Genomic DNA, 52,758 nt, shown 5'->3' on the forward strand with positions numbered 1-52,758 from the left:
CATTACTTGTTGATGATCTGGCTTTCAGGTTTCAAATATCATCTGCTACTGTTAGTAGCACGTTTATAACTTGGATTAAACTGATGTCCAAGGAACTCTCAGTTCTCATTATATGGCCTAGTAGAAATCAAACTAAGAATAAGAGTTCGCCGTAGAATAGTTCCTCGTGATACTTGCTGACTTTGCTGTAGACATGTGCGTGTGTTGCGAACTCAAGAACATCGCTCAAACGACGGTCAAGTTGTTCAAAGAAAACAAATGTTTTCTTTAACTTTCCGCTTTTTGATTACCACAAAATTTGACTCACATGTATAAAAAATCGCAAATAATAATGCTACTATTAAAATGGACGAGTTTGAGAAATATTTTTGGAAGAAATGGCCAATATGTAAAAGGGTAATTTTTGCGCATTTATTAGTAATTTATATGGACTCCATGCGTGACCGCGCGCTCGGCCCAATGTTTTTGCACCCCCTGCAATATGGCTACGATAACCTTGAAAAGGTCTATTACGTTTCGTCTTTAACTTAAGACATCTTCAGATTAATTGAAATAATATATATACACGAGGTTTTAAATACAAGCCTATAATATGGGGTGTTAAATTACATGTGAGAGGAGTAGGAAGTTTAGATGATGGAATAAGTGAGAATGGCGGTATATTAAAGAAGGTGAAGGGGGATTGAGTTGCCTTGGGTGTTAAGAGAGGGTGTAAGTTTGGATATAAGAAGGCTTTCATGAATCATAAGGTCATAATTGTCGGAGGAGGAAGAGAGAATTGAGAAATCATTAAAATCGGCAAGGTGAGATGTATTTCTTATATCAGAAAGAACTGCAAATGGTGGTGGACATAAGGAAGGCTTCCCTGTTAAGGGAGAGATTCCCAAGTGTTCTGATATTCTGGTGTGTAAATGACGCGTGGTTTGACCCACATACGATGCAGAGCAGCATCGACACTTAAATGAGTATACAACACCAGATCTCAGGAGCTTGGGAACCCTTTCCTTAAAAGGAAAGAAAGAGGAGAGACGCCTGGAAGAACGAAAAACAAAGCGAACGTTGATATGAGGAAAGGCAGCATTGCAGAGTCGAGTGATTTGAGTGCGAATCTGAAGACAGTGTAGGCCAGTGAAAGGGAGACAGAAGTACATGATTTTCTTAGGAGCAATCTGAATAAGATCTTTGGGTTCAAATGTATTGTTGAGGAAGCGGTGAACATGATTGTCAAATATGTATGAAGGGAAGTTGTTTAAGGTGAACAATTTTTCTAACGACTTCTAGTTCGGTATGAAAGTGTTCATAGCTGGAGCAGAGGTTGAAAATTCTGTGAAGTAAAGAGGAGATCAAGGAGCGTTTGTATTGAATGGGAATGAAACTATGGAAATTGGTGAAGAGACCAGTGAAAGTGGGTTTACGATACCCACTACACCTCCGTGTATGGAAATACATCTCACCTTGCCGATTTTAATGATTTCTCAATTCTCTCTTCCTCCTCCGACAATTATGACCTTATGATTCATGAAAGCCTTCTTATATCCAAACTTAAACCCTCTCTTAACACCCAAGGCAACTCAATCCCCCTTTCACCTTCTTTAATATACCGCCATTCTCACTTATTCCATCATCTAAACTTCCTACTCCTCTCACATGTAATTTAACACCCCATATTATATGCTTGTATTTAAAACCTCGTGTATATATATTATTTCAATTAATCTGAAGATGTCTTAAGTTAAAGACGAAACGTAATAGACCTTTTCAAGGTTATCGTAGCCATATTGCAGGGGGTGCAAAAACATTGGGCCGAACGCGCGGTCACGCATGGAGTCCATATAAATTACTAATAAATGCGCAAAAATTACCCTTTTACATATTGGCCATTTCTTCCAAAAATATTTCTCAAACTCGTCCATTTTAATAGTAGCATTATTATTTGCGATTTTTTATACATGTGAGTTCAATTTTGTCGTAATCAAAAAAGCGGAAAGTTAAAGAAAACATTTGTTTTCTTTGAACAACTTGACCGTCGTTTGAGCGATGTTCTTGAGTTCGCAACACACGCACATGTCTACAGCAAAGTCAGCAAGTATCACGAGGAACTATTCTACGGCGAACTCTTATTCTTAGTTTGATTTCTACTAGGCCATATAATGAGAACTGAGAGTTCCTTGGACATCAGTTTAATCCAAGTTATAAACGTGCTACTAACAGTAGCAGATGATATTTGAAACCTGAAAGCCAGATCATCAACAAGTAATGCCAAACGCAACTTCATCAAACACATAAGGAGCTCCTGCTGTGGTGATAGTTTGCGAGCTGGACCAGACCTATAACCTCTACCAGCAAACAGTTGAAATGGTGTTTTTGGAGTCGCGGTTGTTTCATTTTGTGTCTGTGTGGGTCCACGCCAGTATTGCATATTACTAGCTTTTGGCAGCAAGTATTCAAATACACACTTAAAACTGTTAGTCGATGGCAGGCCGGTGTGAAACCTTACATCATACTCTCTCGTCAACTGTTCAAATTCTAAAGGGACAGGGAGTAAAGATGCCTCAGATTTTGCTGGATTTCCATCAAAACTTGAATGAGAATCCTCGGTTTTATAGGCTTGATGAGGACGCTTTGATGTCGTCCATGTTTCTCTTCCTTTACGTTTAAGCGGAGTCCTCGATTGCTCGTACTCTGATAGCGTAATAAAAACCGAAGGATAATCCGTTTCGCGGTTATTTGGGGTTCTTCTTCCCAAGGGAAAATGATTTGAGCAAACGAAAGTACCTTGTGCACCAGGCTTTGGGTTAAAGTCATCGGCTCAGCTGTTTTCAATTTGTTTTCGCCAAATTTCAGCAGGTGCTTGATCTTTGGGCCACTTATGAAAAACTAACTTTTCTACGTGAGACCTCTTAACTTGATAATCAGGCTAGCGTTTATCATTATCGCAATATCCAACTGCACAACGCGCATTTTTTACCATTTCCGCTATGACTGCTCATGGCTACTCGGCAAGTTTAGGGTTTAGTTCGTTTGACTTGGCTTATGAGTTCCGCACATTTGCGAACTCAAGAACATCGCTCAAACGATGGTCAAGTTGTTCAAAGAAAACAAATGTTTTCTTTAACTTTCCGCTTTTTGATTACGACAAAATTGAACTCACATGTATAAAAAATCGCAAATAATAATGCTACTATTAAAATGGACGAGTTTGAGAAATATTTTTGGAAGAAATGGCCAATATGTAAAAGGTAATTTTTGCGCATTTATTAGTAATTTATATGGCTCATTGCGTGACCGCGCGCTCGGCCCAATGTTTTTGCACCTCCTGCAATATGGCTACGATAACCTTGGAAAGGTCTATTAATAAATCCTTCTCTATTTGATTATTGTGATGGCTTTTTTAAAAGTATTATGTTGGGCTATTATGTTCATATTGAAAATTCGCTTTCCGCCTGGCAAATCTCTGGCCACGATTTTAAATACGCATACGCTTTTTTCAGATTAATATTATATAACCCTTGTTTTCGACTAAAGCTGGCGAGTTTGTCGGTACTGTGGTACTGCCTGCATTGAAGAATATAATTTGTCTTGGGGTATTATGGTAAATTGTAATCATTCTGATGAAACATAATCGTGAACTTTGAAAAAATTTGGTGAATTGTCGCCAAAATTTCGATAACTCATAGCAATTTAGTAATACTGAATAGCTAATTTTGATATTTTTTATGCGCGAGGAGTGGGCTACTGTGGATTTGACAATTTATTACACTGACAAAAACTCAGGCGAATTTAGAACTCCGAATATCTAACGGGTACCTGGAGTAAAAGCAAATTGGATTGCTGACAGACTGCACGGATATAATTATTTAGCACTAGAGTTTAATTTATGCATGTTTTAACTGACGCGTAATTTGACGCGTAATATTCATTGGGACACAAAGGATTTTAGTCTATAGTGCAGCTGACAGTTACCCCATGCTAACCTGAGCGAAAGCTTAATCATTGTATTACTTTATTATATCGGCTAACCTGTATTGAAATTAATGTAGATCGTGAGGACCCGGCAAAGAAGTGAGTTTATGTATTTACGTTTGGTATACTGTTAAACAGAGCACATATGTTATTTATACTATATCATTATTTACTAGATCGAATAAAAATTATTTACTTATAATCTATACAATTCCGACTCACGCATCTATCGGACGGCTAACCTGAGAATCCACAAATAGTGAAATGGCTTATGCGCTAATGAAAAACTGACAGACAAATATTTCCTTAGTAAATATTTTCTCAAAATAGACTTGAATCATGATCAATTCTTTTAATTTTTTCTTGGCAACAGCTCTGGTTAGCAATTCAATAGATACGTGAGAAACGGAATCGTATAGAGTATATTTAATCAATTTTCTTTCTTCGATCGAGTAAATATTGATAAAGTATGGAATTACATATGTTCTCTGTTTAACAGTATAACTAAACGTAAATACATAAACTCACTTCTTTGCCGTGTCCTCACGATCTACATTAATTGTACTCCAGTTCAGCGGATATAATGAAAGATACTTTATGTTTTAGCATTCGCTCAGGTTAGCATGCTGTAACTGTAAGCTATACTTATAGACTAAAATCCTGTGTGTCCAAAAGAATATTGTGCGCAAATTACGCGTCAATCAAAGCAATAAATCATGCCTAAATTAATCTCTTATACTTAATAATTACAATCTGTGCAGATTGTCATCAATCCAAACTCTTCACATTAATATGTATCACTGTAAACTCAAAAGAGCGTATTTACCAAACATTCAATCAAGTATTGAATCAACATCTTTTTTTTTAAAAAAATCGACAATGTTATCACTTATTCGAAGACAGCAATTTATTCACTTATAATGTAAATTGTGTGATATTTGATACTGATCTGTGTTCATCACAAAATCTCAGACTGTAGAAGCGGCATTGATTATCTGAGAACAATGCCAGAAACATTTTTGAGTTCAAACGTCGCAAAATTTCTTTCTCTGCTTATGGCTACGCAGTGTTTTGTCGGTTGTATTGCAAATGCGATCGTTCTGTTGTATTCTATACGCAATAAAAGACATTTCCAGAATACGGCAGACAAACTTATACTTCATTTGGCCGTTACGGATTTTATAGCTCTATCAACGTACGTTCCATGGCGTTCATATCTTTTAATGATTCGAACAAGAACAACAGACTACAAGTTCTACACTTCATTGTTTGTTTTTTGTATATTTCTCACAGGAAGCGCTGTACTACTCATCGCATTTGATCGATTCGTTGCCCTGACCAGGCCGCTAAGATACAAAGGTCTTATAACGTCGAAAGTATTTTGGATTTCTGTCAAGACATCTTGGATATGCGCCTTTTTGCTGGGTATTTTCCATTATTTTAGTTATGATTTTCGCGTTCATGGCGAGTATGAGGTTTTTCTTAGCTCTTTGTCTTTCCTACAATTAATTCTTATGGCCGTCATATACACCTTCCTGCTAAAGTCAATCGCTAACCTAGGAAGAAAAATGTGTGGCGAAAGTGTCTCGTTTAATATTAAACAGTCTGCTTTAACAGTAAAGACCGTTCGTATGACGTTTGTGATTGTCTGCTTATTCTACGCAACCTTTACACCATATACGGTCTACAGAATCGTTTCAACAGCAGATGAAAGCATGTCAAATCATGAAAAAAATGGTACATGGCGTTGGTTGATTGCATTTACTTTCTTGAATTCATGTATAAATCCTTTTGTTTACTTCTACCGTATGAAGAAATATCGTCATAGACTTTGTATAAGTTGTTTTGGAATGCACCACGATCATGGTGAAAGAAATCATGAAAATCTTCAAAACAATATTACGCATTTGGTAGTGGAGGCGAATGTTGGGAATGAACGTTTACTTGCGAGTCGGTAGAGCAATGTTGAAGCTATAAAAACGATACACAATAAAGGAGAGATTATCTTATCAATTTCTGATGAATAATCGGGTTATCCAAACAAAATTAAATGTATCTAATAAAGTTGTCATCGCCTAGTTAGAATTTCTGTTATTTCCTGTAATCGAATGATTTAAATGTAATTTGTAATTGATCATAATTGCGGTGACGACATCATATGTTGGTAGACGGTACTACTTCTCCTTCCTTCAAGATTTACAATTTCTAAAAGGATTTAATCTTACAATTTCATCTCCAATGAATGTAGAACTTGCTGCTTGCAAATCATTTAGCTCCTGAAAGGCGGATACTTTTATTTTATGTCAACAAATCACCAAGTCCTCTTGGGAAAAATCAAAAACAACCACTTCGTGTAAACTCCCAATAAATTGGGAAGAAGGTTGGAAGAAGTTTATCATTTATAATCCTTTTTGGAATATACTGTGAAGAAATGAGATGAGAACAAGGGAAAAGACTTTAGATGGAAATTGACGCCCATAGTTTTAAAGACAAAAAAATACCAGCGAAAATGGACAAAATTGACAAAAAGTGACGGTATTATAATCATGAGGAAGATATAGAAAATGTCTTATATATTTGTCACAGAGCACATAACATGTGGAAAGAAACAAACCAATATTGACAGTCTAATTTTTAACAAGAACTTGCCTGATGACGCACATAGATTATATATATACACTTACAATTGTTGCAGAACAATAGACCTTTTCAAGGTTATCGCAGCCATATTGCAGGGGGTGCAAAAATATTGGGCCGAGCGCGCGGTCACGCATGGCGTCCATATAAATTACTAATAAATGCGCAAAAACTACCCTTATACATATTGGCCATTTCTTTCAAAAATATTTCTCAAACTCGTCCATTTTAGTAGTCGAATTATTATTTGCGATTTTTTATACACGTGAGTCCAATTTTGTGGTAATCAACAAGCGGAAAGTTAAAGAAAACATTTGTTTTCTTTGAACAACTTGACCGTCGTTTGAGCGATGTTCTTCAGTTCGCAAATGTGCGGAACTCATAAGCCAAGTCAAAGGAACTAAACCCTAAACTAGCCGAGTAGCTGTGAGCAGTCATAGCCGAAATGGTAAAAAATGCGCGTTGTGCAGTTGGATATAAAGGCCTAATTCCACGGCAGCGAAATGCGAAATAGTTCGCGCGAAATTTTGTTTCTGCGAAATTTTCTCCTGTAATTCGATTTCCACGCATGAGAAAAAGAGCGCCAACTTTTAAATAATATAGCAATATGGAGTTCAGCCGCAAACAATTAATTTGCCTGCTCTTGATATACCGAAGAAGAAAACGACGTTTGAAAAAATACAAAAAGAGATTTTGGGTCAGAAAGCTTTTTAAAAGTCGTGCAATACGAGGGGAATTTGTGAACTTAGTACAGGAGTTGAAACTGCACGACCATGAGTTGTTTTTTAAGCAATTCAGGATGGGTCCTAGCCAGATGGAAGAGGTTTTAAGCTGGATAGCGCCAAAAATTTATAAACAGGAAACTCAGAGAGATGTTATAAAACCTGAAGAGAGATTATGTGTGACTATGCGCTATTTAGCAACGGGTGACTCTTTCTCAACCATATCGATGAGTTATAGAATTGGAGAAACCACAATATCAAAGATTGTCAGCGAAATATCGAATGCTATTTGGGAAGCAATGTTGGAGAAAAACATTTTGAACATGCCTAAAGCACCAGAAGATTGGTTAGCAATTGCCAAATTGTTTGAAAAACGTTGGAATTTTCGTAATTGCTTGGGGTGCATTGATGGAAAACATGTACTCATTCAAGCACCTGCTAGGAGTGGTTCACTGTTTTTCAATTATAAAAAAACTTTCTCAATTGTGCTGCTAGCAGTTTGTAATGGAAACTACCAATTTACAATGGCCGATATTGGGGAAGCAGGCAGGCAAAGTGATGGTGGTGTATTTTCTAATGGCAATCTTGGCTATTCTATTCTTAAGAATCTCCTGCCAGTGCCTAGACCAAGACAGATAGACAGTTCAAATGTTTTATTTCCATTTGTCTTTCTTGGAGATGATGCATTCCCATTACGTCAGAACTTGATGAAGCCTTATGCAAATCCTAATTTGGACATAAGGAAACTTGTGACCAACTATCGCATATCAAGAGCCAGGCGTATAATTGAAAACTCGTTTGGAATATTGGCTGCAAGATTCCGAATATTTAGACGTCCAATTCATGCAAAAGCTGACACAGTTATTTCAATTACCAAAGCTTGTGTTGCTTTGCATAATTACCTAATGAATGGAAAGACATACGCTAACCGATACTGTCCATTAGGTTTTGTTGACCATGAAATCAATGGACATTTCAAAGGAGGGGACTGGCGAGATATGGTAGTTGATACAACTGGTTTGGGTCAAATATCAAGAGTTGGTTCAAACAACTATGCAAAAGATGCTAAAGAAGTAAGAGACAATTTTTGTAAATATTTTAATTCAAAGGAAGGAGAGGTCCCTTGGCAATGGCATGCATATGATGTTGATGTAAATAATTGCCACAAATCATGATAACTTTATTTAAAAGACATTAATGTCATCCCTAAAATTTGCATGGGAAATGATCATGATTCATGCAAGGAATTCAAATTTTTTTCAAAATAAAAAACACCACAACAAAACTTACAAACAAAACATAAACCTGTCAGACAAAACAAAGTGAATATTCACATTTCCCTCATTCATCATCCATCTCCTCCAGAAGAATCTGTTGAATTTTTATTTTTACTTCCAGACTTTTTTTTCTTGGGAACTTTCTCAAAACATCCACAATACTTTTACAAAAAAAGAAATCTTCATCTTCATGTTCTTTCTTATCACTGCCTTGATCTTTTTCTTTTATGGCATTAATTAAGTAGTGATCAATAGGATCCATGTCATCATTTTTTTTCCTTTTACGATGAACTATAGTTGCCTGAGGTTCAACATTAGGGAAGCTTTGATTTAAAATATCTTCTGCACAAGAAATAGGTTCTGATGATGTAGACGAGGATGGGGACTGGTGTTGTGAATGTTGTGGTTCAACAGACTGGATGGTAACGTTGCTATGGGTGGTGCGATTACTTAGTGTATCCCGAAGGAATGCCAATTGACTAAAATATCTGCAGCGAGGTGGCTTATAAGCACCTGCACCTGACCTGCTCATATCTCTTTCTCTGTCAAGACATTTTTTGAAGCTATTACAGAGATTTTTCCACTTGTTTTTCAGAAAGATAACTAAAAAAGTTAAATAAAAAAATTTAAGAAATTAAGCTAGTGAGCACAATTAACACAAAGATCTTTTATTATTTAGGCAACTGCATTTTTAACCATGCAATTGATGACTAGATGTGGTGCAGTACAATTCACAAAAAATTCAACTGTATCCACCAAGTTGCAAAATCTTGAACATCAGAGTTCCTGAACTGCCTATGACATAATCTGTAAAGGGAGAGCCTTGCATAATTTCATCCCACACCATACTCTAGTAAATATAGAAGTCACTGGTGTAAACAGTAGGGAACTTAAAAAACTTGGAAAAAATAAAACATGCATGAAATATGTAACTTCTGTGTACTCTTTCTTATTACTTATAGCATGTTCAAGGTGCACCTTCACCTGAAGGCTTGGCAGAAAACACACCAAACTAAACCATGTACTCACTATCGCGATTAAGTTTTTTTGCTAAATTTGCCCAGACAATCCTTTCTTGTCTGACCGTTTGAAATCAGGGGATTCTCTCATCCATAAAATTGGCAAAGACTGAACTTCGCTAATAAGTATTTCACAAAAATTATCATGGAAATCGGGAGTTTCGTTGGCATTTATGCTATGAAGTAATAGAGCTGTGTCTTCCGAAAGACTAGTCATGTTGATTTCCAGAGACGCCATATTAAATTTTGTTTACAAAGCAGTTATTTCATTGGTTTCGCTGGTTTTTTTCGCTTGAGAGTTGAAACAATTTCAACTTTGGCGAAACAGAAATTTTTCGCCGAGAAATGCCTCATGGCAAGGGTGCGCATGCGTTATATCAGTTTCCCGCGAACTATTTCGCATTTCGCTGCCGCGGAATTAGGCCTTTAGAGACCTTAAGATTTCACGACGCGCGTTACAACGACGCGAGCTTGGCGCGCATGGCCTGGTGCGAATGCGTCCGCGTGTCATTGTAAGTTAAGTAATTAAGATTGGATTTCCTTAACGACGCGAACTTGTGAGTTCACTACCTATACTTTCAAAAAAATGGCCTCCTTCAAAAAAACAAGAAATGCTATAGCTGTTGCGTATGACGCCGCTTTGATAAACGAAGAAGAATTGATGATCATTTGATGCTGATGAAAACTGATGCTGAGCAATCATTTGATGCTGATGAAAACTGTTCTGACATTTTCTTGCCTTGCTAAAAGCAAAAATGTAAACATATTTTACTCACAGATAAATATCGACACATCAATCACATACAAGACTCCACAGACAATTGTAACAGGTGAATTAAAAGCTGAATACTTACTTTAAAACTTTTTTTGTGAAAAATTCCACCTTCGATGTAGGACGACGTGGGATTAAGCAAAGACGCCGCGTAGTAGAAGCACGACAAAACTCAACGACGCACGCCCATGCGCATTGGTTTAAAATTCATTTCCGCTCGCGTTGTAGATGAGCGCGTCGTCAAATCTTAAGGTCACTATTGCGATAATGATAAACGCTATCCTGATTATCAAGTTAAGTGGTCTCACGTAGAAAGAGTATGATGTAAGGTTTCACACCGGCCTGCCATTGACTAATAGTTTTAAGTGTGTATTTGAATACTTGGCTGTTTCTTCTTCTGGCTGTTTAGTAGCCTTACATAATAATAAAATTAGCAATGTCTCTTTACAAATAATTGGAAATACTAATAAGAGTTTGCCGTAGAATAGCTCCTCGCGATACTTGCTGACTTTGCTGTAGACATGTGCGTGTTTTGCGAACTGAAGAACATCGCTCAATCGACGGTCAAGTTGTTCAAAGAAAACAAATGTTTTCTTTAACTTTCCGCTTTGTGATTACCACAAAATTGGACTCACATGTATAAAAAATCGCAAATAATAATTCGACTATTAAAATGGACGAGTTTGAGAAATATTTTTGAAAGAAATGGCCAATATGTATAAGGGTGATTTTTGAGACGCCATGCGTGACCGCGCGCTCGGCCCAATATTTTTGCACCCCCTGCAATATGGCTGCGATAACCTTGAAAAGGTCTATTATACAAACACGCACAATATAAAACTAGATGGAGCGGACAAGAAAAGCATGAACCAGCGAAAATTGTATGGATTACTTTAAAAATGAGAACTAAAATGGAAGCATGGTGTTATTTTACATGAATATAAAAATTAAATTTTATTGTCATTTTTTCGACGTATATGATATTTTACAAAGCGACAAGAAATTTTTAACTGATCGACTAAGCGTTTTCCAATACTAAGGCCATATGATATACAACGAGTACCTAAATAGCTAAAGATTATATAGTACTAGAAATAAGAAACTTTCCTGTAAATAGATAACTACAAACAAAATATAGTTCATTAAAAGTGAAAAAATAACCCTTTCTCTCCCAGTCTCTCAATGCTGAAATATAATTGTAGTAATCAGCAGGGTTTTAAGTTGTCCATCCTTCACAAAAAATTGAATACATTCATTTTTTGATTTTAATTTTGTCTTATTTTATAAAGTCTTTACTCTTCATAATAACTTTTTCCTAATCGGCTTACAAGTTATATTCTTAAAAATGCTGGAAATGGCATTTCAGGAGGTCATAAATCTCTCTAGTCATTCCCCTGCAAACAGAATAACGACCCTCCACAAAAAGGAAGACCGAGGACGTCAGATTCAGGGGTCAGAGCATGAACAGCTCTAAATTCCTTTCAGAATGACTCCAGTCATCAACGCAAACATTTATAATTGGTTTTGTAACTACAAATAACTACGTCAACAATAGACATGACCAAAGAAATGCTCTCTGGAAGTAATTCATTTATTTACTTATTCAGGAATAAATTTTCACAAGACCATTTTGAACTAGTTATCTCGTTTAGACCCTACGATGGATAAAAAATAATCCTAATTGCTTCCAATTGAAATATGCTCCGAGAATGCATCGTGGTATTGCGATATTCATACAGAATCATATGGCAGTATTTCTTAAAACATTCGACGCAACTATGCAAAATATTACAAAATAGATTTATATTTTTTGCACGAAACTAATGCACGTGTATCAGCACGCGATGAAAATTGTAAACAAAAGTGAAAAGGTCAAACAAATTAAATACACGTGCAGATATTGCCAGATAAAAGTAGACGTGTTTTTAGTGCAGAAAAAGTGAATTCAGCAATCCATTCTTTTTACTGCTTTTTTAATAAAGTACATGTACTACATGGAAGAAGAAGAGATCGAGGTATGAACGAATAAATTACAAGCTCATATCATACACTAATAAGTGACAAATACTCAATAGAAAACCAGTTGTTTGCCGGGAAAACTTTATTTGTATGCATTACAAACAATGTTTTAATTCTATTTTGCCAAGTTGTTGTTCGTCTAAATACATTTAAAAACTAAGGTTGACAGCAGAGATATTTTGCAAACTATTGCAAGTCCAAACAAAATGAAATGTACTGTTTACCAGAAAGAGGTTGGTGGTGGTCATAAATGTGCTCAGTACAAAGGCTTGGTGCATTTAATTTGTGGTAAGCCTGTAAGCGATAAAGAAGAAAGTTATGGGGAAAATGTTATTTGCTTTAATTGTGAAAAACGAGGTAAATATTATTAACTAGAGTTAAGTACTTTCTTTGCAAAAAGATAGCCTTTGCTTTTTTACCAAATTCTACTTATTTAAGTCTTATTATTAAAATTTCTAAAATTCTTATTATTAAGTCTTATTATTAAAATTTCTAAAATTTATTAAAATTTCCAAAATTCTACTTATTTTCAACTTTTGATTATTGCAGGGCAAAAACCCATTTCTTTGGCTGCGTTCAAACAGAATGAGTCTTGTAAACGGCAGCTGACCCTTAATTTTGGAGAAAAAAGGCAAACAAAAAAGCAATTGATGAAACGGATAAAGAGAACAAGGCAAAGTATGTGTGTTTAGAGTGCTTAGAGCTTCATCTCAGGGGAGCACCGGAGGAAAAGTTTACCAAAATTTGCCCTGTGGATAAGACAAGCACTTTCAAGCAAGGAAGAGAATCATGCGCTTTTGTGCCCGAAGCGTCGCCTGAGATTAGCAAGCTAAAAACTAACCATTCCGTTATCGTGCCAAAGCTTATCTGCACAGTGGTAAACAGGCAAAGGTGTAAGAATCAACTACAGAAGCTTCAGTTCAAAATACAGAGCCGCCATTACATAGTGCTTCTCATGATGATGTTGTATCTGAAGATGAAATGTACGAAAATTATCAATATCCGTCTTCAAAGGTGAAATTTGGTTTATCATGAAGTAGTCAAGCAACACTGCTGTCCTTCACACAAAAAATACTGTTAGTGAAGAACCATCGCTCAAGCAAGTATTGGATGAAATTTCAGGATTAAGTATTCAGGTGAACAGCATTGGAAAACGTCAGGAAACACTTGAACACTTTGCACTTGAAGATGAGAACGTTCGCCGTTCAGTTGAAGGCATAAGGAGAGCCACAAATATAATTGAACTTTGTGAGGCTACAGATTTGATCCAGTGGCTCTACGATGAAACAGCAGAATCTGCCATTACACGATGCCTTCCTTGTTTTGAATTTCACACAATTGCAAAACAAACACTTAAAAAGTTGAATCCATTTAAAGCAACAGAGTTACTTAAGTCGAAATCTAATGGAAACCTTTCTACTGGCACTTATCTTAATAAAGAAAAGAGCCGTTTACTGATCAATGGCCATAACAAAATTTGGTACCGTCACAAATTCCACATCATTCACAGAAAGGCGATGAAAGAGCACACGAAGAAAATGGAATGGATAAAGAAGAAGTGGACTGTCTGTAGTAATCTATTTAGAGCAGCAATGCCATATCTGAAACTTGGAGATGCGAATAAAAATTTGAAACGCTTATTTCGTTTCTAGCTTGCTTTTCAGTCGATGTAGACTCCATGGGTCACGTGCGCAACAATTTTAATGACACCCTATATTGCCTAGAGAAAGTTCTTAATGGCAAAATTTTAGAATGGCTAAACACTCCTCTTCCGTCCACTCATCTTCCTTCCCACGTTTGGGCTACAATTGATAAAGCTACCCCGTCAAGAATCACTAACCAAACTGTTCTTATCATTGCTCGAGACAAAAGTGGAGTAACATGCCCCATACCTGTTGCTGCCCCACCTGTGTATAGTGCTTTCCAGCAAGCGTCCTATGATGTTCTGGGTTAGCAACTACTTGATAGAATTTTAGACCATTTTTCTAAAGATGTCTTGTCTTGCATGTGTGGTGTAAGCGCTGATGGCCCATACCAAGCTGATGGCTTGCAAGATTATCTTCTGAAAGAAGATTGCAAGCTTGCTCTTCCAGTCACATGCGATCCAGCTCATCTTTTGAACCTGGCTATTACAGACGTGCGCAACTCCAACAATTCCAGTGGGGCATTTTTGAAACGTTTCATCAAAAAGTGCAACATTTTCAACCATGTCCTATCCTAAGGAAAAGTATTTGCCTTTTTAAAAATGGTTGATGAACATGCCCTTCGTCCAGCGTCGTATGCAGCACAAAGATTTGCTAGCCCCTCGAACAACCAGTGGATGAAAATCGAGAAAAGTTTTGGATCCTTTTCGAAAGCATTTCATCTGCTTCACCCTATTTGAAGTGAGGACGAGGAATGGCAGTATATGATTGCTGGCTCAAATCTTGTTGCAAATTTGTTGTCCATACTTGATATCCTAGGTCACGTAGTTGACCTTTTGCTTCGTGTACAAGCTCTAGATACATCCGTATGGAAATTAAAACTCTGGTGGCCTAAAGTCAAAGAAAAGTTGTCTTTGTGTCGAGGAGGAAGCAAATTTGTAGCAATCTGACTAAAGTGATTACACAATTCTACCAGCATCTTTGTTTTGATATTTCTCTTGTTACTGACTTGATCAGAGTTTGGGCTTGCTATATATAATTTAGATATGTGCTCGGCATATTTAACCACATCAGCTACAAATTTTGATGGTGTTTTTAATTTTTTTTAATTTAGAAAATGAAGAAGAAATGGTTTAAATTCATTCATTGGTTTTATAGAATAATCATGTTCTGATGGAGCTAAAGGATTTGCTGTTCTAGTTAAGTTGGAAATACAGAAGGGACACTTGACTTTCTTCATTAACTTTGCAACAATAAAACCACTAATGTATTTCAAAATATTTTGGATGAACTCAGAATGTGGGTTGGATTTCAGAATATTGCAAAGCATTTCACTTTCTTTATCTGTTTCTTGGATATTGTTGTGTTCTTGGCATTGTGAATCTTGTTTTAATGGAGATGCATGCTTTCTTGATCGAACGACAGGAATGATAACAGAATCATCAAAAACCTGCCAATTTGCATTAGCTGATGCTGTTACTGAATTTCCAAGAAGCATTCTTCGAAGTGCATACTTGAGCTGGAGACTGTCTGGGTTATTGTTCCAACCACTTCTTGCCCTAGTGCATGAGAACAGAAGCTCTATGTGATCTTAAGAGTACTTGTATGTCAGCACATACTTAAATGGATTTTCTGGCAATGTTAGCATCTGCTTCACCATTTCCAAGGTGGGCTTTATACTTATTACAATTCCTATGACAAATGTTCTACGAGGATGCTTGAGGTACTCCTTCATGTGATGTAAGACCAAGCAAATACTTTGCTGATGTTTCGAGAATTGATTGCCATCCACTCATATTTCAATGTTAGTGGTTTCTTAAAATCTTTACCATGAGGATTCCTTAAAGGGGAAGTCAGAGTTCGGAACAACTTTGGCCCAAATGAAAGATTATATTTTTATTACCTTATATACCAAATATTATATCTTCTAGTTAAATACAAGTCGAGATATAAAGCGATGAAACCACGAAATTTTGTATATTTTGTATCAGCTATTATGTACATGCGAGCGAACCTGTGATCAAGCAGCGGTAAAGTCTCGTGATGTCACTGCGCGCTTTCGCGGGAGCGTATATATATTCAAATAGACAACATATCAGGAAAAGCGACACAATTACAATTACTTTGTTTACTTTAAATATTTCGGAACAATGCCACATTGCATGGTGCCTAATTGCACTAACGGATCTAGAAAAACAAAAGGTAGCGATGTATCGTATCATCGATTGCCAAACGACCCAACAATGCAAAAAATATGGCTTGCACGGGTTCGTCGTGATAATATACCGAAGCCAAATTCATGTTACGTATGTAGCGACCATTTCACTCCAGATTGCTTTAGTACTTCTCTAAAGGAGATATTCGGCATGAAATCGAAAAAGATCGAACCTAGTAGTGTACCATCGACATTTCCATTTTTAAATCGTAAACCCGAGCGAAAAATGTCACACAGAAGAGAACAAATGAGAGATAGAATTGCAAGACATGAGGTAAATAGGATATTGCAACCATATAGATTATATTTGAAGTTATTGAACTGTTCTTTAAACAATTAGCTTTGTACTCTCTTGGTTGAGAAGTTTGACTATTTTGTAGGAAGTTAGAAGCATAATACAATCACTAGATGAAGATACAAATCTTGCAACATGCATTGAAGATCAGCCTCCCAGTCCATTGTCCAAGGATGCCCAGATTCAATGTGAGCTTTCATTGATGCAGAAGCACAGTGTGATACACCAAGACAAAGGACAGTTGCCATACAAACTCTTGCACAAAGAAAAGGAAACCATTAAAAATAAAACGCTTCAAAAAATGTTGCCCCTCTTTAAATGCAGTTTCTTCAAGTCGTACACCAAAACCAGTAACATCCCCCACAACTCCTAACACAACAACTCCTATCACAACAACTCCTATTATATCATCTGATTCAGAAATCTCTTTAGGAAGCAGTGATGATATTGCTGCAACAGATAGTGATGATGATTATACCTATCTTGAGGAACTAGATACAGATGAGGAATCTGAAGGTGAGGAACTAAAAAATCAAAGAAAATTCATTGTCTTTGAAAGCATGCTTGATAAGCTGTTCGCAACATGTAGAATATGTGGTTCTCTTTGTGAGATTGAGAAGTCCCATATTGGTAGTATGGTTGCCATAAAAACAACATGTAGCAATAATCATACTTACCAGTGGAAGTCTCAACCATATTTGCACAATAAACCAGCAGGTAATATTTTAATTCCTGCTGCAACTATCATGACTGGAGGAACCTATGAAGCCACCAAGCAATTTGCAAATGCAATTAATTTAAACTTTGTAAATAAAGATCAGTTTTATGAAGTTCAAAATAAGATTGTCTTCCCAGTCATTGACAATGTCTATAAAAACAACAAAAGAAATTATTGAAACCATCAAAACAAAATGAAACCGGTTGACTTATGTGGTGATGGTAGATCAGACAGTCCTGGTCATAGCGCAAAATATGGTACATATTCCTTAATGGATGAAACTTCAGAGAAAATTATTGACTTTTCTCTTGTTCAAGTCTCTGAAGTTTCATCCTCTAATGCAATGGAGAAAAAAGGATGCCAAAGAGCACTTGACAATGTCATTGAGCAAGGTGTGAAAGTGAGATCATTGACAACTGACCGCCACATTCAAATAACCTCTGAAATGCGAAAGAGGTACTCTTCCATAGTGCACCAATATGATGTTTGGCATCTCTCAAAGTGGGTGACAAAAAAATTGACAGAGAAGGCAAAGAAAAAAGAAAATCATGAGCTACTAGAGTGGATTCAGTCTGTATCCAATCACCTTTGGTGGTGTGCACAAAGTTGTCAGGGAAATGCTGAAGTGCTCCATGAGAAATGGGTGTCCATTTTACATCATATAGTCAACAAACATAATTGGAGAAATAGCAAACATTTTTGCAAATGTGCACATGGCCCTTTATCTAAAAACAAAGAAAGAAACACGAAATGGTTGCAGGCTGGATCTGCCCCACATATAGCATTGGAGGCGGTTGTTCTGAATAGAAAGCTTTTAAAAGATATACAACAGCTTACAGAATTTCACCATACTGGCAACCTTGAGGTCTACCATTCCTTGCTGCTAAAATATGTACCAAAACGTAAACACTTCTCATACAAGGGAATGGTGGCCTGTACTCAACTAGCTGTGATTGATCACAACTCCAACACTGCAAGGAGGCAAGCAACAGTCACCAGAGGTAAGGAAGAAGGGGAAAAAAGGTATAAGGTGGTCTTCCCAAAAGGACGTAAAAAATGGATAGTGAAACCAGTGTTGGAGAAAAAGTGTTTTGATTTTGTACTGCAACTGATGGATGATGTGATAGAGTTCAATGTGGACATGAATCCTCAACCATCAGACAAGCATGTTAAACTTCCAAAGAATATTGCACCTACTCCAAGACCAAGCAAAAAAGAAGTGATAGCAGCACACCGATCACGAATGGCTGAAATACACACATAGGTGTGGCTAAATTATAGAATACCTGGCAATTTTAAATATCAGAAATTTTTCTTGTTAGAGAATGACTAGACAGACCTGGCTTTTATATAGGCCAAGTAAACAGTCAATTAAGTATTTAATAAATGATAATATGACAGCAAACAACTAGCTGCTACAAAAAGAAACAGTCAAGCCAGGTATCCTATAGTTTATTACTCTGACAAAATGTAATCTTTGCAATTGAACAAATTATATCTACATATGAGACAAAGCCAGCCTGCAAATTTGGTTCTAAAGAAATTAATAATGGTAAAGCTAAGAAATTAACATCACAGGACAAATTTGCAAGCTAGCTTGGCTAGTGATTGTTTATATTATTATTACTATACATAAAACTAGGTGTTTATGTCCTACTTTTGTCAGTCGTGCAGATAATTAGCATGCTATTCTATAGCTAGTGCCACATGGCAATTTGAAGCATGTCGCTCCCGTTACTTGAGAAATAGCTACCATGTTGCCAGTAATTTTTACGCCATCGTGGGCTTTGTAGTAATTATGGTAAGTATAAGTTAGCAACAGCGCTTTGAAATTCAGAAATTGAAGATGGCATCAACAGCAAGGTTTTACGATTTACCTACAATTTACAACACAGAATACCGTGTACTAAAACAGAAAAACAAAGTGGGAACAGTTTCTTAAGTAGCGGAGAGGTTTTCTTTAAAGTTTTACATAACCGGTTATCTAACACTTAAATAATAATCTTCCGCGACTGCCAACTATGTGGGCACGGCCTACATATTAATACAATTCTTTAATAAACAAACTGTGATTTCGAGGACTGTAAATATGGTGAACCAGATAAAAAGAGTACATATATATATATATATAAAATGTAATATAGAAATATACAAATACCTCGAAAATCGTGGTGTCGTTAAAACTCTGAATTGGAATCTTCAATACACATATTTTCTGCTTTCGTCTTAGCATGTCAGAAAAATATGTCCCCGTTTCATTAACCAGTTCAAAAGTATAATATTTAAACCCTCCATTTATCTTTGAAATTTCTTTACCATCTTTTAAGTTAGAACAGGTCAAAATGTCGCTCGAAGAATCGTTTAAATACGCCATTTACCTAGAAGACTTTAAAATTGACAGACAAAATATCTATTCTATTCTCTTCGAAATTGCTCGATTACAGAGTCGCGCAGTGACGTAACGATGTAATTCCGCTGCTTGATCGCAGGTTCGCTCGGATGTACATTTATATTTGCAAAATAACGCAGTTTCATTGCTTTATTTCTCGAGTTGTATTTAACGTAAAGATTTTAGACTTGGTATGCAAAGTAATAATACAATACTCTTTCATTTGAGCCTAAGTTATTCCGAACTCTGACTTCCCCTTTAAATTTAGTAAGTCAAAAAGTCTATCAATGTTTCTGATAAATGTAACAGTAGCATCACTATTTTGGAACTTTGACTATTTTTGGACTACGTTCATGAAATCAATGGCATCTGCAACTGCGGCACTGAGTGTTTGAGCTGTCAAACTCACATTCATGTTGTGTTTCCCAACTGGATGTGGTTATTTGATAATTTGTTGGCAGGACCCTCTTGCTCTTGCAGTAAATTAAGAGCGTGGAAGAATTTCCATTGTATTTCATCTCCATCACTTGAACAGATTGTACCAAGAAATGCTAATGCATTTCTTGCAAGTTTCAGCATATGGCATGCATTTAATACAACAAAGACATCTTCGCCAGTTATAGAATGTTGAAACTTTGGTGAAATTGAATCATAGGTATTGCTAAAACTAGATCCAATTTTCTTGAAAGGGCTAATGTTGGTCGTCATCCCATCTGATATTACACACCATATTTTCAGACCAGCATCACTTGCTTTCACCATGTGCAATGTTGATAATCTGTGTTTGCACACTTGCAGAAGCTTTGTCTGTAAGAATGTATCCAATTGACTGCCTCCAATGACCTTGTAATCCAACAAGAAAACAAGGGCTTCGGATGCAACAATTTGGGGTGCCTTTAATGATCCATAATCAATGAAACCACTATACTTGTTTTTGGCTGATTCACACTGGACCTGTTTACGGATGGCCATTGCATCCAAAACCCTACTAGCATCCACTTTCTTAATATCAAAAGTCAACAAAGATGTATCTTCGTTAGGAAAATTTAGTCAAGTTTCATTACGTTTATACTGATAAAACATCATCAGCGAATAAACAATTCAAAATTTTCGGAATAACGTGAGCATTCGACAAAATTTTGAGGATACTATATACTTTTTACTGTATACACAAATGTTTACAAAGTGAAAAACAGTTGTTTTCCTTTAATTTTCGGCAAACCATGTTTAACAGTTATTTCGTATCTCGCTTGAAATACAGTTCTTATAGAACATATATAAAAGAATGATACAAGTCAACTAGTAGCTTTTCCATAAACGTTGTCTTCCATTCCACTAACACTTTGATTGCACTTTCATATACTCGCCATCTTTGTTTATTTTGAAAAATTGATTAAGAGCGCGAGTTTGAAAAATGCATCTACTTAAAATTCATAATGGGGCGTGGTAACATTAAATATTCATGAACAAACAAATTGAGACCAGTTCCTTTGTTAATTTTTATTAGGATAAAAAAATGACAGCCCAAGAAATTGTGTGAAATGGTATTGACGAATGACATTAGAAATTTACCTACCGATGAAAAGAAATTTTCTCACCAAGTATTTCCTTGCCATTTTGCTTGCTTGTTAACCCAGGCTCAACGCAATAAATTGGCATAAGTGAAAAAACTTATCACTGTCTTTTCAGGAAGTTTTATTAAAATATATCCTTTCTCTCAACAAACTCGATAAAAAAATTTTCGCAGTGAGTTGTCCATTAGCGTGGCGTAGCTTTTCGCGATAGCGCTTGTGTGAAAAAATTCAAACTTATAGTGGCCGTGTAGGGTTTTGAAGTTAGGGAATGAAACTGACGTACAAACCGCGTGAATATTAGACTTTGAAGGACTGGAACTGACGTACAAACCGCGCAAGAGACTAGGACATTGGCTTCAATTTTATATTTATAAATGCATTGTCGTTATCATTCCAGGTACCTCATCGCAGGCACCTTATCGCAGGCACCTTATCGCAGGCACTTTTTTCCCGCGAAGATCTAAACCCCGTCAACAACAGTTTACAGAGGTTTTGTATTTTCTTATGTGATGTTCCTGTAATTGTCAACTTGCTTTATGCCTTTCCTTAATAAAATGCAAGATATACATCGTTTGTTTCTTCAATGTCTTATTTCAACCCCTTTTATGTCCGAAGCAGAGACGAAAGCATCGTATTCAAGATGTGTTCAACTATTTAACGAAGGGGAAGTGGAAGGTATGTCGCCATTTTCATGATATCGAAGTATCTTTTATGTAAGGTAGCTCACGCATGAGGTTTATTTAGAAATAATGGTTAAAAAAGTTATATTTTACTGTACAAGTGGTGTGATTTTTGTTCATTCAAGGATACTTTTCCGTGCTAAGTAATATTTTTGTAAATATACATGTGAACTATTTAACAATGGAATGAACCTCATGCTGTCTGTTACACAATCATACCACTCTCTAGTCTCTATCTTGAGTCAAGATCTTATTTTCCAATTTCCAAAAGTGTGTTGAAATGTTGTTTGATATAGGAGGCTTTCCTTTCGATTAGTATCCATATTATTTGTTTAATCTCTTATATTATAGAACTTGCTCTATATTGACACTTTATGACATTGTGAATTTTTTAACAATAGAGACAAGAAAGCATTGTTAAGTCTTAAGGACAATGCCCAATAAACAAACTTGCAAAGCATAAGCTGCTTTAAAGTAAATGGTTCGGACCGGGGAGTATTGTTACATGTTTGTAAATGTAGATTGTCCTGAGAAGGACTACGGCTAACCTGACGTTTACTCCTCATTTGACTCTGAAGATGACTACCGCTAAGGTTGTCGAAACGTCAGTCAACAACAACAAAAACAGTCCTCAGGACTATAACAACCTGGACAGTCTACATTTAAAATCATATAAGCTGCTTTAGTTAATGAGTTGGTTGTGTTAGTTGTATTTGTTGTTATTTTGTATGTTACCTATTGCAGATTATTGTGTTGGTCCAATGGCAAAAATATATTTTGAAAAGTGGGAATATGGTCTAGATATCATAGAGTGTAAATGTAGTTTTCCTAATATTTCACTATTTGAAATAGTTGATTTTCTGACAAGTGCATGGGCTATGCCTTCTCCATCCTTCAGAAATCACATGGTTCCATGTGCAGGACAAATTTCTGTTTATATGTTACTGTATGTAAAATATTTTTGAACATGCCATGCCAATTTTGAATTCTTTATTATTAAATTGTTGCATGTAATTCTTTGCAATAGCATTAATGTCAATTACATGTTTGTAGATGTTGATCGCCCAGGTAGTATAGTCCTGATAAGGACTATTATTGTTGTTTTTGTCCTTGCAGTCCTTGCAGTCCTTATAAGGACTATACTAACTTGGACAATCAACATCTACAAACATGTATGATGTAATGATACTCCGGGCTCAAACCATTTACTTTAATTTCAATTATGTTACTTACATCAGGAAATTCATTAATTACCAGCATTTTGCATTATAATTTACATTCATTAGGGTCCATTCAAATTTTAAATACACATGTGTATGCTTTTGTTTAATCCACTCTCCAAAAAATTTATTTTTCAGCCTGATTTTTAGTCAGTCGCAACCTTTCAATTTGTAACTGCAACAACTTATGAACTTTTTGAAAATTCTTTTATTGAAAAAAATAATAAGGTCTGTTTATGTAAAGATGCCATTTCCCCATTAAGGGTGCCTTCATCTCAATGAAATATAATGAACTCAAATAACAGTGAATTAGCTAGGACCCATTAATTGGATGTTGTATATGTGCAGATATCGGCATCTTTTTCCCAAACGACAACTAACCCTCAGTGGTAAACAGCTTTAGCTGATGATAATTAAGTAACAGTTATCAATAAATTGCAAAGTGGAATTCTTAAAGGAACTTCTACATTTATCATTAACTAAATGAGGGAAAGCCCAAGGGTTATGTTATATTTGATCCTAGGATAAGAAAAGCCAACTAGTTATGTATCCCTATTTGGGATGCTTGATTATCAAGAGGTATACAATATTGTGAAACCCTGGTATCCATTTAGACACATGAAAAAAATTCAAATTTGAGACCCTGATTTGACTCAAAATTAATTAACTTTGACCGTCATGGGTTCGCAACATAAAATCTTGTGCTGTGCATTATATTTTTAAGGTTGTTTGAGTAAGGATGATATTCATTCTTCACATGTAGTTCATTCATCTAGATATAAATAAATACTATTAAATGATTAGAGTGCTCTTGCTTATTTATGTCTTATGTTTTGTAGTTTTTGTCAGGCCAACATGATTTATTTTTAAAGTTATAAGCTGTTAAAGTTATGTTTTAGTATACCTACCTGTGTTATGAACGGTGGTACACGTTCCCGTTTTGATAGAAAAGCCCAGAATTATGTCTTGACTAATTTTTGCCCTCTGAGTCAGTTTCTGCACCGGCTTATCATGCATGATTCCCAAAATCGGAGGTGTTTTTGGGTTGGGGTGTAGTTAAACGACTCTACTCCCATTACGTAATGGCTTCCCCTCATTATAAACTAGGCTAGTGGCTATTGCTTTGAACATACTGACTTAAAATGAGATTTTTTTTTTTGGACAATGGTTGCTGTATAAACAACATGAGAGCGATAATTACTGTCACTGTCGACAGTGGCGTAGCTTGTTTACATTATGATTCTAATATGTTGTCTCTATGCACCACCATGCTACAATTTTTTTGCTGGATAACCTAAAAATGCGTAATTTTAATTGATTATAATTTATCTGCTCTCAGTTGTATTTCGTGAAAAATGATCCAAGTAAGAGCCTCCAGAAAATCCCACCAATTTCAAGAACTTGGATATATCCAGGCCAGTCAAATAATGTCTGCAGGTCGAAAGTTTTTTCTTCATTGGCTTCGTATGGCTGCAAGTAGATGTCCTTGCGCTGAAAATGACCTCCAAAGTAGAACATTTGCCTTTCAGGCATAGCTTTCATTATATATGTTTATAGTAAATAATAAAGATGTCATAGAAGGCTTCTAAAAAAACGCTGCACAAGTTTAAGATGCTGCATAGATGTACAGTTTGATGACAGCGAATAATCAAAGTAAACATGTAAAAAATACAGCTTTTCGGACGCTATTTTCTCACTGAAATTCTTTATTATATTACGGTATTTATACTTCATTCTCCTTATTACGTCATTTTCAGCCCTAGCCAATAAAGATAAAATTTTGGAATAATGAAGTATACTACAAATGTTCTTAAATCGATTGAACTCCTAAAAATCCATTTTCCTGGCCCTTGTATTGTTTGATAGAGATCGGTTTATTGTATTTTGTATTCTCATAAATTATAGCTATTAGTGTGGCATAGAAACTTCCGTATAATTACATCGCCTCTCGAGCAAGCAAAGAATTCCTATGATAATATAGAAACTTTGCGAAAGTTGACCATAATTCAGCTAATTCGATTCGCACTTTTTTTGAAGTCATTTTCCGAAGCATGTACTACGGGCTTCAAACGTTATTTATTCAGGAGTAAATAGTCTTCGTCGAGTTGGTCAATATATAGTCCTTTTTGCAGGCTATGTTATATGATACAGCCCTATGTATGGATTCAATTCGGAATATAAAAGTGACATTCTTGTGCAATTTTGACAGACTGAAAAGACAAAACAACTTCTCTTCATGCTTTAAAATATTAGTCTCATTTATGATGAGCACGACAAATAGGATCTCTTGTTACGATATTGCCGTTGCTACAAGTAAAATTAATTGTTTTTGAATTGCAGTAGTTTAGTTGATGTTGATTATTGCATTGCTTAGGTTTAATTCATGTATAATTCAAGGCGAATGTAAGTCACTTTAATATACACAACGTGCAATATGGTTATAATTCTCGTTGTTATTCTAATTTGCGTTATAATGAAACTCTTTCGAAAGTTTATTCTAATAGACGTTTTTATCGGTGTAGTTAATAACTGACGAGAATGAAAAATAAGCAAGTACCCAAGCAGTTTGGAGTTTTCAATAACGGAAATAGTTTTGGGCAATTGAAGCGCTCGCTGCACTAAGGGTCCGATTACATGGATCAATTTCAGACCGGGGCTGAGTTTCAACACGATTGGCCGAACTGAAATTTTGTGTGATTATATGGTCAATTTCAGACCGGTGTTCAGACCGGGCTGAAATTTACGAAGCTCGTCCGAGGCATGATCGCCAGTTGTCGTCACCATTAGCAATAGGTGCGCACGCACGCATGCGTGAATATTTTTAGCTGTTGTTTCAGCCCGGGCTGAAACGATTACCTGACAGATTTTTCAGCTCGGGCTGAGCTTCAGCCCTGGCTGAAATTTCAAACAGGGCTGAAATTGCTCCATGTAATCGGCCCCTAAAAATGCGTTTTTGAAAGAATTCGCGCTCAAGTAGCTAGTAATTGAATTTCAGTAGAAGCTCTTTTTTTATTTTTTTGAGGCTTTTATGAACGAGCTAAGTAAGTATTTTGTGAAAGAGATTTGAATAAAATACTGTATATATTTTCAGAATTAATTTGTCATTTATTAACATAGTAAGAGAGCAAGAACGAGAGCATTAACATAGTAAGAGAGCAAGAACGTCCATAAGCAATTAATGAATAATGCAATGAATTAACTAACATAGCAACATCGCTGTCGAAGTGCCTGTCTGAAATATGTCTTTTGTCCTCGTCAACATGCAAAAAATGTATGCATGTAAGGAATTCAAAAGACATTAAGTGTAAGATATCAGGCGCCTCATTGTTTTGCCTTTTTTTCTAATGCATCGTTTCGTTTGTAACGGTCGATTTTATTGTCCTCGACATCTCATTTTCAACAGTTTCTTTCCCGTTATCAAACGCACAGCAACTGCTAGAAAATCCACGATTGTATTTATTCATGGGACTTGGTGATTTTTTGACATAAAATAGAAGTATCTGCCTTTCAGGAGCTAAATGATTTGCAAGCAGCAAGTTCTACATTCATTGGAGACGAAATTGTAAGATTAAAACCTTTTAGAAACTGTAAATCTTCAAGGAAGGAGAAGTAGTACCGTCTACCAACATATGATGTCATCACCGCAATTATAATCAATTACAAATTACATTTAAATCATTCGATTACAGGAAATAACAGAAATTCTAACTAGGCGATGACAAGTTTATTGGATATATTACTATTCATCCAGAAATTGATAAGATAATCTCTCCTTTATTGTGTATCGTTTTCATAGCTTCAACATTGCTCTACCGACTCGCAAGTAAACGTTCATTCCCAACATTCGCCTCCACTACCAAATGAGTAATGTTGTTTCGAAAATTTTCATAATTTCTTTCACCATGATCGTGCTGCATTCCAAAACAACTTATACAAAGTCTATGACGATATTTCTTCATACGGTAGAAGTAAACAAAAGGATTTATACATGAATTCAAGAAAGTAAATGCAGTTAACCAGCGCCATGTTTCATGTCTTGTATCAAGAGGTATGCTTTCATCAATGGTTGAAACGATTCTGTAGGCCGTATAAGGTGTAAAGGTTGCGTAGAATAAGCAGACAATCACAAACGTCATACGAACGGTCTTTACTGTTAAAGCAGACTGTTTCACATTAAACGAGAGACTTTCGCCACACATTTTTCTTCCTAGGTTAGCGGTTGACTTTAGCAGGAAGGTGTATATGACGGCCATAAGAATTAATTGTAGGAAAGACAAAGAGCTAAGAAAAACCTCATACTCGTCATGAACGCGAAAATCATAACTAAAATAATGGAAAATACCCAGCAAAAAGGCGCATATCCAAGATGTCTTGACAGAAATCCAAAATACTTTCGACGTTATAAGACCTTTGTATCTTAGCGGCCTGGTCAGGGCAACGAATCGATCAAATGCGATGAGTAGTACAGCGCTTCCTGTGAGAAATATACAAAAAACAAACAATGAAGTGTAGAACTTGTAGTTTGTTGTTCTTGTTCGAATCATTAAAAGATATGAACGCCATGGAACGTACGTTGATAGAGCTATAAAATCCGTAACGGCCAAATGAAGAATAAGTTTGTCTGCCGTATTCTGGAAATGTCTTTTATTGCGTATAAAATACAACAAAACGATCGCATTTGCTATACAACCGACAAAACACTGCGTAGCCATAAACAGAGAAAGGCATTGGGCAACATTCTTACTCAAAAAAGTACGATTCATCGTTTCTGTTAATAAGACCCACGTTAATGTCACTTGCGTATGAGAGTCTGTATGCTTCGATGAATTTCTTCATCTTTCGAAAGAAAATTTTGGATATTTGCACAGGAACCTGTCGACTATGTTGACCTTTCACTAATTATATATTTCAGCTTTTAAAGACCCTCTACAACAAACGTGACGATGTCATATGCATTTAGTTAAAAACTCATCTTTTTATTTAAATTATTGAAAATATGATGACGTTAGTGTGCATGTGGCGATAATCCTGATTAGACATAAATATTTATGTATCTTCGAAAAAAATGTACCGAAATTCTTTTTTCTTTTAGAGATATGCCAAAGCTAAGCATGCTCATCAATTTTTGTTCTTTTCGTATCCAATGACCTAAGAAGAACAATAGTAAGAAAGAACAGGAAAAGTGGTTATCTCCTTATTGATCATAATATGCTTCTCCGTGCCACCCGTAATCCCCCTCTAACATCTGCCTAGGTAGCTGCGTTGTTTGCAATGCATGACAATCGTCTTATAAGGAGTTATAAGGTGTCAAAAAAGTCATGAAATACATACGACTGAAAACGTCAATAAAGAATGTGCTTTATAATGTTAATACAACAACGAAGCTAATCTATACACCTGTTGTGCAACTATATCTTTGTGTAGGTTGTTGAATTTAGATCTGCCTATCAGATTAGCTGTCTAAAAAAGGAAAATTTCGCCTAAACGATATTCTCGTACAAGATAAACGCCTTCTAATATACGTGTTTCTGGGCTAGTCCACATTGTCTAGCTGATTTCTTGCGGCACGTTAGTTTCCAACCTGGGCACGCGAGCCAGCTCTAGTCATTGTGCTCATATGGAAAAATACCCAGCCTTGGTTAAATAAATACGTATTTCAATTGTTTACATTGCCCTCTTAGATCTAGGAAAAGATCTAGGCTTTCATATAAACACCCACCCTCGTTCCTTGCGCCAATATGTCGCCTGCTAATGCTCGGTGATTTCATCTTGCAAATTATGAATCATAAAACTGTTCATGAAGATTCGTTAACCAAGAATTGTAATTTTATAATTATTATGTAAATTGATGATAGTCTGTAAATTACACCTGCTGAGTGTTTAACACAGGAGCACGTCGACCCTTCGATGTTATTGAAAAGCATCGAAAAACAAACACGCATACATATGAAATGTATGGCATTGCTCCTATCTTTTTCACAATGAATATGTATGATGTATCGCTGATTATTGTTGAAGATGAAGAATTTATGACGTTGTCTAGATTAGATTCATTCTCAAAGTCAAGCGCAGACACCAAGTGAATTGTCAGGATGTCTTGACTTCAATATTGAAACCTGATAAATCTCAATTTTTTAAACTGGGCATCTCACGTTGGATGAAAGGCCAACATAATCTGGCCAATGATAGGGAAGTTTGTGCTTCATAATTGATACTACATAGGTACCGCTTAGTGCCGCTTTTTTAATTATTAATAACGTACTAAACGATACTATTCTAGATTTCATGATAAAACCCTTCTCCTCCTGTTGTAGCACATTTGGCATACGCGTGCGAGAAAACGCTCTAAACTGCATGGAGCACTGCATGGAGAATCTTGCTTACGCGCCAATAGACACTAATGAAACTAAGCTAACAGCTTAGTATGCGCATGCTGGGTTTTAGCGAAGTGAAATTTTCTTACCCTTTTTCATTGGCTTTAAAACATTCAGATGTTTATAAGCAACATTATATTTGAAAAATAAAGGGTGTTTTATGTGTTTGCACAGGCTTATGAAAACCGAGGAGACCTTTGGGAGAACTCGAGAGCAGATCAGTGCAAGCCCGATACGGAAGGTTGAGGGTTGCACCTACTCGAGGATTCTCACAAACGTGTCTGAGATTTGTATAAGCCAGTGTAAACACGAACGAAAAACATCAAAAACATTGTTTGTAATGCTACCAGTACAGACAAGGTCTTGTTACTTGTAATACGACCTTTGAATTTGAATAGTGCATTCTAGTTAGCTCAATATGATATTAATTTGTTTTACAAAACTATAGAAATTGAGGCAACCATGGTATTACTTCAGTATTATTTTTTCGTGTTTCATAGAGTTAATTAAACACGTTGGAAATTTTGGGAGAAACGACAATTCAATCACTGTGAAACGTGCGGCACGGTTGCACTACTATTTCTATTTATGGGGGGGAGGGGTGTGTGTGTGTTAAATTGTTATGTATCCTGGATATTTGGCAGTTTTGTATTTCAGTATTTTCTCTTTTTTTAGGGAATTTTGACTTGGAAGGATTCGAAAATTGTATCAGATCAATCAATAGTGGCGTGCGTAGCTTGTTCTTGGAAGTCCGAAAAGGTGTCTCAGAAGATGATGGCACTTACTATTACGGTTTGGTATGTAATGAATAATTTTATTTCGACACGCTAACCATTGTCAACATTTGAGTTTTTTCCATAATTATAGCTACCATTATTATAGGTCTCGTTTATATTTTGTGCGGCGTTATAATGTTAATGTTATAGTTTCGTTCTGCTGCATAGCACTGAGCCCGCTAATATCTCGCCACGCAAATGGTTCACAACATGGAAAATTTTAAAAATTTTTGTCATGCACCATCTTAGTCTACGTATGCTAACATGTCATTAAGTAAAAACGTTATTCTTTTGTTGAACAAGTGTTCTCATTATTAAAGTTAAAGTTTCAAAGAAACTTAGTTTACGAAAAATCACATTTTGGTGTTGACTTTTCAGAGATATCTGCAGTGGCGCCGGCAGGATTATATTTTTTCTTGGTTGGGGGGGGGGAGGCGAAATCCTCTCAAAATGTTGCTTACATCTAATACGCACACTGTTGATATCACGGACATTTTCAACTTACATATTTAAAACATTAGTATGGGCAATATTGGGATGGCAGTAGGCAGTGGCTCCCCCCTTGCCCCCCTTTGCCGGCGTCACTGGATATCAGATAATTATCACTATGATATCAAATCTGATAATTAGGTCGGTTGAGGGCCAACAAAACATACTGTTTCCAGAGATTTCAGTTAAACCCATTTTTAATTCAGAAAACTGACAACAACCGTAATAAACGAAATATTACTTTCCCAGAAGAATATTTATTCCAAAGACATCAGATGGCTTTTTTCGCGGTTTTTATACGCATATGAAAAACATGTGACTTGGACAAGAGTTGAACTCGCACCTTCGAAGTACTACTCCGCCGCTCTACCTTTTGAGCTACCAAGCCCACATCGGTTGGAGACGAGACCAATCTCTTTTAAACTGCTTATGGACGAGAGATTATCGCCACCATAGCAGTTTTCTGGATGGCATCCTAAATTTAAATCTAAAAGAATATTTAACTGGAATAAAAAATGCAAAAATAAAAAATACTTTACAAAAATTCCCGCTCTTTTTTTTGATTGAGATCAGATGTTTAGCAAAGTCGGCCAAAGTTCGCATTTTCACTTGATGTTAAAGTGATTTATTTCATTACATACCAGTAGATAACATATTATTTCACTGTGGAGCCACTTGGGAGGTAACAGTTTAATATTTTAACTCTCACGTGACACACTCCTGACCAATAAAATAGTTGGGAAAAATGTACTTTCCAAATTGGTATATTATAATTCTTGTTATTAGTCTAGATATTCTTTGTGTTTCACTGTTATTACATAGCTACAACAGAAACAGAAATTCGTAAGTTTACGTGATTTGATATTTATATTCATATTTAGGTGAACAATAGCGAAGATCAAATCGCCAGATTGGCAACCAATTACTCACCGCATGATATTGATTTCTTCAGAAAAGTGGTAGGGACATTATAGAATAAGTCAGTGAACAATATACACTCTAGGAAAATAGTGAGTGTTTTTTCTAAGACGAAGTCGAGGGAACATTGCATGAGACTCGAAGGAAAACAAAATTCACTATTTCACGAGGGAGAATACATTAACAGCTGTCACTAAAATTTTTGTCTTTCTGGAAGATTTGTCGTGTGAAATTTCGCTGCAACACGTTGACGAAAAGTGACCAAAGCATTTTGGTCGACTTGCGAGTGTTTTCTGAATCCTTTTTTTTCTATTAGTATTTAATAGTTGAATTTCGTCGCTTAGTAAGCTCCAGAAATGGTTTTTGTTTTGTTTTCGGCTTTATAGATGTTTTATTAGTTATTTAAAATGAGCAGGTAACATTTTCACTTGTTTCCCTGACGGAAACATTGCATTTATTTTACGTCATGCTACTACGAATCAACCAATCACATTTAGCATACGCAGCACCTAAATAACAACGACTTTGCGTTCTCGAAACAATCGCTGGCATTTCTTAAAAATATATATCTCCGTTGACGTAACGTGATCGTGCAAGTGATCGATGTTTTGACTTTGGTCATGTAAGGCATCTCTAAGGTCGTTAGGTATGAGGGCTCAGTACACCACCGGTTAATTGACATTAATTTCGATTGTAATAACTACTTGGACTGCCGAAATGTAAGCCTGAGTTTGAAATTCGGATTTCCTGTACTGTCGTAAAATTACACCAATCACGCGTGACTGACACGAAATTCTTGAACGAAATAAAATCTTTCCTGGATCGTTTCACGCGTGATAGTCACTAATGACACTTTTAGCCAACACGATTAACTTATATACTATTGTCACATGTGAGATTACATTGCCGTGAATTTCATTGTGCTATTTGGCAACTATAATAATACCCAAATTTAACCAAACACTGTTCTCTAGTGGCCTGATTGAACGCCAAATAGGCGTTTTATAAACTTTATTAACTGACATTGTGGTCATGTAGGCATGATAATTTTCCCAATTGTACAATAGCAAATTGTTATTCAAGTTGCCCTCAGCGTGGATACAATGAAACTAATATTCAATAATTTGTTTGCCTGCTGAAACGCCATATGATGGATAACTAAATTGATAGCGAGGTCAATTACGTGACACATGGTACGAAGATGTACTATCCCCTATAGTGCTGTTTTATGGTAAACAATCGGTTCTATTATTTTTTAGTTAGATACATTAGTGCAATCAGAGGATGGAACCGCGGAATCTGTACATTTATTACATGCAGCCGCCGATCTTCCAAAGTCTATAAGTGTGTCAAACGCCGAGGTAGATTTCTTCCTTTTTATTCATCTGATTTATGTTTGTTTTTTTGTGCTATGGAGAACTTAATTATTACTGAGTAGAAATTTCTTTTCTACAACAATACAAATATGTCATGAATCACTTGAAAATTGTTCACTCTATGTTATCTAAAATATTTTCGAGCATGGATGGCAATGGCAGCTCCAGGGTATGTTCAATTAAATCACTACAAATTAAATTCTAAGATATATAAATATATGTAAATATTTTTTAAGTATGGACTGACCTAAACGGTAAATGGCATATTTATTTTTGTATTTTTGTAACAAAGAAATTGGCGTTGTAAATTGGTTGATATGCGACTTGTTTTTACTGAAATTTCTTTGTTTTGTACAAAATGAACTTCTTCTGGATTGTAAAATTCACTCTCGCTATGGTAACTTTCATCTGAATATATTTTGCTTTCTTGTTAAACAATTTAAAAATTTTAAAAATTTATAAGTCAAGTTTAAAAATTTCAATTTCACTTTGTGAACAAATACATTCCCAAAAAAACAACACTTTTTAACCACGGTCAAGATATCCCAAAAAGCTGCCCGATGCTACAACCAGTCAGATTGCGCAAAATCAAAAGATATCGAAACGCATGCATAAATAAGAAATGAATGTAGTTACTAAGTTTATGAATATTTGACATTTATAAATCCACACACTTAAAATCAGTTAAAGTAGTAAAATTGCACGACGAATTGAGCTGACATACCCTGAATCTGCCACATGATTTGTTTCCAAAAATGAATCAATCAATGTATCAATATATGTTCCCCCTGTCATTAAGAAGTAAGATGTGGTAATGGTAGGTATGATGAAGGAAATTATATATTTTTATTTCGACACTTTTGCATTGCCTGTTGATCCTTCTCAACAGAAGTACCCTAACCGATGTGTAAAATGTATTTTTCTCGATAGAATCTTCTGGATATGTGGGTTAAAGACAAATGGCTGTCTAAGGTAAAAATTTGTATAGGCAGTTTATAGTTTGTAGTGATCTTCTTACAAAGTACGTCGAAATCTCGACTTCAAAAGTCAAATTACAAAAATTTTTATTAGAATCAACCTCATTTTGTAGTCTTTAGTCGACTTCTCTCGGCTTGTCGTAAGGCTCTTTTCCACTCATCCCAAAATGCTCTCCCTGCGAGCTTGCGAGTCTGTTCGCGCGATCAACAAATTTTGTTCAAATAATTTAACTATGCTGCAAGTCATGGTAAGTTCGCTGTGAGTAACTCGTATGCACTCGCAGTGAGCTTACGAGTACGTTTTTGCGATGAGTGTTGAAAAGACCCTTTATAATTGAAAGCAAACATCATGAATATTTTACTTTGTAAAAAACTGTCCGCGTTGTTAAATTATAGATATTTTTTCCTTCACACACGCTTCTAGTTGGCAGAAGGGTTATCTTTGAAGTATAATATAGACTATGATTATTTACTTTATGTACTTACAAAACTGTATTGTATTTTTCATTTTATATCTTTACGAAACATGCAAAAGTTTTCTCGGTGTTTTCAAGTAAAATGAGTTTTTAAATTGATTGAATGAATCACCCATTTTTGAGAATTGTTTGGAAACATTTGTAGAGGTTGGCTTAACTCGTCATTCGGCGTATTAGATTTAGTTCAACGTCTAATTATATAATTCTAACAAGCACTGCACATGTAAGTATTTATAGTGCATATGTTTTCCTCTAGTCGTCTGGTAGCTACTGGCTTGGGCCTCGCGCGTACCTGGAACTGCAACCATACCTGAAAAGGATCTACCATGATTATATTGTTGATTGTAGTATATGCATGAACATTGTTCTGAGGGTACGTTTGTCGTTGAACCTGCTAGTTTTACGACTTTTGTTCTTGTGTATGGACATTGTATAGATTTTTAACCAGTAAATTGTCAATAAAAAATTTAAACTAAGAATTTGCTTGTTGAAATTAAATTTTGAGGAAAATTTGTCAAAAGGAAAATGTACCAATTGTCACACGATGAACTCAAATAGTAACTATAAATATTCTCTCAGAATTGTAATTTGGGCTTTTTTTGCCACATAATTCAACCTCCATTTGATGAGTAAATATGTTTATTTTGTGAATGCTCTAAACATCTCTCTGTTCACGTTTATTATCCAAGATCTTTACCATTAGATGCTCATGCAAGCTATGGGCCATTCTATGTAAACTAGAATATTTCTTCTCAGATATGTAAATATCCTGGAATCACAAAACCAGTTAAGGCAAAATACGTTAGACTTACTCCCGTGTTTTCTTTGCTCTGCTTGCTTTAATTCTACCGTTATTAACAAAATCACGATTCTTTTGAAAACTTTAATTACATCACTGTTGACTTATTCTTTCATAGTAACATGTTGATCAGTTTGTATAAAATTACTTTAGGGACAAAACTGTGTTGCATGTGACGTGAAGATCCATCATCACTGCGCAGCTAAGTATTTCTACCAAAGGTAATTAAGTTGGGATTTTTGATATTGATAATAAGATTACGTTTCCCGCCAGGACAATCTATTGTAAGTGTCATAAATTTATTGATTTAATTATTTTAGAATATTGAAGAAATGTCCTGGATGTCAAATAGAATGGCCCCACGATATTGATCCAAGTCTTGCAAGGATGGAGGGTAAGGCTTACATTAAACTATCTTAATTGTGTATTTGGAATGACCATGAAATTAAACTGCTATAATTTATTTTGTTTAATATGCAAGACTGCCTCCTCGGCATCAAGCTATTGTATATACATACATATTACATTACATAAAAGATAAAAGTTTCTCCGGATTTTAAATGATTTTTATTGAGCTTTCATTGTCATGACAACGCATTCCACCCCACCCAATCACATTAATCCACCAGCTAATCCAATTAGACGCTCTAAGCGTCTACAAGCAAAAAGCACATGTAAATAGTAATTTCCTCATTCTGATGAAGTCTCGAAGCAACGAGTTGAAAGCTCAATAAAAATCATTGAAAATCCGGAGAAACTTTTATCTTTTATGTATTAAATGCCTGGATTACCAATTTTCAAACTTACATATTACATTATATATATTGTTGAAACGTAGGAAATAAAAACTCGCTCTGCAACCAGTGTCCCAGCTGATTTGGGCCCCTTTAAATGGACTCTTCTGCCCAAATCCACTATCGTGGGTCCAAATCTGCTGTAACACCTGTGCCATTTGCAATACATTTTTTGTAAATATCCATGTCCGCTTTATTACAGTAGCTGTAAATAACGGCTCGTACAGACAAAATGCACGATCAAGAACAAGTGAATTTGGAAGTTCTGGCAGTGTTGGCAAGAAAAAACCAAGACGATAATGAGCTAAGTTCATAAAAATCATGTGTCAATAAAGATATGAAAAATACTAGTGGTTAATATAATACATTTCGCTTTAACAAAAGGAAATGTCTTCTCTATCATGATTGTACGAGACTTGTGCATCGTCATTTCATAGTTTGGTTGGACTAACCGTGTTTTGTAAACACTCCAAACATGCTACATCAACTGAAAGTAGGTGTGCGTTGCGCACATGTGTTAAACTTGATTTGATGATCTCGTGAATGAGTGTATTGCTTCAGCATGAACACAATTCAAAAAAAGCTGTGTTATTTACGAAATTCTGCATTCTAAGAATGCCCCTCGGTCTATCTAGTAAATTAAATTGCTTGCTGCATATTTTTATATTAAAATTAAAGTTAAAGACACTTTGTCTCACAAGATACCTTTCCTTGGCAACCGACGTTCATCTCTAAGAAACATGTTTGAATTCCATATGAATTAACAAAATTGCACAGAACATAATACATGTAACTTCAAAGAACGTGTAAGCTAGGCTTTCTTTCTGTAAAATCGTAGAGAGTGTTCTACAAGTTGTCGTAGTATCCATTGTGGCATTTTGATTTCGCATATGGGTACAATAAAACATTGAAAAGTTCGGGCTTGTTTTGCCCCTGATGAAAATTTTAGTAATATAACACGTTATTCACCACTACAAGAAATTATTGGCATTTAATGTACACCACAAATTGTTTGAAGATAGACATGTTTCGACATCTCATGATGCCATCTTCAGTATAAATGAATAATTACATAGATAATACAAAGTTTATATAAAAGTAATATGATACAGTGACATAAATATATAAATATGGATAAATTATAAAAATAATAAGGAAATGAGATAAATTAATGGGGAGCGTGTTACAAACTAAATATTTTGTTGAATCTAAAAACTTGAACATTGAGGTCAGGGTTAGTTTTGTTAATGTGGAGTGCTTCTTTGATTTTAAGGGAGAATGAGGTGTCTGCAGTGTCGATAATTTTGAAGCAGGAGGGTGAATAGTTGGTTTTACATGAGTGAGATTTAAGAAGGTGTCAGTAGATATTAGAGTTTTTTTCTGTTGTGGTATGTTCCCTGATTCTGGTGGATAAATGGCGCGAAGTTTCGCCAATATATCGGGAATTACATCCCGCGCAATTGAATTCATATACCACCATTGAATCAGGGATCGGGTCTTTGAATGAGAGGAAGTTTTTGATTTTAAATGATGTGAAAATTAGTCGAACATCATTATGTGTACAGCAGCGTTTCATAATGTTCGTAAGTCTGCGCTGTGTGTGTTGTGAGTAATGTTCGATGTACGGTAGTTTAAAGTATTGAGTTGTTATTTTGGAATTTTCGTTTGCGTTGGTTGTGGTCGTCGTATCAGTAGTTTCGGTGTCTAAGTCGAGGTTGTTGCTTTGTTTGTTGTCGAGATATCGTTTTACGGTTCTGTTAATAAAGTGAAGTGGGAAGGAGTTTCGTAAAAGAATGGATGTGATGTTTTTTATGTCTCTTTGAAGGCCGTTGGTCGTATTGTTAAGTTTGTATGCTCTTTCGAGTGGTGTGCGTTTAAGTCCAGTTTTGTGCGAAGATTATGTAAAACTAAAATATTTCATCGGAAGTCCTGTGTATGTTGGTTTGTGATATGTAGACGTTGTACAGGTGTGATTTTGTTAGTAAAATGTCAAGAAATGGTAGTTGATGTTCTTGTTCAGTTTCAAATGAAAATCTAATGTTTGTGTGCTGTGTGTTGATGCATTTGTAAAATTTCATGGTCTCAGCTTCGTTAGTTAAAACACAAAAAATATCGTCAACGTATCTGCGGTAAAATAGTGGTTTAGTGTCGTTGTAGTTGTTTAGCCAGTTTCGTTCATGTGTGCCCATGAAAATGTTAGCAAGTATGGGTACTAAGGGAGAGCCCATCGCAACACCGTCCGTCTGGTCATAAAATTTTCCATGAAATAGAAAATGCGTCTGTGCTGTCGCTATCAAAAACAGTTGCGTGAGATCCATCCTGTTTATAGTGATACTTGGGTTGTGTGTGAAAATTGCGTCAATTGCTAGGTTGATGGTTTCAGTAAGCGGTATGTTGGTGAATAAACTTTCAACGTCGTAGTAGATGAAGAAGGAGTGAAGAAGAAGTTAAGGAGATGAAGAAGGAGTGAAGGAGAAATATTGTTTCCCCGGAAGGTTTTACCTGAAGGGGAGACGTAGTTCTCCGAGCTTCATCGTAGACTGATATGAGCAATACTTTTGCAGATCTCGCGTGGAGAGAGGTCTGGTACCACGAATGATACATATGCTGCGCATGTCTATTGCTTCCTGTTGAACGAGTGGCCACCATGCTATAGAACTCACACAAATGGCACCCAGGGCGGGGAGGGAAGGATCTCCCTCGGTTGGGGAACAATATTGCTCATATCAGTCTACGAAGAAGTTCGGAGAATTACGTCTCCCCTTCAGGCAAGACCCTCCGGGAAAACTATATTTCTCCTTCACTCCTACTCCGACTGATACTCACAATACTCTTGCAGATTGAAAAGAATGCTGACATCTATAACCATTTAATAACCGTAAACATTAAAAGTATGCGACATGTGTAACTATTACTATTTAGAAATTACCGAGTTCGCAAATGTTCCTTTGCCAAAATTTGTAGGTCTCAGGTAATGATTGCGAAAAGTTTTTACAAATCACCAGTCAGCAGCTTCCAATATCATTTCCCAAGGAATTCCTGCTTCAGCAGCCTCTGATGTCGAAGCTCCGCGAGTTGAATGTCCAGTGAATTCTGGGTCTATCCCAGCTAGCTTTTTCACGTTGCGTAACAATCTTGACACCGTTTGACTGGATATTGGAGTGTGCGAGGCAACTATTTCCAATAAGAGCTTTGAGGACCGTCTTATAGTTGCTGTCCGGGCTCTGTAGGCTCTTAAGGTATTTACGATGCAGACTTTGTGTTGCCGGGGTAGGCTGGTAAAAATATCTTCCTATCCGGATGGCCTGGACGAGATTGCTTCATGTGATTGGCCAATGCAAATTCCCAGGAGTCATCCTTCTCGGCCAGGTGATTCAAATCAAGAGCAGCCAATTCCTGAGCTCGTGCAGCCGAAGTTAGCGCTAGCAGGAAAACGATGTTTAGCGATAGTTCCCGCAGGGAAAGTTCTTCCACAGGTTTCTGTCCCTTTAAGTAATCCAAGGAAATCTGAACCTTCCACGTGGAACTATGTTTCGGTTGAGGGGGATTTATTCGGTAAATTCCTGTCATGAACTTCGAAACCAACGGAAGCTCCCCTAACGGTACTGATTCCACTGGATGATGTGTTTGCGAAATTACTGACTTGTGTACCCCTATTATCCTGTTGGACAGGTGGTCGTATTTTGCCTTCTCGGCCAAGAACGACAGTACATTGTTTACAGAGGCAGTAAAGGGACATAGTGACCGTGTAAATCACCAACGTGACGAAGCGTTCCATTGGCCGGAGTAGCGTTTCTGTGTGGATTCACTCCAGGACGACAGTAAAATGTCTGTAGCATTCCCGGACACGGGCCATGTAGTTAACCGGAGTTAGCGATGCATTGGGTGTCGCCTCTCTGGTTCGAACGGCAGAGAAATCAGAGCTGAAACTTGTGGTAACTGGCGTGGGTAATCCACCAGTATTTTTAGCAGAGCTGGAAACCATGATTGACCTTTCCAAAGGGGAAGCAGCAGAGCTGTGGCTTTGTCTGTGTGGAGTTTTTGGATGATCCTCTGCAGAAGGACTACTGGTGCATAAATCCAACTCCTCCAGCTGCTCGAATCGCAAAGAAATGGGTTGGTTTCAATTGCCTCTGGATCTCGATACATACAGTGGATGGCGGTGTTTGGCCCGTATGGCAAAGAGGTCCAACCTGGGACGATTCGCTAACAAATCGGTGCACTATCTGCTGGAAAATCTTGTAATTCAGAGTCCACTCGTAGTAGTTGTTGAATTACCGAGATGCCTAATCTGCAATGCTGTTGGAAGTCCCTAGAATGTGCTTTGTCCCCTCTCGCTTGTTGAGGTATGCAACAGTTGTGGACTTGTCCATTGGCAACAAGATATGTTTTGGTGTTGGTGCATAGGTGCGGAAGAAAGTTGCAGGGCAAGCTTCTGTCAAGTCCAACTTCATCATAAAGTCTCCTGGCAGTATTAAGTTTTTACCACTTGAGACCCTCCATCCGGAAGGATTCTGTCCAGACAAATCGGTTTAGAGCTCTTAGGTTGATTACAGGTCGAAAATTCCCGCTTCTAACCTCCTCCACGAGGAAGAGTGTTGAAAAAAACTGGTCAGGTTGGGGTTGAACTTGTGAGATCGCACTTTTCTTTATAAGATCGTCCAACGCTATCTTCATGAGTTGTTTCTGCCTTAGGGACTGTACTAGGGTCTTTCGTGCTCGCCACTGGTATGGAGTAGTTTGGAAGGGTATTTTGTACCCTTTTACTGTTTGTAAAATCCAGGGATCCAGTTGTCTAAGTGTTCTGCTAACCGACCGGCTGTTAAGTGAGAGGGGGTTTGGGGTGTGGGCGGTGTTAGCTGTAGAAACGGATAGTCAGCTTTTATTGGCTGAACAGGACTGTGGCTGGGTTTGTCGGTATCGCTTCCCTTGTCCTGCATTAATTAAAGTCTGTGCGAAACGAGCTCCATTTTCGCTTGCTGCTATTGTGGCGATATGTTTGTCTATGTGGAGTTCGGCACATAGACAAACATATCGCCACAGTAGCATCAAAATATGCGATACGCGTACATGAACTATTAGTAGTATTTCTTCCAGGGATTTCTTGGTCTTGGTTAGACAACACAACATGAGTGGTCAATCTACAGATTGCATGTAATTGTATTTGTATTGGTTATATTCTACAGGCATTTGCTTAACTAATGCATTAATTGACGTGACTGGTACTGAAGGTCTAAATTTATTGTTTTTACAAGAAATTACGGAACTTTTCATTTTCTTTGACGTTTCTTGTGCAACAAATTATAGCGCTATGTGCAAATTTTTTCTTTGGTTTCCTTGTTATTTTTGTAATGCATCACACAAGTACGTACGTGACCTAGCGAATGCAAATTCGTATACTTAAATTTTTGCTATTAAAGTACGGACATGTGTCGAAAGCCACTGCAAATACATTTGCTGGCGATATGTAGATCGTCTACTGATTTGTTGCCCTAGCAAGACCAGCAAAACCCTGGAAGAATTTCTGATTAGAGTTCAGCCAATATTTTCATGCTATTATCCCGATGTCCCAATTTGTTTGTATTGTTAAATGCGGAATTATATATTTAATATGCTTACTTTATGATGTCACGTCAGTTTCGTAGATGGAAACTAATGACGACCGTGAGCAGGCCAGACCAGGGTAAGACTGGAACGAATGTGTAGTGAGTATTTTGAAATGTGTGGTGAGTATTTTGAAATGTGTAGTGAATGTTTTGAAATGTGTAGTGAGTATTTTGAAATGTGTAGTGAGTATTTTGAAATGTGTTGTGAGTATTTTGAAGTATGTAGTGAGTATTTTGAAATGTGTAGTGAGTATTTTGAAATGTGTAGTGAGTATTTTGAAATGTGTAGTTAGTATTTTGAAATGTGTAGTGAGTATTTTGAAATGTGTAGTGAGTGTTTTGAAATGTGTAGTGAGTATTTTGAAATGTGTAGTATGATTTTGAGTGATGTTTTCTTAGTTTTTGTTTTTTTTTAAATTATTTTTCGGGTGACCCGCACCGGCCACCGTACGTCACAGTGCTCCGTGAGGGAAATGTTATGTAAGCATGTATTTATTTTCTGTCGAGCTTTTATGATTACTTAAAAATCGGTGTGGATTTAACAAAACGTCAATAATCACAAAGAATTTATTAAAACGCATGGTGCAAGTTTAACTAAGAATACGATAAAACGTTTGCTCTTTACGTTGACTCCGCGTTCAAAGATTAAACATCATTTAATCGTAGTCGCACAGAATCATAGGCAATAAGATCCTATCAAAATGTTATAAAGGAAACAGTGGAAACAAAACTACAGTTGTAGAATATTGTCTGTTTCTACGTATGTAAACAAGCGTTTGATTGATCGGTTGCGTGAACTAAGTAATATATTCTTCATGAAGAATCCTAAAGACATATGTCTGGAGATGTAAGCATCTTATCTGAAAATTGTTTTCATTTGAAAAATCTATCTTTAAAAATATTTGAAATGTAAAATAAAATAAGATGTAAAGCACGGGAGATAATTTTTGCCGGAAGTCAACCGTCAACTTTCAGAACGCCTGCCTTTGTTTGCAGTTACTCCATGTAATTATAAGGTTAAATAGTTAGAATGTTATTTAACAAAAAGAATGATAGCATAATGCTATAACCAACAACTACAAACAATAACAACCTTATCTAACAACATTTGAGAAATTAACCTTCCACTCCTCTTCCTTGTTAACGAGATAAGTCTACTCAAAAGCAGAGCCTTATACGCAACACGTCCCGGGCTTGTGACCGGTTTTGCAGAGTTAAAAGCTGAAAGGTTTATCATAGATTAATCAACAGAATATTCCTGCTCATTTTTTTTTGGAAGCATGTCGAACAGTTCATGTGGACAAAGCTCGAATTCCATATTAAATAAACAGTAACATAATCCGGTGTTAATGTCAGACAATACAAGGTCAACAGTGCTTGCGATGGCACGTTGTTAAGGCCCGTTCACACGATCCAATTTGTCGGATCCTTAATACGGATCGTGTGAACACATATAAAGTTAGCCTCCGACAGTCGGATCCGTCAATCTAAAATATCGGATGAAAATAGAAGTTACTTTATTTTCATCCGACAAGATCAAAGGAAGCCTATTAGCCAAATTTCATAGATTTGAGTGACTTGGAAACAAGAACAAAAATACGAAAAACATATCGATAAACGTACTGGATAACAGAAATGGCTGTTCTAACGACTATAAACATCTGAACGAATATGAAAAAATATCGGACCGTCTCGACAAGAAACTACCGAAACAATCAGATCCGACAAATCGGATCGTGTAAACAGGCCTTCAGACAGAAAGAAACTCTAAACATAACGAAATAAACCTAGCCAACGAAATGTTAAAAGTTAGTGGAACCCACATGTAGAATTTCTTTACCGATCATTCTAATCATCCCATCGTTACCATACGTATGAAACCGCCTAAATTGCTGAACACAAAGAGGTGGTTCTAAGGGGTGAGACTGTACTGTGCAATTTTTTCTGAAAAGTGGGGGATGGGGTGGGGCGGCACTTCCCCTTGCAATAGTAACTTCTAGTAGGTCAATTGATCTAATAGTTCTTCAGAAATCATAAAAACCAATTCGGCCAAAGTCTAAAAATGGTAAATTGAGAAAATCAGCTGCAAAGTTTGGGTTCACCTAACCAGTTCAAGTTTAGGGTTTAAAATGCTTCTGCTTCAAATAAGGCCCATGCTTTCTTTATCTTTAATCAGCATGATTTGAGACATTGAACAATACAATGTCATGCAGAGTAAATTGAATTAATGCGATCATGCTTTAATATCATACAGAGAAGTTTGTGGTGTTTAATGTGTTGGGGTTTTGTCATCTTTCTTGACTTTTCACGATCAGAGACGTTCTTTACGTGTATAAAATCAAGCTTTATGAAATTAGCAACGAGGACAGTTTCATAAATTTAACACATCATGAATGATTTGCAACATATTGTTCCATGTCGCTGAATGTCACTGTAGCCGTTATATTGGCGTGTTTTAAAGTTGACTCATCCAATATTTATAAATCGTTTTCGTCTACTTAAAAAATTCTTTTGCTGCTAGCTTTCAACTGTTTTTCATGAAATTCGTTTCTGTTCAATTAACTATATCATTTATACGATGTGCAAGTTTTACCGCGTAATCAATGTTGGTAGGTCTATGTAAATATTACATGGCGCTCTAGTTGTTGATTCGTGAACCCTTAACTAAAGGACGTTGCAATCGGTATGTGAAGGTGGCGAGGCACCTCGATCATCTTTCTCTCGGTAAAAATTGTACCTATATCAGCAATTGATGGATTTTCTGGAACTACGCTCGCACCTTGTCCATGCCACGCCCAATTTGACGGGAAATTTGACGCTTAGGCTCTCAAAAAAAAATATTCTTTGCTACCCTCCTGCTTTAACTGTAAAGAACCAACGTTCTCACTAAAGTTATTTATTATGCAATAGTATTCATGTTTTTCTTGCACTTGTAACTTTTTCAGTCTTTTTATCTTACTATGTCACTCATTTTCTTCGATCCCTGCCGTTCTTACATGCCATTAACACCTTAAAATATTTCTTTGTGTAAATCTTATATCGAACTTTGGAGGTGGCTGAGTTGTCTGTGCCTATTTGGTAGCTTTCGTTTTCTACAATATATCTTGCTTAATGTCCATGTGTTCTTGTATGGCGCCGTTTTACAAAATACCACAAAATGCATGATTTTAAGAAGAGAAAACTTCACTGTATGAGACGGTTATTATTGTGTTAGCAGAATGGAAGTAGATGAAAGAACTAGAATGGTAATTGATCAAGGATTATACAGCAATCAACTTCTCGCTTGCTGGTTCTCACTGTTAATGCATGGGAATAGATCTTGCAGAGAGATTTCTTTCTTCAACCACATATATATACATGATTTAGAAAAATTTTGAAATTTTATCTCATAATTGAGTCTGTTGATATTGGAATTGCTACTGAGTTTCTTTTCGAAATCCTTCCTAGCTCTCCGACTGTTTCATCACTAACATATTTTTTACATGTTGTATAGAAGCTCCAATGAACAACTCGTTATCTCGTCAATTGTAGCTTCGATAACAAACCGACATTTAGAAGAACAAGAACTCTTTCTCCATGCACTGAAGTGAAAACAACAATATCCAATATTGCGGCTTTACGACAAATTAACTTATTGAAATCGGCTATCTTTCAATAAAAAATCGTTACAATACTTAACATCGAACTTTGAATTGGTTAATGGTATGGTTATCAACGCGCCGATAGCTTCTCACGTTGATTGTGATTTTATAAGACATCTTATTAATTATCGAACAATGTTTCATGCATACTTGTGAGTCACATGTAATTAAAGGGGATCAATGGTCTCATTCTACTTCCCTGTTGATTATTATTTCTAGCGATTTTTTGTGGTTTCGACTAGATCTCGAGAACGTTGTATGCAACAGAGGAATTTGCGTATTTCGAAATTGAATGAATGGTTCATGACTGAAACGGACCTAAACAATGAAGAAACGATATAATGGTTTCGACACTTAATGTTCACTGTTTGCGAACAACGCATTTCCTTTCGGCAGAAACTGACAATTAGACAAAATAGATCATTCTTGTATTTGTAAACCCACACATAACCGCTTAGTAGGTGTAATTGCATTCATCGTAGTTTCTCGTTGTGAAGAATAATTACTCGCTCTATTATGAGTCTTGTGCAACGTCTAGCAGTTTAAACCACGAAGCAGCATGAGCTGTCGCTTGCATTGTTTATGAACAAAAAACAATATCAATAAATCAGTAAGTAAATTCTTTAAAATGTCTTAACATAAATAATTCGATTTGATTCGGCATAAAGTGTACGTGTTGTATTTATGGACGAATATTTTTTGTGTTGTTTATTGCTTGCACTCAAAACCAGATATTTGCTCTACAAATATCGATTTAGACTCTGACAATTGTTATAATTGCATACATTGTGTGCTTGAATTATGTCCAACTCTCACATCACAGGTTCCATGAATGCTTCAATATGTTGTTTTCTTTAGCACGACAGGTTGACTATGTACTTTGTAAACTATCGCCATCAGTGAATGGATTGAATTTAGTTTCAGAACAAGCGATGCTAGTTTATAAGCAAGCATTTGAAGGCGAATATGTGTAGTACTTCATTTACACGTATTTCTTATAGACAAAAATTGTTTTTCCAGTTAGAAAGGACAGCTATCATATAGATTCTCGCATTTGGGCTAAGCTGACAGTTTATGAAATGGTAATGTGGCCGCCCTTTTGCCACAATTATGAAGAGAAGGAAACTTAGCAGAACCCGCACTTCTTGTCGGAACCTTTATGCTCCTGTCATGCATATTACTTAGCTTTGACTGGAAGCCATGTTTCTATCCTGATACCTATATATACGTTATGGTACTATAATATGAAGCATACTGCGAATAAAACACTCATGTTTAACTCAATATTTGAGAAAGAAACCCGAAATTTTATTTGTAAACCAATACTTCGAATTTGTTACAATTTAAATTCATCAAAAGACTATATTTTCAAGCCAACAGACGCTCTACTTACATGTGCATAACATCATTTCAACGGAAGTGCGGGAATGTGAGTTGGATCGGAGGGATTAGGTGAATGTGAGGCCGTGAAATCAAATAGTGACAGTTCTTTGCTGGCTTTAAGCCATTATTAAGTTCTGGTAAGTGTAATTATATAAAGAGTGCTTCCGTTGGTAAAAGTCGGTTTCTGTTTAAAGTGCAACTCCCGCGAAATATGATCCCATCTTTTTTTCGCGAAATACAAAGTACACATTAAAAGAAACTTTTTGGTGTTTATTTGAGCATTTTCTGTTAGCTAAAACCTATCCAAATCCTACGCTAAAGATTGGCACCGGATGCGAATTTTTACAAATGGACCGTGACGTCATAAGATGTACACGTCTCTCTTGTGTAATATGGCTTTATATACAAATTGCAAGACCGACGATCTTTTTTATCAAATTCCGAGCCAAAAATGGGTTACAATCCACGAAATTTTACAAAATTATTAAAAAGACAATTACCTGAACAACTATGAGCAAAAAATTTCAGGAATACGCAATTTTTTTAGGAAATTTATCAACAGACTGTCTGACACGGATGACAGCCATGTTGATGTAATGTTGAATTGTGATGTTTGCGGCTCGATTTCTTTCGACTGTGTGCAAAACATGGATTATTTTGGTTTTGACAACTAGCACTAAGCAGAACCTGAGGAAAATGCCGCAATTCCCGACAGTACAGGTCGAACGCTATCGGTAAATTTTGAGTATTAACGAAACAATCATAAAAATGTCATATTACTATTTGCCCAAAGACAGTCAGCATTCCAACGCTAGGCTATTTACAAACCTTGACTCAGTTAATACATCAACGTTTAAATATAAATTCTACTTATGGAATGCTGAGAGCTATTGTATTTGAGTGCCACATTGGGTTGGGTAAACACCAATGGTAACTAACAGAATCAGCATATGTGTGTTTATATAATTTTTATGATTGTATAAGGATGAAATATCAAAAACAAAGCACAATTGCCTATGCTTTAGCCGAATAAAGTCTTAGTGTTTATTTTGAACAATACAAGCTTATTCCATAAAATACTTGAAAAAATATTTCATCACAGAATTGCTTAAAGTTAACCATGTGTTTATACATATTCTCATACATAATTGCAGCATTGATATATAATTTTATCACAACAAGATTGGCACTGTTATTCATGATAAATATGGAAGGCAATGAGACAGGTACTTGAAGGGCAGCAGGAATCTAAATAACACCCAAAAAATTAAAAAATTAACCATAGAATTTGAAAACATCAATTAGATGGAAAGTGGAACGTCATCTTGTCAATCAATTAGACACAATCAGAGTAATCCTGAAAACACAATCCAAGTTTTATACGTATATGGTACTAGACACAATATACTTTTTAAGCATCGGCAATAAATAGTTAAATGATATACATGTACCCAGTGTGGAGAACTTAGGTTGTATAATCGATTGCCCAAGTTGAATCTCCAGTCTTGTTAAGGTGTCTTACATAGACGACAGAAATTTTCCAAAGAGCAAAAATTAACCATAGAATTTGAACACATATTTTCAGCAGCGCTAATGCACAGCTTTTTTTACAATGCCAAAAAGCACAGGACATTACATATCAAAACAAGAACACACTTGATCATAAAATACTCTTGGAAAAACGTAATTCATACATTACCGAACTCGTACTAATGGAAGCACTAATGATTAAATCACACCAACCAGGACTTAATAATGGGCTTGAAGCCAGCAAAGAACTGTCACTATTTGATTTCACTGGTAGGGTAGGCTGAAGATGTAACTTGCAAAATTTAATCAAATTGCATGCTTTTAAAAATGCTGTTGAAACTACTATATATAAACATTTATTTATTATCTATTGTCTATTAGATATTTAATAAAATAGGAAAAATGCCAAAGTGCTTTTCAACTTAAATATCATATGTCTTATGTAGATCCTTTTATGTTAGATATGTTAGATTATTGTGTCAAAAATTTCAATGCAAAACATCAATCAACAAAGTAAATGGTTTGAGCCTGGGAGTATCGCTACATATTTGTAGATGTAGATCGTCCAAGTTAGTAGAGTCCTCAAAAGAGTCATTTTGACTCTGAAGATTACTACTGCTAAGGTTGTCGAAACGTCAGTCAACAACAACAAAAGCAGTCCTTCTCAGGACTCTACTAACCTGAACGATCTACATCTACAACATGTGACATCAATCAACGTCCATCAGTCTTGGGCCTATTCTTGAGGTAATTTTGAAGTTTTGGTTCATTCAACATTGCAGTGTAAGTCTTTGTTAGACCTGGATAATTGGCAAGTATTGGTGGAACTTCCAGTTGACCAGAAAGAATAAAACCATTAACAAAACAAAAAAGTTAATGTCAGCATATGTCACCCACACAATAAATGACAGAGTTATCACGTGATTATCACATGGCTATCACATGTTTGCTTCAGTAAATACCTTCTCTCCAAAGAAATATGTATGCTCTTTGCAATTTTTTTGAAACATCTTTTCAAAATATGACATATTTTTGGGGAAATAGTTATCATTCAGGTCTTGCTTTACTTTTTCCTAAAAATGAAATGTTAGAATGTAAGATCCTTTATAGCCATAGAGTAAACACAATAACTTTCCTCACCTTTTCAGGACTTTTAGTAAACCACATTTTAATAACTTTTAAGACACAATCTTGTATTTGATCAACAATGCCATCAGCCAATGCAATTTCCAGACTAGTTTCTGGCATGAAACCTTATGATCAAAGTACAGTGTAAAATCACTAAAATATTTTTTTTTCATTTACTATAAGTTTATATTATATCCTTGTGGAACATCATTTGAAGTATAGGCTCAGGTTAAATGCCATATAGCAAATTGGGAGGGAAACGTAACAATATAAACCATGAAACTCCTCACATTTATTCATTCAATCCTACACAATGATAACTAAAAAACATTTCATGTAATCTTTTCATTCTTCCATAGCCATTGCTGATATAAAAACAGTTTTTCCAAAATAGAAAACACTGGCATTGATTGATGCATCAAACCCAGCAAAAAAACTGCAACTGCGCAACATGTAAATATTTCATAAATGTTTACCATGCTCTCTTGACAAGAAGCGAAGAATAGCCATACTTTGAGCTAAGATCACATCGTCGAACTCAAGAATTGGTAACTGACCAAAAGGAGGTATGCCATCTAAATTAAACCACATAAATTATGTTGGAGACATAAATAGCAAAAAGTTGAGGTTCCAAAGCACAATACTGCATCTAAATTACATCCAACTACAACTTACACATCGACAGCTCAAAACAGATTACTGTATTTACTGAAAGTGGAAAGTTCTTTAAAAATAACAATGCATAACATTAAAAGTCTGTCAGTCACAAACCTTCATTTAAAGCAACTAAATCCTCATCATTAAGATTCCGATTATCTTCCCAATCAACTCCTGCCAAAGACAAAATAATTCGGATCGGTTCAGCTCTTGCTCGAAGAGGAAAATAACTCAGTTTATAGCGACGATTGGCTGCCATTACATTACGCAATTGATAAACATTACGCACCATTGAACTAAAATCATTGAGTTCTATAATAACTGGAGGGGCTAACTTTGCTGGGGCGAGGATGCCGAAAAAATGGCGGCCAACGGACGTATTTCCGCTGAAATGATCGCTTTGCAGAAAAATAATATTCTCGACCTCCCCCTGGTGTCTATAGTAAATTATAAAGAATTTTTCAAAAACAAACACGATATCACAGAATATGGATATCGTTAGTTCTGTGACGATTCTTTTTTGGCATTTCTTTTATAATGCCAACACTTCAATCGTTCAATTGTTGGATGTCGTAGTTTCCACAAAAAGGAACATATGGCTTCTCACAGGTGAGGTAGTTGTTTGTTTTGTTAGTCCGTCAACGATTGAAAAGCAATTATACATGCACTTGAAAAGCCATAAAATACATATTAAAGATCGTATTTTTTAAGACTGACTTGAACGCCAAATATACTGATGTTTTCCTGTTTATAAAACTCTGTATACTTGTAAAATTCTTATAAAATTCTGTATACTTTTCTGTCATTTGTTAATGCATGAAATCGTAAATTTACCCATCTATTTGCAAAATAGTTTCCCTAAAGCAAAAAAGACACTGCACACATTTTGCTCTGTATCAAAAATGTGATCTGGTATCAAAAAGAAATGATCAGCCCCAACGGTACCCATGATTTGGAGCAGAGCTTGTTATGTTCTATTTGCTGACAACATGCAGGGAAGATCAAGGAGTAAAGATGACTGGAAGATGTTATTGACCAGGCAGAGTCTTAAAAAATGATAATGCTGTAAAGATAATTGATTTATTGTCTGCCCTATCCAGAGTTATTTAATTTGATTGTGGTCAAATTCTATGGATGGAGACAATGGATTCACTAAGGATGCCTTGAATGCTTTGAAGTTAAAGTTCATGATCCAAAGAAAGATGGCAAGAAGGTTGTGTGTGTTTTGATGCTTAATGAAATGTCAATTCACAAACATGTAAAATGGGAAGGCCATAAAGTTTGTGTCTATGTAAACATTTGTACTGAGATTGATGATGACTCGATGCAGATGTGAAGCTTCAAACTGTATAAGCCATTGGGTTTTATGTAACTTAATGTTTAAATCATGTCATATCTTTATCAAAATATTTTAGTTGAGTGTTGTTTGAATGTTAGTAATATCTAATGCACTATACTGAAGCATTAAAGATTCAGTGATGAAACCTTTAAAGTTACTGTACTGTATATTTCTTATATATTTCTTATATTTCTTCAAGAAAAATTTGAGCTTATTTACCTATTAGAGTACAGAATGGAGATTTATCATATGCATTATTGCTGCTTTTTTAAAAAAAAGTTTTTCACTTTTCAAAGCTTTTCTAGAAATTTTTTGCTTCTTATTTCTTATCATGAGATTGATGATATAGAGGTAATATAATCCAATAACTTTCAAATTTCTAAAAAGCTTTTAAGCTTCTAGCATAAATGTACACTATAGGAATGTAATTCATTTGGTTTTATTGCCTTGCTATGACATATCTACTTGCACTTCATCATTCTTGTATGAACAAAACACCAGATGTGGATACTCAGAGAACAAAATGCACTACCAACTGCTTATGAAATTTATTATTGAGGTGAAAACTGTGTTAATCATTCAAATTATAGTGCACTTTTATTGCAAATATAGGAAAAACAAAACAAAGTGAAAAAGAAAGGTAGAAGTATTAAAACTACAAATGAATTATATACACCATTGGAAGCATAAGTGTTTTGATGATTATTTGCATTTTGCCCAATTCATATATCAATACAACAAAATCAAAATGTGCTACAACTTCACAAGTATTTGATGCAGTTGCACTTCAGAACATCACAAAAAGGTTACTTAAAGTAATTTCTACACAATATTGTTTGTTTTTATTTACCAAACCTATGCAGACTTGAGTCTTTTTGAAATTTCATATGAAACTCAATTACAGAAAGTCCGTAAATATCCAGAGATTTAATATTAAAAGCCATTGCCCATTGCATGAAAAGAAACAAAATAGCAATGATAACAAATAAGCTGACTTCTCTCTCGTGAACCGTGGAGATGAACTATGATATACTTTTTTGTATAGACTAAAGAGATTAATCGATCAAACAAATTTGACGCTGGTAAGAAAACGACGCACATCTGCATTCATACATGTGTAGCCGACATATAGGTCTTTCGTCGATAGTTATAAATGCATCCTCGTAGGAGCAGATAACTGACAACCACAGTTGACTCGCTGTTATGAATTTAAGGTTTTTACCTTGATTTTCATCAAAAAATTGCTTGCCGAATCCCAAATACACATATACATTTTCCTCACTCTTTCCTCAGGAGGGAGTGGGAAATTGTGAAATTTTCGGAAAAGCGGTCAATTTCGGTAAATCTCAGCG

The 52,758-nt window shown here is 35.9% G+C and overlaps 6 protein-coding genes and 1 long non-coding RNA gene across 9 annotated transcripts; 4 read left to right on the plus strand and 3 right to left on the minus strand.

Moving 5' to 3' along the window:
• Positions 1 to 4,944: 4,944 nt before the first annotated feature.
• LOC124457587 (adenosine receptor A3-like) lies at positions 4,945 to 6,067 on the plus strand. The gene has a single exon (XM_047007810.1). It carries the CDS (start codon positions 4,968 to 4,970, stop codon positions 5,919 to 5,921), a length of 954 nt encoding a protein of 317 aa, XP_046863766.1. The 5' UTR covers positions 4,945 to 4,967; the 3' UTR covers positions 5,922 to 6,067.
• Positions 6,068 to 16,202: 10,135 nt separating this feature from the next.
• Positions 16,203 to 16,935, plus strand: LOC124456867 (peroxynitrite isomerase THAP4-like). The gene is made up of 2 exons (XM_047007178.1): positions 16,203 to 16,541; positions 16,648 to 16,935. The coding sequence occupies exons 1-2, from the start codon at positions 16,203 to 16,205 to the stop codon at positions 16,933 to 16,935; spliced, it is 627 nt and encodes a 208-aa protein (XP_046863134.1).
• Positions 16,936 to 17,473: 538 nt separating this feature from the next.
• LOC124456868 lies at positions 17,474 to 18,375 on the plus strand. Its single transcript, XM_047007179.1, has 2 exons — positions 17,474 to 18,303; positions 18,345 to 18,375. Exons 1-2 carry the CDS (start codon positions 17,474 to 17,476, stop codon positions 18,373 to 18,375), a joined length of 861 nt encoding a protein of 286 aa, XP_046863135.1.
• A 29-nt stretch (positions 18,376 to 18,404) lies between these two features.
• On the minus strand, positions 18,405 to 39,739 carry LOC124457634. Of its 2 annotated transcripts, none has more exons than XR_006952701.1 (4): positions 39,729 to 39,739; positions 31,137 to 31,146; positions 24,408 to 24,414; positions 18,405 to 18,906 (listed from the first exon to the last, which is right to left on the minus strand). It is a non-coding gene; the product is annotated as an uncharacterized LOC124457634 (long non-coding RNA). The 2 variants fall into 2 exon arrangements; XR_006952702.1 differs by having other exon boundaries at positions 18,405 to 18,918.
• On the plus strand, positions 21,708 to 36,826 carry LOC124457633 (non-structural maintenance of chromosomes element 1 homolog). The gene is made up of 9 exons (XM_047007841.1): positions 21,708 to 21,918; positions 30,193 to 30,314; positions 31,664 to 31,741; positions 32,960 to 33,061; positions 34,007 to 34,048; positions 34,786 to 34,902; positions 35,482 to 35,549; positions 35,649 to 35,722; positions 36,325 to 36,826. The coding sequence occupies exons 1-9, from the start codon at positions 21,780 to 21,782 to the stop codon at positions 36,420 to 36,422; spliced, it is 840 nt and encodes a 279-aa protein (XP_046863797.1). The 5' UTR covers positions 21,708 to 21,779; the 3' UTR covers positions 36,423 to 36,826.
• On the minus strand, positions 26,206 to 28,291 carry LOC124457631 (adenosine receptor A3-like). The gene has a single exon (XM_047007840.1). The coding sequence runs from the start codon at positions 27,904 to 27,906 to the stop codon at positions 26,953 to 26,955; it is 954 nt and encodes a 317-aa protein (XP_046863796.1). The 5' UTR covers positions 27,907 to 28,291; the 3' UTR covers positions 26,206 to 26,952.
• An 8,832-nt stretch (positions 39,740 to 48,571) lies between the features above and the next one.
• LOC124458047 (hematopoietic prostaglandin D synthase-like) lies at positions 48,572 to 50,382 on the minus strand. 2 transcript variants are annotated; one of them, XM_047008156.1, is made up of 5 exons: positions 50,182 to 50,382; positions 49,887 to 49,985; positions 49,423 to 49,535; positions 49,245 to 49,355; positions 48,572 to 49,175 (listed from the first exon to the last, which is right to left on the minus strand). In XM_047008156.1, the coding sequence occupies exons 1-5, from the start codon at positions 50,357 to 50,359 to the stop codon at positions 49,077 to 49,079; spliced, it is 600 nt and encodes a 199-aa protein (XP_046864112.1). In that variant the 5' UTR covers positions 50,360 to 50,382; the 3' UTR covers positions 48,572 to 49,076. The 2 variants fall into 2 exon arrangements, with proteins under 2 accessions (XP_046864112.1, XP_046864114.1); XM_047008158.1 differs by lacking the exon at positions 50,182 to 50,382 and adding an exon at positions 50,086 to 50,106.
• Between the last annotated feature and the right edge of the window lie 2,376 nt (positions 50,383 to 52,758).

Source organism: Xenia sp. Carnegie-2017, unplaced genomic scaffold (genome assembly GCF_021976095.1).
Source record: "Xenia sp. Carnegie-2017 unplaced genomic scaffold, XeniaSp_v1 HiC_scaffold_6, whole genome shotgun sequence".
NCBI classification, from domain to species: Eukaryota; Metazoa; Cnidaria; class Anthozoa; order Malacalcyonacea; family Xeniidae; genus Xenia; species Xenia sp. Carnegie-2017.

What these genes read in the sequence shown, in the direction of transcription:
- LOC124457587 (XM_047007810.1), top strand. Translation starts at nt 4,968, where the DNA reads ATGCCAGAAACATTTTTGAGTTCAAACGTCGCAAAATTTCTTTCTCTG.
- LOC124456867 (XM_047007178.1), top strand. Translation starts at nt 16,203, where the DNA reads ATGCCACATTGCATGGTGCCTAATTGCACTAACGGATCTAGAAAAACA. An exon ending in ATAGAATTGCAAGACATGAG is followed by an intron (nt 16,542 to 16,647) that starts GTAAATAGGATA and finishes ACTATTTTGTAG; the next exon opens with GAAGTTAGAAGCATAATACA.
- LOC124456868 (XM_047007179.1), top strand. Translation starts at nt 17,474, where the DNA reads ATGAAACCGGTTGACTTATGTGGTGATGGTAGATCAGACAGTCCTGGT. An exon ending in AAGGAAGAAGGGGAAAAAAG is followed by an intron (nt 18,304 to 18,344) that starts GTATAAGGTGGT and finishes AAAAATGGATAG; the next exon opens with TGAAACCAGTGTTGGAGAAA.
- LOC124457633 (XM_047007841.1), top strand. Translation starts at nt 21,780, where the DNA reads ATGCCTTTCCTTAATAAAATGCAAGATATACATCGTTTGTTTCTTCAA. An exon ending in TAACGAAGGGGAAGTGGAAG is followed by an intron (nt 21,919 to 30,192) that starts GTATGTCGCCAT and finishes CTCTTTTTTTAG; the next exon opens with GGAATTTTGACTTGGAAGGA. An exon ending in GCACTTACTATTACGGTTTG is followed by an intron (nt 30,315 to 31,663) that starts GTATGTAATGAA and finishes ATTCATATTTAG; the next exon opens with GTGAACAATAGCGAAGATCA.
- LOC124457631 (XM_047007840.1), bottom strand. Translation starts at nt 27,906, where the DNA reads ATGAATCGTACTTTTTTGAGTAAGAATGTTGCCCAATGCCTTTCTCTG.
- LOC124458047 (XM_047008156.1), bottom strand. Translation starts at nt 50,359, where the DNA reads ATGGTGCGTAATGTTTATCAATTGCGTAATGTAATGGCAGCCAATCGT. An exon ending in TTTAGTTGCTTTAAATGAAG is followed by an intron (nt 49,986 to 50,181) that starts GTTTGTGACTGA and finishes GGTTTAATTTAG; the next exon opens with ATGGCATACCTCCTTTTGGT. An exon ending in CATATTTCTTTGGAGAGAAG is followed by an intron (nt 49,176 to 49,244) that starts GTATTTACTGAA and finishes TTTATTGTGTGG; the next exon opens with GTGACATATGCTGACATTAA.